General features: G+C 36.2%; 2 protein-coding genes and 1 long non-coding RNA gene across 37 annotated transcripts; all 3 read left to right on the forward strand.

Annotated features, from left to right (window-relative positions):
• The first annotated feature begins 362 nt into the window (after positions 1–362).
• Positions 363–10,312, forward strand: LOC110631596 (probable E3 ubiquitin-protein ligase ARI2). 8 transcript variants are annotated; one of them, XR_002490543.2, is made up of 7 exons: positions 363–885; positions 1,295–1,327; positions 1,433–1,712; positions 2,307–2,787; positions 8,848–9,396; positions 9,694–9,856; positions 9,992–10,312. XR_002490543.2 is itself a non-coding variant. In XM_021779473.2 (7 exons), the coding sequence occupies exons 1-6, from the start codon at positions 760–762 to the stop codon at positions 9,788–9,790; spliced, it is 1,566 nt and encodes a 521-aa protein (XP_021635165.2). In that variant the 5' UTR covers positions 363–759; the 3' UTR covers positions 9,791–9,835; positions 9,977–10,312. The 8 variants fall into 8 exon arrangements, 5 of the variants coding, with proteins under 5 accessions (XP_021635165.2, XP_021635166.2, XP_021635167.2 ...); XM_021779473.2 differs by having other exon boundaries at positions 9,694–9,835; positions 9,977–10,312; XM_021779474.2 differs by having other exon boundaries at positions 9,694–9,835; positions 9,984–10,312.
• A 25,567-nt stretch (positions 10,313–35,879) lies between these two features.
• On the forward strand, positions 35,880–39,118 carry LOC110664856 (probable hexosyltransferase MUCI70). The gene is made up of 6 exons (XM_021824730.2): positions 35,880–36,395; positions 36,821–37,035; positions 37,195–37,371; positions 37,455–37,610; positions 38,004–38,280; positions 38,617–39,118. Exons 1-6 carry the CDS (start codon positions 36,035–36,037, stop codon positions 38,847–38,849), a joined length of 1,419 nt encoding a protein of 472 aa, XP_021680422.2. The 5' UTR covers positions 35,880–36,034; the 3' UTR covers positions 38,850–39,118.
• A 2,317-nt stretch (positions 39,119–41,435) lies between these two features.
• LOC110664858 (uncharacterized) lies at positions 41,436–58,002 on the forward strand. Of its 28 annotated transcripts, none has more exons than XR_009141912.1 (5): positions 41,439–45,675; positions 45,760–50,206; positions 50,299–50,359; positions 50,475–50,532; positions 50,616–58,002. It is a non-coding gene; the product is annotated as an uncharacterized LOC110664858 (long non-coding RNA). The 28 variants fall into 28 exon arrangements; XR_009141909.1 differs by having other exon boundaries at positions 45,760–49,647; positions 50,152–50,206; positions 50,475–58,002; XR_009141914.1 differs by having other exon boundaries at positions 45,760–49,596; positions 50,152–50,206; positions 50,475–58,002.
• The last annotated feature ends 14,087 nt before the right edge of the window (positions 58,003–72,089 follow it).

Raw genomic sequence — 72,089 nt, forward strand, 5'->3', positions numbered from 1 at the left:
TTAAATTTTCACTTGATATTAAAAGTTTAAAATAATTAAATTTCATATGGGAAAAATGTTTATTTATGTGATAAATGAATTTTTATAAGCATATGGTACATTAGAATCTTATAATTTTCTTTTTTTTTTTTTGTAATTTTATTTGTATCATAATTTAATTCAAAAAAAAAAAACCTGTTATTCAACAATTTAAATCCTAATATATACAGTTTTACAAGTATTTTAATGATCAGAATAATGTAATTTTTTTTTAAATGGTGAAGTATAATTAAAATTCATTTTAGATAAATTAATTTTTTAAAAATTAATTCACTAAAAAAACCACAAGTTAATTGTGGCAAGGATTCAAATCAACGCGTCATCAAATATGAATTGTGGGCTGAAAGGCAAAGACGGAGTGTCCCCTGTCTCCTGGCTGAGGCTGTTACGTATCCAAAACTAAGGCCATTAATTCGCCGTAGAAACCCAAACAACGTCAGACAGCGTATAACGGCGACAGTCCACTGCGCAGACGTTCAGACTCCGAACTCGGTCGGAGTTATTATTAAGGCCAGTTGTTTATTTCAGAAAACACATAAGCCAAATCGAAACTCGAACCAACATTGACTTGATCATCACCAAACACAACCCAAACAAGTAGACAAACGAAGCAACGACACACACAAAACAAAACCCTCTTCTCTTTTCCCGGAAAATTTATCTCAGTTTTATTGCTTTCATATAATTTTTACTCAGATTCAGATACATAGGCTAAGCTAAATGGGGGATTACTGTGACGATGATTATTATCAAGATTATGAGGATTATGATGATGAAGATTCTGTAGATGGGTTTCAAGTTGACACTCAGTTAGTGGCAGCTAACAAGAGTGGTTCGTCTTCTATGGTAAGGATTGGTTTCCATTTTTTTGGTATGAAAGTTTGAGTGGAAAACAATTGCTATTTTTTGTATGTGTTGGTTTAATGCCTTTTCTCAGCAATCAGACAACGCCACTAGAATTGCATGTGTATGTAGTAAATTGGGTAGGCTGATTTTTGAGGATTGATTGCTGTGAATTACTAAATTTACATATTGCCGATAATGTAATAGTTGCTGGATAGAATTTTTTGTATTTTCACATTGCATATGTTTAGTTGAAATTTTATATTTGTTAATCGTCTTTGTTCCTGCGATTTAGTTAGGTTTATGCCGGTTTTTATGCTTTTGAGGGAGAGTATTGAATTTTGTATAGAATAAGAATAAAAACTTCCTTCAATTTATTTCTTAATTTGGTCTAATAATCCTCTTTCTGCAGGTAATCACTAAAGAATCTCTCTTGGCTGCACAGGTAAAATAGTCTACTACAAGTAGAGGTATATGTTACCTTAAGTAGTTCTATGTGTCTGTATTGCTTTTCTTAACAGAGGGAAACTGTGGGCGTTAAATTTTGTAGAGGGACGACATTCATACAGTAATGGAATTGCTATCATTGGAGGAGCACCAGGCGCGGAGCTTACTCATTCATCATCGCTGGGATGTTGATAGGGTGCTTCAGTTACTCATAGAAAAGGGGAGAGATAAATTGTATGCTGAAGTGGGTGTGACCATCATAGATCATGATGACATTATCTTACCCGAGTTGTCATCTATGATTGAGTGCAACATTTGTTTTGATAATGTATCTGCCAGTGAGGTGACTGCCATGGACTGTGGTCACTTCTTTTGCAACAGCTGTAAGTACACTGCTAGATTTTATCTGTTTTCACAATTTAACTAAATAAAGCTGCAAATCCTAGTTGTTTGTGGCTGTCCAAAACAGTATGATTGCCTATGCACAAAACTGTTCTTCTTAACCTGAGTTTCATCAATCTGAAGAACTTTCAAGAACAATTGAACCATAATTTTTGTATTGCATAGTCCAGCAGTCACTATTTTGTGCTAGCTGTTACTGTTGATTGTAACAATGGTGTCAACATGATGCCCCTTAATGAAAAAGATGCAACTAGCAAAAACCATTTTAAAGATCATTTTCACAGATGTTATTTTGGGTATTCTAATGAACATTGAAACGTTTATACTCAAAATTTTTAATAACCATTGTTGACAAAAATTGTTAGAGGAAGAAGTACAAGCTCCTGATGTATGTATCGCCTATATTCAGTTCTCAATATAGAGTTTTCCAGGTCCTAGATCCTTATATGGGCTTTGTCATCAGGCAGGAGGTTACATTCTCTCATGTTCTATAGGCTGCATATATATGTCAATTTATCTTTCTGGTGCCTAGAAAAAATATATCAATATATTTTTACAATAAATTTTCTGTTTAGGTTGGACTCAACATTTTATTGTGAAGATAAATGAGGGCCAGAGTAGACGCATTAGGTGCATGGCGCCCCAGTGCAATGCTGTCTGTGATGATGTTAAAATCAGACATTTAGTTAGCATGCACAATCCGAATCTTGCAGAGAAATTTGATCGATTTCTATTTGAATCGTATATTGAGGACAACAAAAGAGTTAAATGGTGCCCTAGTGTCCCCCATTGCGGAAATGCAATACGAGTTCAGGATGATGAACTTTGTGAGGTTGAATGTGCATGTGGTATACAATTTTGTTTTAGTTGCTTGTCTGAAGCACACTCACCTTGTTCATGTATAATGTGGGAGCTTTGGTCCAAGAAATGCGAAGATGAATCAGAGACGGTTAATTGGATTACAGTCCATACAAAGCCTTGCCCAAAATGTCACAAGCCAATAGAAAAGAATGGAGGATGCAACCTAGTATGCTGTGTTTGTGGGCAAGCATTTTGGTGAGAATTCTTTTATGTGCCTACTGCCTCCTTGTTATTTATCTTTTCCACTTTTTTTTTCTATTTTTCTATTTTTTGTGTGCGTGTTGGGGGGCGAGGGGGAGAAGGTGGAGGATAAGGGCATTACAATTGCCCATTATTTGCTAAAATCCTTTTGTGAGCTTCCAATAAATCATCTTGCCTCAAATCCTCTGGGATTCAATCCCTAGAGGCCAATAAAATAGTTGTTTTCTTTTATGTTGCCATACAGATGTAGTTCCGCTATTTTCTATGATTTTGATGACTAAAATATTTAAATTTTACCATTTGCCTCTTTTCTTTTCTTTTCTTTTCTTTTTCATGTATGTGCATGTAGGCTACAACTTTTGCTTTACTTTGGTCTTTGTTCTGACTTATTTTTTGGTGATTGAAAACTGTTGAGATTAGAGAGAATTGAAGAATTTCTTGATATATTTCACAGTGTTACAATAATTCAAATTTATACGCAAAGGCTATAGCCTTAATAGGAAAGAAAATAAAAGCTAATAAATACAAATATCCCTAATATCACTAATTTACATTCTAATTTACAGCTAATGCACTAATTAAGGAATTTTAACATATTCTAATTTATAGTTAATGCACTAATTAAGAGATTCCAACACTTCCCCTCAAGTTAGTTCATGTATGTTACACATGCCCAACTTGCAAATTAGGGTATGAAACACCTTACAACTTAACCCTTTAGTGAAAACATCAGCTAATTGATCTTTCGAACTTACGTAGGAGACACTTAAGGAACCATCCACAATTTTTTCTTTTATGAAGTGTCTATCAATCTCTATATGCTTAGTCCGATCATGCTAGTTATTATGAACTATACTGATTGCAGCTTTGTTATCACAAAACAAAAATAAACTATTAGCTTCAAACAATTTTAATTCTTTCATCAACTTTGGTAACCACAATAACTCATAGATACCTTGAGCCATTGCCCTGAATTCGACTTTTGCACTGGATCTAGCTGTCACATTTTGCTTCTTATTTCTCCAGGTGACTAGATTACCACTAACAAAGGTACAATATTCTGATATTGATCTCCTATCATCAAGAGACCCAGCCCAATCTGCAACTGTAAAGGCTTTAATTTGAAGGTGACCATGCTTTGAGAAAAGAAGTTCTTTCCCAGGTGTAGATTTTGGGTATCGCAAGATGCGGAAAACAGCCTCCAAATGAAATTCACGAGAATCATGCATATATTGGCTCACTAAACCAACTGCATATGCTATGTCCGGTCTAGTGTGCAAAAGATAAATTGGTTTGCCAACCAACCTCTGATATCTCCCTAAATCCATTGATTTTCCAACTCCAGCTTGCAATTTATGATTGGCCTTAATAGGAGACTCTGCTGATTTATAGCCCAGCATTCCTGTTTCTTTCAACAGATCCAAGATATACTTTCTTTGAGAAATAAAGATTCCCTTATCTGATTTGGCAACCTCTATTTCAAGAAAGTACTTGAGCCTTCCCAAATCTTTGATTTCAAATTCCTATGCTAGGCGCTCCTTTAAAAGAGCCATTTCTTCCTTATCGTCACCAGTTACCACAATATCATCCACATAGACAATAAGTAGTGTGATTTTGCCTCTACGATGCCTCATAAACAAGGTATGATCAACATTGCTTTGGCAGTATCCAAAGAAGATCATCGCTTTACTGAACCTATCAAACCATGCTCTAAGTGACTGTTTTAGACCATACAAAGCCTCTAGTCTTCTCATCCTCAAACCCTGGAGGAATTTCCATATACACTTCTTCTTCCAAGTCACCATGTAAAAAAGCATTTTTAACATCAAACTGCTGCAAGTCCCACTCAAGATTCGCTACACATGACAACAGAATTCTAATGGTATTCATTTTAGCAACAGAAGTAAAGGTCTTTTGGTAATCTACTTCGTACATTTGTGTGAAGCCTTTTGCTACCAGTCTGGCCTTATACCTCTCAATTGAACCATCTGCTCTATGCTTCATAGTGAATACCTACTTACATCCAACTGGCTTCTTTTCCAGTGGGAGATTAACCAGTTCTCATGTCTCATTCTTTGCCAAAGCTTTCATTTCCTCCACCATAGCTGCCCTCCATTTTGGATCGAGGCAAGCTTTCTTCCAATCCTGTGGGATAGAGACAGATGAAACAGACAGTAGAAAGGCTCTGTAGGATGGAGACAGAGAATTATAGGAGATGAAATTAGAAATGGGATGTTTAGTACAGATCTTAACACCTTTCTGGAGAGCAATAGAAATATCAAGATCATTATCAGAAGAAAGAAGAACAGACTGAGAATCAAAATTAGACTCATCAGGAGCCAAAGGAGACTCATCACATACCTCAAGATGTTCAGGAATTGAATGTGGATTCCAGCTTGATCGCCAGCCTTACGCTCGATGGCTATATCTGTCTTGTTTCGTCGAGTATATGTTCTCAAATCTGGCCTTTTCAGTCTTTCTCGAGATTTAGGTGACTCTCTTTGAGTTTCATTGTTAGGTATAAGTTCTAAACCTAGATTCTCCACCTGAAATTGAAGGTTGGGAGAGGATGAGGATGAAGGAAAATATACCTCTTCTCTCCTATGCTCTCCCTGAAGAGGTGGATGGAAATAAGATTCAGATTCCCTGAAAGTAAATTCCATACTCACAAAATATTTTCGTGAAGGAGGATGATAACACCTATATCCCGTCTGAGTACTAAAATAACCAACAAAAACACATTTCAGGGCTCAGGATTCTAATTTTCCACTATTAAGCTTATGAACAAAGCAAACACAACCAAATACCTTTGGAAGAACGGTATATGAATTTTTATCCTGCAAAACCTCTAAAGGACTCTTAAACTCCAATGTCCGAAGAGGCATCCTGTTAATAAGATGTGCAGCAGAAAGAATAGCATCCCCCTAATAAGGTTTAGGAATATTCATGGCAAATATAAGAGACCTAGCAACCTCAAGTAAGTGTCTATTTTTTCTCTCACATACCTCATTTTGTGAACTAATATTAACACAACAAGTCTGATATAAAATCTCATATGCCTCAAGTACTCCTGAAAGACTCCATTCATATATTCTGTACCATTATCAGTTCTCAATATTTTAACATGAGCATCAAATTGTATACTAATTATTTTATGGAACTGTTGAAAATGAGAGAAAACTTCATTTTTTCCTTTCATCAAATATACCTAATTTAATCTACTGCAACAATCAATAAAGGTCACAAATCATCTGTAACCCGATAAAGACACAGTTTGAGTAGGCCCCATACATCAAAATGGATAGTCATAAAAGGAACTGAAGCCTTATTATTTATTGCAGGATAAGATTGTCTAGTATGTTTAGCAAACTCATAAGCATCATATACTAGCAATTCAATTTTGCATTGTTTAAACAGAAAAGAATAAAGTTTTTCTAACACAGTAAATGAAGGATGTCCTAATCTCCTATGTCACATGATAATTTGTTCTTGAGTACCCATAGCTTGCCCCAACATGGCCTGGCCGACATAATCATTCAAGAGATATAGCCCATCTTGCAGTCTACCACTGCCAATCGTTCTCCCTGTCGTCAATTCCTGAAATACACAGTGAGTTGGGAAAAATTCAATTTTGCAGTTTGGAACTTTTGTGATTGAACTGATAGACAAGAGGTTAATAGGAAAGTTAGGTACATGTAAAACAGAACTAAGACTTATATTAGAGGTGCATTTAACAGAACCTGTTCCAGAAACACTAGATAAGGATCCATTCGCAGTGCGAACTTTTTCTTTTCCTGAACATGGAGAGTAGGATATGAATTTATTTGAAGAGCCTGTAATATGCTTGTTTGCTCCATAATTTATAACCCAAAAAGAATTATTAAGATTGACAAGAAAAGCATTACCTGAGTTGACAAAGTTAGAATAGGCAACTGTGGTGGATTGCGATTCAAGTTGTGATAGCAAACGCCTTAGAGTCTGTACCTCTTCATTGGAAAACATCTCAGTGGTGGTAGTATCTTTAGATAGATTCACAGCCTTACATATATTAGCTTGTGGTCTAGTAAGGCCCATCTTTTTTCCTCCACGCCCTTTAGTGGGGCGTCCATGCAATTTTCAACAGTGTTCCTTAGTATGCCGGTTTTTTTCACAATAGTCACAATGTAGTTGATCCTTATCTGATGAACCATGTGACTGTTCACGTGAGGAATTAGTAACTAGCCCTGCCTTATCAACAGACATAGAATGAATCATGGCACTCCTCCTGCTCTTTTCCTGCTGAACATAAGAGTATGTCTGTCTTTAGGTAGATGAAGGATCCTTTCCAAGCACTTGGACCCTAATTTGATCATATTCCATATTCAACCTAGGAAGAAAATCATAAATCTGCTCTTTCTCAACCAACTTCTGAAATTTAACAGCATCTTCAGGACATGAGGCCTGAAAGTCCTGGTAAAAGTCCCGTTCTTGCCATAGACCACTCAATTCTGCATAATATTGAGCAATAGTTGGCTCACCCTGTTTCATACCATGAACCTTGTTTCGAAGCTCATACACTTGTGCATCGTTCCCAACTTGAGAATTGGTCTGAGAAACTGCACTCCAAATTGTAGCTGCACTATTCAACAGTAAATACCCACGAGCTATATGTGGTTGCATGGAATTGATAAGCCATGACATGATAAGAGAATTTTTTGACTCCCATTGACTGTAGGTAGAAGCAGACTTTTCTGATTTTTGCTTATCTCCAGTAAGATAACCCTGCAACCCTCTAGCTTGAATAAAAAGGAGACACGATCTAAACCATTCAAGGTAATTTATCCCATCAAGCTTTACGGGGCTAATAATTAATGAGGGATTTTCAGTTGTAGTAGTCATTTTCCCTTCAACTATTGAATTTTTTGCATCAGACATGATTCAGAGAACTGATTAAAAGAAATAGTAGGCAAAAGACAAATACTCAAAAACAAAATTGCAAACTAAGAGATAGGAATGGGCTGGGCAGAGGCGCGGTACACTAGGGACGTTGTCGAAAAAAAAGTGCGGTTGAAAAAAATTGACCAGGAACAGGCTCACTCCCCGGCGCATGTACACGAGGCAGAAACCTTCTGTCGGCGTGTGGGATCATGCACCTCACCGGATGGCGCGAGAATCCAGGCAAGGACTGGCGATGAGGTTCTTTCCTTCCTAAAGTGGCGGTGACAACTACCTCCCTCAACAAACCCATTTTCAAGGCTTACCCACACAAACTCTATCTATTTCTCACTGTTTTTTCTCTGCAAAAAAAAAAAAATGCTAGATTAAATGGCTAAGGCTCTAATACCATGTTGAGATTAGAGAGAATTGAAGAATTTCTTGATATATTTCACAGTGTTACAATGATTCAAATTTATACACAAAGGCTATAGCCTTAATAGAAAAGAAAATAAAAGCTAACAAATACAAACATCCCTAATATCACTAATTTACATTCTAATTTACAGCTAGTGCACTAATTAAGGGATTTAACACATTCTAATTTACAGCTAATGCACTAATTAAGGGATTCCAACAAAAACTTTGGATTCACATGCAAATGCTATATGCACTACTTTCAATGTAGTGGAATAACCTTGCTTATTTCAATGATAACTTTGGAAACTTGATTTATTTTGTTGCTTTACTAAACCGTTTAGAAGAATTGTATTGTAGACTAGATTAAGCATCTTGCTTTGTGTGGGCAATATACAGATGATGGAAACCACTTTGCTATACCCAGTCTATTGTACCAAACCAATTAATGATTGACATGTATGCTGAATGTTTTACACTTAGCCAATGAAAATTTGTCAGTACCTGGAGTGATTTAGGCTCATTTACTCATGGCAATGGTTTATTGGTTTGGTTAATACCCTAGCAGGAGCAAAGAACTTTCTATGATGGGAATCACAGTACCTGTTTTATTTTATTTTTGAAACTTTTCAATTGGTGATCTAATAATGCCCTTTGACCTACTTGTTTGCTTGCTAGTTCCCTTAAATGTCATGTTCTCCATCTTTTGCCCTGTTTGTGCAGTTGGCTCTGTGGTGGTGCTACTGGCAGAGAGCATACCTGGACTACTATAGCTAATCACAGTTGTGGGCGATACAAAGAAGACCATTTTAAGAAAACTGGGCGTGCAAAAAGGGATCTGGAGCGCTATGTTCACTACTATAACAGATACAAGGCCCATTTAGATTCTTTTAAGCTTGAATCTGACCTTAAGGAAGTCATAAATGGAAAGATTTCAACACTGGAAGAGAGGGATTCAAAATCTAAAGATTTCACTTGGATAATGAATGGACTACACATACTCTTCAGATCAAGGCGGATTCTTTCAGCTACCTATCCATTTGCATATTACATGTTTGGTGATGAATTACTCAAAGATGAAATGAAGGACAAGGAGAAGGAAATTAAAAAGAATTTGTTTGAGAACCAGCAGCAGCAGTTTGAGGGAAATGTTGAGAAGCTCTCCTTGTTTCTTGGAGAGGAATTTGAGTTGTACAATGATAATGAAATTATGGATTTGAGAATGAGGATCATTGCTGTTTCAGTGTCTACTGATAATCTCTGCCGAAATTTGTAAGTTTAACTTTTAGCATTTTCCAAATCATTTTCCACTTGATGCAATTCAAGCCCATGATATATGTAAAACTGGAATAATTGCAAAATCCTTAAGATGATTGATTGGCGTGGAGGTGAAGCCTAGGATCTATAGTTGATTTCTTGTTAATGAAGTGGATGTGAGAAAAATCCAAAACAAATTGCAATTGATGCTATGGAGACAAGAATAGAGTAATTCTTATTTTATGCATGTCTTGAAACCCGCAACTTTTACAAAGGTCTTGTGTATGTGTGTTGACTGCTGAATGGATGCAGGTACGATCATATTGAGAATGATTTGTTGGGCTCTCTAACGTGGACAGTTCATAGGATAGCTCCTTACAAGTCAAGGGGTGTGCTTAGAAGTTCCTAACTTTCAGAGCACTGACATTAGCATGAAAGAACATCAGCAGGAAAGGTAAGGCTACCAGCAGAAAAGGTATGGCCATCTCAAAATTTCCGGTCAAACTTTTCTTGATGTTGAAATTTTCATTACCTACTTATCGTTCATTCATCTGTTCTATCTTTTACATATGTTAATAGAATGATTAAAATCCAGCTTATAGGTTTGCAGTTGATGATGGTTGCTTGGTACTCCTCAGAAGATATGCTAGCAGAATTCTTTGTGACATATCATTTATTATAGTGATTCATCAGCATCTTTCAAGAGGCACAGCTTAATTGTGGGTTTTTGTCTGGCCACGTTACTCTTTCTATAGGAATGCCTTCCTTCTCCATATCGCCCACCCCCTTGATTTTCTTTAGCAATATTATTGCTTAAAGTTGACCACATGGCCTTTGATAAGATTAGTACGCAAAAATATATGTATTATTTTTAAAAATATTTAACTCTGTATATCTATCAAGGAATAGGTGAGTCATTTCCCTTTCTTCCCTTCTATTCTCTATTTTCTTCATTGTGAGGTTGGCTATTTGCATTATGGCGATGCAAGGGATATATATATATATATATATATATATATATATATATATATATATATATATATATATATATATATTAAAGAATAGCAAAGGATGATGTGCATGTAAATTTTTTTTTTATAGTATTTATAGGAATTATTAAATAGCATATAAATATTCTAGCAACCTGATAAAACCTCATCACTCATCAATTTATTAAAAGCAAAATATAAAAAATTTGGGAATATAAATTAAATAAAAATAGTGTTTGAAAACAATTAAAAGAGGAAAAAAAGTAAATAGTCATATAATTCGAATAACTGATAAGTCATAATATTCAAGTAATAATTGCTAAAAACAATTGTAAAACTTTTGATAATATTATGGGGCCATTGGTCGATTTCAAATAAAAAATTTGTCCAATACATATTAAGTAAAGTAAATTAGTTAGATAAATATAGAGAATTGAGTGAGTAAAAATAAAAAATAGCATTATTTTTTTATAACACTCCAAAAATTTTAAATTTATTATTTTATGAGTAATATTGGTATTTTAATTTTATTTAAATTTTAAGAAATTATTTGAGATTTTTTTAGATTTTAAAAATCGGGTTCGATTTTCTGAAAATATAAACTTGATGATTTTTAAAAATTAATTTAAAGACCACGTGACAAAACTAAAAAAATATTTGGAGTCTACGAATTTTTCTGAGTTTTCTGAAACTTTTTTCGAAATTTTTGGACCTCGTTTTCGGTCCTGAGGCAGAGTGAAAATTCAAAATTTTGTACTCCGCATCGAACCGGACCGGATCAGACCGATCGAATCGGACCGGCTCCCTCTCCTTCTTCTTTTTCTCCCGCGCGCGTCTCCTCCTCCTTCTCTCTTTCTCCCGTTTTCTCTCTCCCCCCGCCCCAACCCGTTGGCCAGCCACCTCCCCCGCCACCATAGCTCACCGGCGCGCCGCCCCACCCATTCCTCACGGCCGGCCGCCGCCCCAAACGGCCGGAAAACGCGTGCGAACGCCCCTCCCTTGCACGCTTGACTGTTCGACTTTTCGGTCAAAATCCGGCCGATCTGGCCACCAATCGGACCGGGTCTTGTGTCTAAACTTATCTACTCGTCGAGAGCTTTCCATAGACACCAAGAACACCGAAATCCACCAAGCAGTTTGTCCAATTTTTGCCCCGGAAGTTTTAGCCCATTTTTACTTTCGGGCTAGATTTCTCGCAAACCGTGAACCCCACGAGAAAACCGAGAGTACCAGAGCGCTCCACTCGTCGAGAGCTTCGCGGGGATATAAATTTCAAAATTTTCCGATACCGTTTTTCGGTGGGTCCCACGGAACTTCGCAGTGTTTTTCCAAGCATTAAATGAGCTTAGAAAATTCTAAAAAACTTATGTACTAACCCCCGTGTTGTGGGCTTCGTGTAAGTATCCTCAATTCGCGGAAATTCGACAGTTGACCAGGTCTGTGAATTTCCAGCCAGACAGACCCGTTACCGGAAAAGTCTCCGAATTGGACCGAGGTTTTGGCTACCCCCCCATTGTCAGACGTCCCGAGCGCGTCCCCGGAGTCGGAATCGTCAAAGGTAAACCCGAACCTTACTTTTTCGTAATTTTCTAGTGCTTAAATAGGATTAAAAATCCATAAAATATTCGTGGTAGCTCAGAAAATTATGATTCTTTTTGCAATAGCCTAGTAATATTGCTAAGGACCGCGGGGCAAAGTTTTAGAAATTTTAGAGCTTGTTTGGGTAGTTTTTGCAAAAATGATCAATTATAAGGACTAAATTGAAATTTTACATATTGTGATGGATGACTGATTTGATGGGCCCAGGAGGGGCTGTGTGATGTGATTGAGTTGTGGATATATGGATTGTGAATATAGAAGTGTGTTTTGAGCCATTTTGCAGGTTGGGTAGGTCCTAGGTATAGGGGAGACTCTGCCGGATTTTCGGCACGACTTAGGACGTACTTGGTCTTTTCTTGATTTGTATTGAGTCATTTGTATTAAATAATTATAATGTAATTGTCAGGTGAGCCGGGACAGCCTTCTTCCTCCGCCCAGCCGCCACAGTGACCGTTGTCAAGTTTGTGAGTAAAATATTAATTTTAATTGTAATTTCGATATTATTATATGTTTAAGCATGCCCATGCATCACTTATAAGTATATATCTATGTAGTTAAAATTTAGGCACGATTTATGTTGCATTCATAACTGTTAAAGTGCCATGGATGTTATTGTGGTAATTTGGAGCAGTGTGCGTGCGTTAGCGTGCGTGTGATGTGGTGTGGACTATGGATAGGACGGGTAGACACGGCTTGAGATATTCGCTGGGACCCGGTCCTTCGGGGTAGTCACGGCTTGAGTTCTTCGCTGGGACCCCGATTTGGTTTATTAAGCGAAAGTCCGGCTTGAGTTCTTCGCTGGCACGTGTTGGATTTAAGAGAGTCAGATAGAGATCGCCCCATATATTATGATTGATATTACTGGGTGTGTGAGTGCTCCAAATTACCTTTTTGCTGTTATGATGTGAATTGTTGCTGATGTTGCATTTCACTCCACAAGGTGCATTAGTTTTATATAGTTATAGAGATTATGGTTAAAATTGATATTTTACTCTCTGAGTCGAACGCTCACTCCTGTTCAATATTTTTCCAGGCCACAGGAGGATATTTTTGAGGTTAACCTGCTTTCTCCCTCGCAGGTTATTTATTCATGTTTGTGTAATTCTATAAATTTTCTAGAATTTTCGCATGTGTTAGGAATGTTTATTTGATATGGGTCTGTAAACTAAATTATTATTTTGGACCTGTAAACTTAATATTCTATGCATGTTTGATGGATTGGATGAGGGAGCTGAGCTCCCATTTATTTTTATGCTGATGAGTATATGGAGGGTGAGCTGAGCTCCCCAATTGAGTATTTACTGTGTTTATAGGTCGGGTGAGTCAAAAACTCCCCGTTGGTAGGTCCATTTTATGGCCGGACTGTGTCCCGTTGATTTCTTGAAATTGGGCCCAAATGGGCCTTAGAGTTGGGTTAAGTGAATAGTTAGGCTTACTACGGGCCTCGGGGGCTTTAGGTCGCCTGTGTCCTAGTGCCGGTCCGGCCCATAGGTTGGGTCGTGACAAATGTGGTATCAGAGCTTAGGCTCCAGATTCTTAGGGAATGTTTGTCTAAAGTGTTGGGAAGAGTCTACTAGGAGTCACATGCGGAAAAATAGGGTCCACATTCGTCTTGCATTGTCATCTTTGCTTCTAGTTTCTGCTTTATATATTGTGTGTAAATATGAGTCATAGAGCTGTGTAACGTGCAGTTTTGAATTTTGTGGGCTAATGCTGCTGAATTTCAGGAAAATGCGTAGAAACAGGAGAGCTGCCACTGCACCAGAACCAGATGTGCCTGACGAGGTGTCAGCATAGGATGAGGCGCCTGCCCCGAGGAGGCGGGGTAGGAGGCCTAGAGCTGCTCAAGTAGAAGAGCAGCTGCCACCAGTTCAAGATCAGTCTTTCATGGCACAGAGTCCCATGGACCCCCATGGCAGCTACTCTAGCTGGGTTGCAGAGAACCATCGACATGATAGCGCAGTATATGGTCCACCCTCCACAGCAGCAGCAGTCCACCGCACCAAGAGGGGAACCTTACAAACAGATCATTAATTTCAAGAAGTTGGTGCCTGGTACTTATGATGTGTCAGATGATGCATATCGATTTTTGGATTCCTGCAGACAGGCAGGAACAGAATTGCAGTTGACTGATAGAAGACTAATAGAGTGTATGCAGCATGTCATGGGGCCTATGCCTAGACAATGGATGAATGACTACATATTACCTCGGATGGAGGGTTTGTCGTGGACTCAGTTTGTGGAACTGTTCATCAATTGGTTTGTGCCAGAAAGCTTCAGGGATCAAAAGCAGTGGGCCTTTGAGGCCTTAAGACGAATGGCGTGTCCAGATGAATATGCTGAGAATTTCTTGAGTTAAGCGGTATGCCCCTACAGTTGCTCTGAAACTATGAAGGTGAAGAGGTTCCTAAAGGGGCTTTACAGAGGTATGCAACCTCGCCATGATGTCCGATCACTGCTTGATGTGGTAGTTGATCGAGCCAGACAGATAGAGATTAGCTATGCTGCGGATGACAGCGGAAGAGCAAAGAAAAACAGAGCAGAGGGTTCTTCAGGTGCTCCCCATATGGGTGCTCCAGATAGTGGTGGCTAGAGTAATTTCAGAGGAAAAAGTAGGAACAAGAATAGTGGTTTTAGACACAAATCCCGAGGGTTCAAACTAGGGTACGGATCCAGCAGTGGTCACAGTTCAGGGTACAACAGTTCTGGGTCTGGTTCAGGATCCTCCTTGGCACCTTGTGCACAATGTGGAAGAGGACATTCAGGACCTTGTATGATGGGTTCAGGAGTATGCTTCAGGTGTGGCCAACCAGGTCACTTTGCTAGGGAATGCCCCGTGTTCAGTGAGCCACAGATGGGGTCATAGGGTTCTGTTGTAAATGTTCCTCGCCAGTTGTATCCGGGTGCTTCCAGCATGGCAGGCAGTCAGTTCAGTGGCTAACAGGGCCGAGGACAAGGGGGATGTGGATTTGGAGGCAGATCAGGAGGTAGAAGTCAATATCAGGGTTCTGCCACTCAGGGTAGGGGTCAAGCTCGGGTTTCCACTCTGACCCACCAGGATGCTCAGGCTTTCAATGCAGTTGTGGCATGTAACACCCCGTTTGCATAGCCTAGTAGATTTCACTGTTTCGGTGACCGGTGTTGGTCCAGACAATTAAGGGGATTAGAACCATACTTAAGACAACTGGAGAAGCCATAAGCACAAATAATTAGTAATGTCCAATTAGTTAAGTATAAACAAGAAAAATAGAACATAAGAAGTTAAACGAGCCGAGAGTCACAGCGATGGGTGACCTTTCTAGGAATGATCGAAGTCATTTTAAACTCAAATTTTGAATCAAAAAGTGACGCCATGTCCTTAGGACCCTTATGAATACAAATGAAAAGAGAAAATCATGAAAAAGAACTGTTAAGCTACCAAATAATTAGGTCGAGGAGCGGAAGAAATATGGAATTATTTGCAAACTGGGATGAACCGGCGAGGGGCAATTTGGTCAATTGACCCCGAGAGCTGACTCTTGACCTAACTGTCAAATAAAATCGGAGAAAAGAAAATTTCGGAATCGATAATTAAATTAAAGAACTAATAAAAAAAAGGAGAAGGGAAAAGTCAAAGGTGATGACATCATGAATGATGTCATAAACAAATTAATTAAATTATTTCTTTAAAATGGATTTTTGGTCTTCAAAAAGGGATAAGGATAAAAAGGAAAAAAAAATAGAATTGTCTTCTTCTTCCTTCCATCTTGCCGCCCACCTTCTCCCTCTCATCTCTATGGAGGTCCACCATTAAAGCTTGCTTCAAGCTTTTAAACATCCATTTGATCTTACCTTACCCCAAATTCACCCATAAAAACTTCTTTTAGTCACTTGACAAGGAGATTGATCATCAAAGAAAGAAGGAAAGAGGAGAGAAACTAGAGAATTTAAATTCAAGTGAGGTAAGCACATTAATTTGTAAGTTTGAAATTTAGTAGTTGTGTTTATAGCTTGAATTACTTGTAATATGTTTAAAATGAAAAGAAATTAATTGTGGAAGGATTAAAGCAAAATTCATCCAGCTAGGGTTTTGATGTGTGTGCATGAATTTGATGGACTTAAAGGTGTGTATGAGTTTGATAGAGTTAAAGAAGCATGTATGTAGCCGTTGAATTGGTTAAATGCATGAAATTGATGAGTTAGGATTTTGAACCATAGGGTTTGGAACCAAATTTTGGAGAAATGCATAAATGATGACTTTGATCTATTGTGAGATGAAAAATGGTAAATAATGACCAAAAGAGGTGTGTGGGAATTGTTGGAATGAAAACCAAATTCGTAGGTCCAATGGTCATCTTCTTTGGCAAAGATGACCAAACCCACTTTGAAGGACCAAAACTCAAATTTTACAAGTCCAATTGATATGCACAAATTGGGGATGAAAATAGACATAAAAGAGCACAATTTTCATTAAGGAACCATGCCCAAAAACTGACCAAAACTGGGTGAACAAATTGACCAAAGTGAAATGAGAGCAGTCACATCGCATTAAATCGACCAAATGAACAGTAACTGTTCATTTGGTCATAACTCGAGCTAGGAAGGTCAAATTGACCTGAAATTTTACCAGCAATTAGATAAGGTATAGATCTAAAACTGTTATGAAGAACACCACCCCAAATTACGCCATTAACCCATTCAAATTATTGAGCAAAGTTGAGTTACCAAACCTACAACTCTGCAGAATTTCTATTGAGCAGTAATGTTTGAAGGGTTATAACTCTCTCTACAAAACTCCGATTTAGGCGATTCTTGAACCGATGGAAACCTAAGACATAGTATAACATTTCATATGAAGAAATTTAGACCAAATTATGAACTTAACTTAATCAAATTACTGACCAAAGTTGGATCAAAATCTGCCAGAACCCAAAATCTCAGCATGAACAGTGCACGTGAACAGTAATTTTATTTTGGCCATAACTTGAGCTACAAAACTCTAATTGGGGTGATTCAAAAAGGAGAATAAACTTAAGACAATAAGGAACATTTTCTATGAAGAAAGTTTTATCAAATTCCAACAGTAAACTGATTAATGAAACAGTACAATTAAGGACACCAAAACTGAAAATTTGGCAATTTTGATTAAAAGACCTAAGTTTTGAGAAAATGACAAAAACCAACAAGTTTGGTGATCAAAATGTGGTATGTGGGTAAAGTTGGAATTCCCATACCTATTAAGCCTTAGAAAGTCAATAATTTGACTTGAATAGTGCAGTGAATAGTAACCCAAAATACAAAATTTCAAGAACGTCGAATTTAGCACGTTAGAGCTAGGTAAAAGTGAAGTTAAATTTATTATTGGATTTATGCTAAGTTATGGTACTGAAACACTGTGAAATTGTGTGTTTCAGTGGAAAAGAATACCGGGACAGAACCCGAGGAGTTGAGTCAAGGCCAACAGGCGACTCGTTTGAGGTTTGTGCACAACGTGTAATTTTTGTAAATTATTTGCTGCATATTGTTTTGAATGATTTGAAAAAGTGAATTGAGACATTCTTTATGATGCTTTAATCGAAATTGTTGAAAGTTATTGTGTATATTTGAAATGACAATGTTTAGCAAATTGTAAGATAAGTTTTGAAACCACAGTATCATGGCCATATATTTGAACACCTCACTAGCACGACTAGTGGAGGTAATTAGTTTCGAATTTTAATTCCTTCTCTGGAGAAGTATTGAGGTGTGCCAGTAGAAGAGGATGTGAATGGATATCCATATATTTGAGCTAGCTAGCCTTGTGATGTGATTTCTCTTTAGACTTTGGCTATTGAGATTCTATTTGTTTCGAATGGCATGATTTAACTGTGGGTTTTATGAAATGTGTTTTGATACTTTGAAATAAACTTGGTTTGCATTTAAAATCTCATAATGCATGATTTGTACTTAATTCTCATGTTCAGCCAAATTTTTGAATAAATGTGATTTAAGTTTTGCATAAAGATTATTTTAGTATGATGTGCACCACTAAGTTCTAGTACTCAGCGATAGCTTCTATTGCTGTCGCAGATACAGAGACTAGAAGAGCAGTAGACTGAGCTGCTAAGGATTGAGGATCTTCCTGTTTTGAAGCTATCGAGTATAATTTATACCCTAATTGTAAATATTTCTTTTGATGTATATATTACACATAAATGTATGGACATATAAAAATGGGTCTTGAGCAGTTTGTATAAAATTTGTATAAAATTGTAATATATATAGTGGATTTGAAATTTGAAAGTTGATAAATGTGTTGAGAAATTGATTGAGATTGAGTATGAAATTGAAGCAGTTGTTGAGAAAAATTTTTAGAAGTGCTTTTTACAGATATTTGAAGAACTGTTTTCTCAAAATACAGAGAGAATTCTGTCAAAATTTTTATAAAATTTACGTAAAAATAAAATGGGCCAAAAATATTAACTAGTTTTAATTTTAACTAAATGTTTTAAGTACTTATTAGAAAATGCTCACCACTTACTAAAAGTAAGAAATTTGTTTTAAAATCCCTTGTAGGGTGCTTAATGAGTTATCGGTAGGTGAAGTTCGGTAGTTCATTAAGTATTCTACGGGATCATGTTATGCCTTACAGAGGGGTAAGGTGTGACATGTTTTAGTGGTATCGAGCAAATTTTTGAAGTATGTTTTAACTTGTGAATTTGTGTTTTTCCTTGTTAAGTACAACTGCTCAATGTCCATAATTGTTACATACAGTGCATTACATCATAAATATGAACTAATGGAGGGAAATCTCCTTGTGTTACTTGTTCAGGAGATACCTTAACTTCAACCTGAAATGGAAGAAGGGGATCGCTCAGTTGAGCAGTCTATTGAAGCTGAGGCACAAGGGGAAGCCCCAGCTTTACCGAATGTCAGTGGGTCAGCAGCACGAGCCCCACAAATGCCGCAGTTCCCTGCACAATTCGGACAGTAGATGGCTGCGATGTTTCAGCAAATGGCTGGGGGTATGCCTGTTCAAGCTCCACCCCAACCACCTGTGGCACAACCATTGCCTCCAGCCAGACAGTATGACAAGTTATTGAAGTATGGGGCTGCAGAATTTAAGGGTACAGTGGACCCTTTAGAGGCAGAGCAATGGCTTGAAAGAATGGACAGAGTATTTAAGAAGCTACATTGCCAAGATGAACTGAAGTTTGAGTACTCTGTGTCGCTACTACAAGGGGATGCGTATGATTGGTGGAAGACCATCCCCCACAGCTTGGCTGAACCACCAGTGTTGACCTGGGATGACTTCATCAGAGAATTCAGACAGAAATATATCCCAGATGCATATGTTGACCAGAAATTGCAAGAATTTTTGAGTCTGAAACAAGGGAACCGATCGGTGGCAGAGTATGAGAGGGAGTTCTCTCGCCTGAGTCACTATGCGGGGAGTCTCCTTACTACCAGCAAGGCAAGGTGCAAGAGATTTGAGACGGGTTTGAAGCCCAGCATAAGAATGCAAGTTGTGGGATTCCGACACAGTAACTTCTCAGAGCTTATGTCTTAAGCACTTGAACTGGAGAGAATTGAATCAGAAGCAACCCCAGTGAAAGAAAAATCAGAAAAAGCTGAGAAATCAGAAAAAGACAAGGGGGAAAAATCAGTTGAACAGAGTTCTGGTGCTACCTCTGGAAAGAAGAAGATGTTTAGTGGACCCAGCAGGGGTCAAGGTGGAAGATTTGGTAGAGGCAGATTTTTTGGACAGAGACCCCCTAGGTCTGGTCAGCAGTCGAGGGTTCACATTCTGCCCGCCCCTGTGAGACTTGTGGCAAGGTTCATGGAGGGGAATGCTATTGGGCCACTGGAGCTTGCTTTAACTGTGGAGGCAAGGGTCATTTAGCAAGAGACTGCACTAGTGCTCCGTCTTCGAGATATGGTCCAACTCCTACTACTGCCGAGGGATCTATTCAGAGTCCTACTCCCAGAGGTTCACAGTCAGTTGGTAGAGGAAGAGGCAGAGGTAGAGGCACTGCTTCAGGCAGTCAGGGCACAGTTGGTCAGTCAAGACAAGGAAGTGCTTCAACCAGAATCTACACAATGAGATAGCGAGAAGAGGCTGAGACTTCTGATGTGGTAGCTAGTACATTCTCTATCTCTGATCAAGAAGTATTTGTATTGTTTGATCCGGGTTCAACTCATTCATATGTTAGTGCTAGCATAGTCAGTTCACTTGCTGTTCCATGTGTGCAAATGGGTTTTGAAGTGCTAGTAACTAGTCCGTTAGGACAAGAGGTCCGGGTCAACAGAATTTATAGGGACTGTCCTTTGGTGATCCAAGGACATGTTTTCCTATCAGACTTGATTGAAATGCCCTTCAGAGAGTATGATATCATCTTGGGCATGGATTGGTTAGCCAGGCATCACGCCATGATTGACTGTAGATCAAGATGCCACTTTTGGTCTCCCTTTGTACAGTGATGTGCTAATACATGGGGAGAGGCATTTACTGCCATCAAACATCATTTTGGCTGCACTAGCCAGAAGAATGATCAGAAAGGGGTGTGAAGCATACTTGGCACATGTAATAGACACCCAAGTGGGGAGTCCAGCATTGAAAGACATCCTTACTGTATGTGACTTTCCGGATGTATTTCCTGATGAATTGCCAGGATTACCTCCAGAAAGAGAGTTGCAGTTTGAAATTGATGTTATGCCTGGTGTGGACCTAATCTCCATAGCACTATATAGAATGGCACCAGCATAATTGAAAGAGTTGAAAGTGCAATTGCAAGAGTTGCTTGACAAAGGCTTTATCCGCCCTAGTGTGTCACCTTGGGGAGCGCCAGTGTTGTTTGTAAAGAAGAAAGATGGCACTCTCCGCTTGTGTATTGATTATCGGCAGTTGAACAAGGTGATAATAAAGAATAGATATCCATTGCCCCGCATTGATGACTTGTTTGATCAGTTGAGGGGTGCAGCTGTGTTCTCCAAAATTGACCTGAGATTAGGTTATTATCAGCTGAAAGTACAAGAGCAAAGTATTCCTAAAACTGCCTTCAGAACCCGCTATGGCCATTATGAGTTTTTGGTTATGCCATTCGGGTTAACTAATGCTCCGGCTGCTTTTATGGATCTGATGAACACTATTTTCAAACCATACCTCGACCAGTTTATTGTGGTATTCATTGATGATATATTGGTCTATTCGAGGAATGCAGAAGAGCATGATAGACATCTGCGGATTGTACTGCAGACTTTGAGGGAGAAACAGCTATATGCAAAATTGTCGAAGTGTGAATTTTGGCTGAAGGAAATATCTTTCTTGGGGCATGTAGTATCAGAAGAGGGCATTAAAGTAGATCCAAGTAAGATTGAAGCTGTCCTTAATTGGAGGCCACCCAGAAATGTCACAGAAATTCGTAGTTTTCTGGGTTTAGCTGGATACTACCGTAGATTTGTGAAGAGATTCTCTATGTTGGCATCTCCATTGACCAAGTTGCTTATAAAAGATGTAAAATTTCAGTGGACGGACAAATGGCAGTAGAGTTTTGATGAATTGAAGAGATGTTTGACTGAAGCTCTAGTCCTGACTTTACCTACTCCGGGTAAAGAATATACAGTATATAGTGATGTTTCTCACAATGGGTTAGGCTGTGTATTGATGCAAGATCGAAATGTCATTGCCTATGCATCACGCCAGCTAAAACCACATGAGAGGAATTATCCAACACATGATTTGGAGCTTGCAGCTATTGTGTTTGCTCTTAAGATCTGGAGGCACTATTTGTATGGGGAAAAGTGTTACATTTACACGGATCATAAGAGTTTAAAGTATTTGGGCACCCAGAAAGAGCTGAATTTGAGACAGAGGAGATGGTTAGAGTTGATAAAAGACTATGATTGTCTGATAGACTATCAGCCAGGGAAAGCTAATGTTGTGGCTGACGCCTTAAGTCGCAAGACTATGGCAAGTCTACGGGTTACTACTTTGTCTTTGGTACATGAGTTAAGATCATTACATGCCAGCTTAGAGATTAATGATGATGGGCAGACAGCAGTTGCATGGCATGTACAGCTAGTGTTGATTGATCAGATTAGAATGGCTGCTCAGAATGATCAGAAGTATCAGAAGCTGTTGGAAGAAGTCCGACAGGGCAAGAAACCAGAATTCTCAATCAGAGATGATGGTTTACTGCTACACCAGGGCAGAATGTGTGTTCCTAATGATGTTGATTTGAGGCAGATCATTTTGAAGGAAACACATGAGTCTCCTTTTGCCATGCACCCTAGTGGCACAAAAATGTATAGAGGGCTAAAAGAGCATTACTGGTGGATGGGTATGAAACGAGATGTGGCAGAGTTTGTATCCAAATGCTTAACTTGTCAACAAGTAAAGCAGAGCATCAAGTACCCACTGGGTTGTTACATCCACTACCAGTGCTCGAATGAAAATGGGAGAGAATAACAATGGATTTTGTGATGGGACTTCCGAGGACACAGAAGAGTCATGATGCAGTATGGGTCATTGTTGACATACTGACCAAGTCTGCTCATTTTCTGCCAGTCCGGATGGACTACAGTTTAGAAAGATTGGCCAAGTTATACATTGATGAGATTGTGAGACTGCATGGAGTGCTAGTATCCATCGTATCAGATAGAGATCATAGGTTCACTTCTAGATTCTGGGGTAGTTTTCAGAGAGCCCTAGGAACTAGATTGAACTTTAGTACTGCATTCCACCCATAGACAGATGGCTAGTCTGAGAGGGTAATTCAGATCTTAGAGGACATACTACGGGCTTGTGTGATTGAGTTTGAGGGCAGTTGGGATACACATTGCCTTTAATTGAGTTTGCTTACAACAACAGCTACCAATCAAGCATTGGAATGCCTCCATATGAAGCTTTGTATGGCAGAAAATGTAGAACCCCGTTGTGATGGGATGACGTGGGTGAAAGAAAGATGATTGGACCCGAAATTGTTTAACAAACTGAAGAGAAAATCAGGGTGATTCGAGATCGACTTTAGACTGCATCAAACCGTCAGAAGTCCTACATTGATCTGAAAAGAAGGGATATTGTGTATGTAGTGGGTGAGAAAGTTTTCCTCAAGGTTTCTCCTTGGAAGAGAATTATGAGATTCGTCAGAAAAGGGAAATTGAGTCCTCGTTTCATTGGGCCATATGAGGTTCTGGAAAGAGTGGGTCCTTTGGTATATCGGTTGGCACTACCTCTAGAATTGGAGAAGATACATAATGTCTTCCATGTGTCTATGTTGAGGAGGTACCGATCAGACCCATCTCATATACTACCAGTAGAGGAAATTGAAGTGAATCCAGACCTCACATATGAAGAAGAACCTATAGAGATTCTGGCTTATGAGGTGAAGCAGCTATGGAACAAGCAGATACCGTTGGTGAAAGTGCTGTGGAACCATCATTCGGGCCAGGATGCTACTTGGGAACGAGAGGTGGACATGAGGAGACAGCACCCACAGCTGTTCAGAGATTGATACCAGGTAAAATTTCGAGACAAAATTTATTTTAAGGGGGGGGGGGAGAATTGTAACACCCCGTTTGCATAGCCTGGTAGATTTCACTGTTCCGGTGACCGGTGTTGGTCCGAACAATTAAGGGGATTAGAACCATACTTAAGACAACTGGAGAAGCCATAAGCACAAATAATTAGTAATGTCCAATTAGTTAAGTATAAACAAGAAAAATAGAACATAAGAAGTTAAACGAGCCGAGAGTCACAGCGATGGGTGACCTTCTCGGGAATGACTGCGAAGTCATTTTAAACTCAAATTTCGAACCGTAAAAAGTGACGCTGCGGTCCTTAGGACCCTTATGAACACAGTGAAAAAGAGAAAATCATGAAAAAGAACTGTTAAGCCAGTCAAATAATTAGGTCCGGGAGCCGAAAGAAATATGGAATTATTTGCAAACTGGGATGAACCAGCGAGGGGCAATTTGGTCAATTGACCCCGAAAGCTGACTCCTGACCTAACTGTCAAATAAAATCGGAGAAAAGAAAATTTCGGAATCGAAAATTAAATTAAAGAACTAATAGAAAAAAAAAGAGATGGAAAAAGTCAAAGGTGATGACATCATTCATGATGTCATAAACAAATTAATTAAATTATTTCTTTAAAATGAATTTTTGGTCTTCAAAAAGGGATAAGGATAAAAAGAAAACAAAAAAAAAAGAATTGTCTTCTTCTTCCTTCCATCTTGCCGCCCACCTTCTCCCTCTTATCTCTATGGAGGTCCACCATTAAAGCTTGCTTCAAGCTTTTAAACATCCATTTGATCTTACCTTACCCCAAATTCACCCATAAAAACTTGTTTTAGTCACTTGACAAGGAGATTGATCAACAAAGAAAGAAGGAAAGAGGAGAGAAACTAGAGAATTTAAATTCAAGTGAGGTAAGCACATTAATTTGTAAGTTTGAAATTTAGTAGTTGTGTTTATAGCTTGAATTACTTGTAATATGTTTAAAATGAAAAGAAATTAATTGTGGGAGGATTAAAGCAAAATTCATCCAGCTAGGGTTTTGATGTGTGTGCATGAATTTGATGGGCTTAAAGGTGTGTATGAGTTTGATAGAGTTAAAGAAGCATGTATATAGCCATTGAATTGGTTAAATGCATGAAATTGATGAGTTAGGGTTTTGAATGCTAGGGTTTGGAACCAAATTTTGGAAAAATGCATAAATGATGACTTTGGTCTATTGTGAGATGAAAAATGGTAAATAATGACCAAAAGAGGTGTGTGGGAATTGTTGGAATGAAAACTAAATTCGTAGGTCCAGCAGCATGACCAAACCCACTTTGAAGGACCAAAACTCAAATTTTACAAGTCCAATTGATATGCCACAAATTGGGGATGAAAATAGACATAAAAGAGCACAATTTTCATTAAGGAACCATGCTCAAAAACTGACCAAAACTGAGTGAACAAATTAACCAAAGTGAAATGAGAGCAGTCACCATCGCATTAAATCGACCAAATGAGCAAGAATCTGTTCATTTGGTCATAACTCGAGCTAGGAAGGTCAAATTGACCTGAAATTTTACCAGCAATTAGATAAGGTATAGATCTAAAACTGTTATGTAGAACACCACCCCAAATTATTCCATTAACCCATTCAAATTATTGAGCAAATTTGAGTTACCAAACCTACAACTCTGCAGAATTTCTATTGAGCAGTAATGTTTGAAGGGTTATAACTCTCTCTACAAAACTCCGATTTAGGCGATTCTTGAACCGATGGAAACCTAAGACATATTAGAACATTTTATATGAAGAAATTTAGACCAAATTATGAACTTAACTTAATCAAATTACTGACCAAAGTTGGATCAAAATCTGCCAGAACCCAAAATCTCAGCATGAACAGTGCACGTGAACAATAATTTTATTTTGGTCATAACTTGAGCTACAAAACTCTAATTGGGGTGATTCAAAAAGGAGAATAAACTTAAGACAATAAGGAACATTTTCTATGAAGAAAGTTTTATCAAATTCCAATAGTAAACTGATCAATGAAACAGTACAATTAAGGACACCAAAACTGAAAATTTGGCAATTTTGCCTAAAAGACCTAAGTTTTGAGAAAATGACCAAAACCAACAAGTTTGGTGACCAAAATGTGGTATGTGGGTAAAGTTAGAATTCCCATACCTATTAAACCTTAGAAAGTCAATAATTTGACTTGAATAGTGCAATGAATAGTAACCCGAAACACAAAATTTCAAGAACGTCGAATTTAGCACGTTAGAGCTAGGTAAAAGTGAAGTTAAATTTATTATTGGATTTATGCTAAGTTATATTACTGAAACACTGTGAAATTGTGTGTTTCAGTGGAAAAGAATACCGGGACAGAACCCGAGGAGTCGAGTCAAGGCCAACAGGCGACTCGTTTGAGGTTTGTGCACAACGTGTAATTTTTGTAAATTATTTGCTGCATATTGTTTTGAATGATTTGAAAAAGTGAATTGAGACATTCTTTATGATGCTTTAATCGAAATTGTTGAAAGTTATTGTGTATATTTGAAATGACAATGTTTAGCAAATTGTAAGATAAGTTTTGAAACCATAGTGTCATGGCCATATATTTGAACACCTCACTAGCACGACTAGTGGAGGTAATTAGTTTCGAATTTTGATTCCTTCTCTGGAGAAGTGTTGAGGTGTGCCAGTAGAAGAGGATGTGAATGGATATCCATATATTTGAGCTAGCTAGCCTTGTGATGTGATTTCTCTTTAGCCTTTGGCTATTGAGATTCTATTTCTTTCAAATGGCATGATTTAACTGTGGGCTTTATGAAATGTGTTTTGATACTTTGAAATAAACTTGGTTTGCATTTAAAATCTCATAATGCATGATTTGTACTTAATTCTCATGTTCAGCCAAATTTTTGAATAAATGTGATTTAAGTTTTGCATAAAGATTATTTTAGTATGATGTGCACCACTGAGTCCTAGTACTCAGCGATAGCTTTTATTGCTATCGCAGATACAGAGACTAGAAGAGCAGCAGACTGAGCTGCTAAGGATTGATGATCTTCCTGTTTTGAAGCTATCGAGTATAATTTATACCCTAATTGTAAATATTTCTTTTGATGTATTTATTGCACATAAATGTATGGACATGTAAAAATGGGTCTTGAGCAGTTTGTATAAAATTTGTATAAAATTGTAATATATATAGTGGATTTGAAATTTGAAAGTTGATAAATGTGTTGAGAAATTGATTAAGATTGAGTATGAAATTGAAGCAGTTGTTGAGAAAAATTTTTAGAAGTGCTTTTTACAGGTATTTGAAGAACTGTTTTCTCAAAATACAGAGGGAATTCTATCAAAATTTTTATAAAATTTGCGTAAAAATAAAATGGGCCAAAAATATTAACTAGTTTTAATTTTAACTAAATGTTTTAAGTACTTATTAGAAAATGCTCACCACTTACTAAAAGTAAGAAATTTGTTTTAAAATCCCTTGTAGGGTGCTTAATGAGTTATCGGCAGGTGAAGTTCGGTAGTTCATTAAGTATTCTACGGGATCATGTTATGCCTTACAGAGGGGTAAGGTGTGACATGGCAGGTATTCTACTAGTCTGTTCCTACGAGGCTCGTGTTTTGATAGATCCGGGTGCTACGCACTCATTTGTCTCCCCTGTGTTTGCCATGAGATTGGGTAGAAACCCTACAACTTTAGAATGCCCTTTGTCGGTAGCTACCCCACTTAGTGACAACATAGATGTAGATGTGGTTTTTCCGGGTAGCCCAGTAGTAGTGGATGGAAAGATTCTCCCAGCAGACTTAGTTCCTCTACCAATGATAGATTTTGATGTAATCTTGGGGATGGATTGGTTGGCAACTCATTATGCCACTTTAGACTGTAGGAACAAAAAGGTGCATTTCCACATACCTGGTGTGGAAGAGTTTAGCTTTGATGGTGACTGGAGCGTGGCTCCATATAACTTGGTGTCAGCAATTAGTGCTAGAAAAATGCTGAGGCGTGGATGCCAAGGGTATTTGGCATTGGTGAGAGATACATCTGTAGAAGGTGTCAACATGGAAAATGTTCCTGTTGTCAGAGAATTCATGGATGTCTTCCCTGAAGAGCTTCCAGGGTTGCCACCAGAAAGGGGAATAGAGTTCTGCATTGATGTTGTTCCGGGTACAAACCCCATATCAATGCCACCTTACAGGATGGCCCCAGCAGAATTGAAAGAGTTAAAAAGGAGCAACTACAGGAGCTGTTGGACAAAGGTTTAATATGTCCGAGCACTTCACCCTGGGGTGCTCCTGTTCTATTTGTGAGAAAGAAGGATGGGTCATTGAGGTTGTGTATTGACTATAGACAGTTGAACAAGGTGACTGTGAAGAACAAGTATCCACTTCCTCGGATCGACGATCTGTTTGATCAGCTCCAAGGGGCTAGATTCTTTTCCAAGATAGACCTGCGATCAGGATACCATCAGTTGAGAATCAGGAATGAGGACGTGTCCAAAACGGCATTCAGGACAAGATATGGTCATTATGAGTTCTTGGTGATGTCTTTTGGACTCACTAATGCACCAGCAGCCTTCATGGACTTGATGAACAGGGTGTTCAAGCCATTTTTGGACCGTTTTGTCATCGTATTCATAGATGACATTTTGGTATACTCTCACGAGGAAGAACACGTGTGGCACTTGAGAATGGTGTTGCAGACTTTGAGGGAGCACCAGCTATATGCCAAATTTTCAAAATGTGAATTTGGGCTAGAAAGCATCTCATTCTTGGGACACGTGGTTTCTAGTGATGGCATTTAAGTGGATCCCAAGAAAATTGAAGCTGTAACTGATTAGCTTAGGCCTACAACAGTCACTGAGGTGCGAAGTTTTCTGGGCCTAGCTGGCTACTATAGGCGTTTTGTGCAAGATTTTTCCAGGATAGCAGCTCCCTTAACTAAGTTAACTCGGAAGAATGTTCCATTCATTTGGACAGATGACTGTGAGAAGAGCTTCCAGAAGCTTAAGGAGTGTCTAACCACCGCCCCTGTGTTGACACTACCTAGGAGTGGTGAAGGATACACTGGTAATCGTGATGCCTCCAGAGTTGGCCTAGGGTGTGTTTTGATGCAGAATAGGAAAGTAGTGGCTTATGCTTCAAGACAGCTGAAGAGGCATGAGCAGAACTGCCCCACTCATGATTTGAAAATGGCGGCTGTAGTCTTTGCACTAAAAATCTGGAGACACTACCTGTATAGTGAAGTGTGCGAGATATACACCAACCACAAGAGTTTGAAGTACATCTTCCAACAGAGGGATTTAAACTTGAGACAGAGGAGATGGATGGAGCTTCTGAAAGACTATGATTGCACTATCCAGTACCACCCTGGGAAGGCCAATGTAGTAGCAGATGCTTTGAGCAGAAAATCTTCTGGCAGTTTGGCGCACATATCAGCAGAGAAAAGATCGTTGATTCGGGAAGTACATGAGTTAATGGATTAAGGTTTAATCCTAGATCTTTTCAGATGAGGGGGTATTGTTGGCTCATTTTTCGGTGAGGCCAGACTTGCGAAACAGAGTTAAAGTTTACTAGCATAGAGACCAACAATTGATGAAGATCATAGAAAGAGTACAGAGAGGTGAAGGTGGTGAGTTTGGATTTGCCAATGATGGTGCCCTAGTGCAAGGTTCTAGGATATGTGTGCCCGATGTGGACAATCTTAGAAATGAAATCATGCAAGAGGCACACTATACACTGTACAATGTCCACCCAGGCTCCATCAAGATGTACCATGATGTGAAGGATAGCTATTGGTGGAATGGCATGAAGAGAGACATAGCAGACTTTGTGTCCAAGTGCTTGACTTGTCAGATGTTCTATTTGTGAGAAAGAAGGATGGGTCATTGAGGTTGTGTATTGACTATAGACAGTTGAACAAGGTGACTGTGAAGAACAAGTATCCACTTCCTCGGATCGACGATCTGTTTGATCAGCTCCAAGGGGCTAGATTCTTTTCCAAGATAGACCTGCGATCAGGATACCATCAGTTGAGAATCAGGAATGAGGACGTGTCCAAAACGGCATTCAGGACAAGATATGGTCATTATGAGTTCTTGGTGATGTCTTTTGGACTCACTAATGCACCAGTAGCCTTCATGGACTTGATGAACAGGGTGTTCAAGCCATTTTTGGACCGTTTTGTCATCGTATTCATAGATGACATTTTGGTATACTCTCGGACCGAGGAAGAACACGTGTGGCACTTGAGAATGGTGTTGCAGACTTTGAGGGAGCACCAGCTATATGCCAAATTTTCAAAATGTGAATTTGGGCTAGAAAGCATCTCATTCTTGGGACACGTGGTTTCTAGTGATGGCATTCAAGTGGATCCCAAGAAAATTGAAGCTGTAACTGATTAGCTTAGGCCTACAACAGTCACTGAGGTGCGAAGTTTTCTGGGCCTAGCTGGCTACTATAGGCGTTTTGTGCAAGATTTTTCCAGGATAGCAGCTCCCTTAACTAAGTTAACTCGGAAGAATGTTCCATTCATTTGGACAGATGACTGTGAGAAGAGCTTCCAGAAGCTTAAGGAGTGTCTAACCACCGCCCCTGTGTTGACACTACCTAGGAGTGGTGAAGGATACACCGTGTACTGTGATGCCTCCAGAGTTGGCCTAGGGTGTGTTTTGATGCAGAATAGGAAAGTAGTGGCTTATGCTTCAAGACAGCTGAAGAGGCATGAGCAGAACTGCCCCACCCATGATTTGAAAATGGCGGCTGTAGTCTTTGCACTAAAAATCTGGAGACACTACCTGTATAGTGAAGTGTGCGAGATATACACCAACCACAAGAGTTTGAAGTACATCTTCCAACAGAGGGATTTAAACTTGAGACAGAGGAGATGGATGGAGCTTCTGAAAGACTATGATTGCACTATCCAGTACCACCCTGGGAAGGCCAATGTAGTAGCAGATGCTTTGAGCAGAAAATCTTCTGGCAGTTTGGCGCACATATCAGCAGAGAAAAGATCGTTGATTCGGGAAGTACATGAGTTAATGGATTAAGGTTTAATCCTAGATCTTTTCAGATGAGGGGGTATTGTTGGCTCATTTTTCGGTGAGGCCAGACTTGCGAAACAGAGTTAAAGTTTACCAGCATAGAGACCAACAATTGATGAAGATCATAGAAAGAGTACAGAGAGGTGAAGGTGGTGAGTTTGGATTTGCCAATGATGGTGCCCTAGTGCAAGGTTCTAGGATATGTGTGCCCGATGTGGACAATCTCAGAAATGAAATCATGCAAGAGGCACACTATACACTGTACAATGTCCACCCAGGCTCCATCAAGATGTACCATGATGTGAAGGATAGCTATTGGTGGAATGGCATGAAGAGAGACATAGCAGACTTTGTGTCCAAGTGCTTGACTTGTCAGAAGGTGAAGTTTGAACACCAGAGACCTTCAGAGAAGCTGCAAGAGCTCCCTATCCCAGAATGGAAGTGGGAAATGATCACTATGGATTTTGTGACTAGGTTGCCTCATATCACGCGAGGATATGATTCGATATGGGTAATTGTAGACCGTCTAACCAAATCAGCTCACTTCTTGTCTGTGAAGACTACTTATTCTGTGGCATAGTACGCCTGACTCTACATTCGAGAAATAGTCAGATTGCATGGAGTTCCGGCTTCTATAATATCTGACAGAGGGCCCCAGTTCACTTCTCGGTTTTGGAGGAAGTTGCAGGAGGCACTTGGCACACAGTTGAACTTTAGTACGGCTTTCCACCCTCAAACAGACGGACAGTCCGAAAGGACAATCCAAACATTGGAAGACATGCTTCGCATGAGTGTTTTGGATTTTGGAGGTCAATGGGATGATCAGCTAGCTTTGGTGGAGTTTGCCTACAACAACAGTTACCATTCCAGCATAGGGATGGCACCCTATGAGGCACTATATGGAAGAAAGTGTAGGTCTCCTCTGTGTTGGACGGAAATGGGAGAAGCGAAGGTTCATGATGTAGACCTAGTGCAGTACACTTCAGAGGTAGTTCCTTTAATCAGGGAACGATTGAAAGCTTGACTTTCGAGGCGGAAGAGTTATGCAGACCCCAGACGGAGGGATGTGGAGTTTGCAGTAAGCGACTATGTATTCTTGAAGGTTTCTCCAATGAAGGGAGTCATGAGATTTGGAAAGAAGGGCAAGTTGGCACCTCGGTATATCGGACCTTTTGAGATTACGGATAGAGTTGGAGCCGTTACCTACCGGTTGGAGCTACCACCCAACCTTTCTCATGTTCATCATGTGTTTCACATCTCCATGCTCAGGAAATACATTCCAGATCCTTCTCTTGTATTACAGCTAGATGTAATAGAGCTAAAAGAGAACTTGACAGTTGAGGAGCAACCTGTAGCCATAGTGGACTACCAAGTGAGACAGCTAAGATCAAAACAGATCCCTATGGTTAAGGTTTTGTGGAGGAGTCAGTCAGTGGAAGAGTGCACCTGGGAGTCAGAACGGGACATGCGCAGCAAGTACCCTTATCTGTTCAATGTGTAATCATGTACTTTATTCTGCCTTGTGTAAAATTCGAAGACGAATTTTCTGTAAGGGGGGAAGAATGTAACACCCCAAAAATTTTAAATTTATTATTTTATGAGTAATATTGGTATTTTAATTTTATTTAAATTTTAAGAAATTATTTGAGATTTTTTCGAATTTTAAAAATCGGGTTCGATTTTCCAAAAATATAAACTTGATGATTTTTAAAAATTAATTTAAAGACCACGTGGCAAAACTAAAAAAACATTTGGAGTCTATGAATTTTTCTGAGTTTTCTGGAATTTTTTTCGAAATTTTTGGACCTCATTTTCGGTCCCGAGGCAGAGTAAAAATTCAAAATTTTGTACTCCGAATTGAACTGGCCGAATCGAACCGGACCGGATCGGACCGGTCGAATCGGACCGGCTCCCTCTCCTTCTTTTTTTTCTCCTGCGCGCGTCTCCTCCTCCTTCTCTCTTTCTCCCGTTTTCTCTCTCCTCCCGCCCCAACCCGCCGGCCAGCCACCTCCCCCGCCACCCCAGCTCACCGGCGCGCCACCCCACCCGTTCCCCACGGCCGGCCGCCGCCCCAAATGGCAGAAAAATTCGTGCGAACGCCCCTCCCTTGCGCGCGCGACCGTTCGACTTCCCGGCCAAAATCCGGCCGATCCGGCCACCAATCGGACCAGGTCTTGTGTCTAAACTCATCTACTCGTCGAGAGCTTTCCATAGACACCAAGAACACCGAAATCCATCAAGCGGTTTGTCCAATTTTTGCCCGGGAAGTTTTAGTCCATTTTGATTTTCGGGCTAGATTTCTCGCAAACCGTGAACCCCACGAGAAAACCGAGAGTACCAGAGCGCTCCACTAGTCGAGAGCTTCGCAGGGATATAAATTTCAAAATTTTTCGATACCATTTTTCGGTGGGTCCCACGAAATTTCGCAGTGTTTTTCAAAGCATTAAATGAGCTTAGAAAATTCTGAAAAATTTATGTACTAACCCCCGTGTTGTGGGCTTTGTGTATGTATCCTCAATTAGCGGAAATTCGACAGTTGACCGGGTCTGTGAATTTCCAGCCAGATAGACCCGTTACCGGAAAAGTCTTCGAATTGGACCGAGATTTTGGCTATCCCCCCATTGTCAAACGTCCCGAGCGCGTCCCCGGAGTCGGAATCGGCAAAGGTAAACCCGAACCTTGCTTTTTCGTAATTTTCTAGTGCTTAAATAGGATTAAAAATCCATAAAATATTCGTGGTAGCTCAGAAAATTATGATTCTTTTTGCAATAGCCTAGTAATATTGCTAAGGACCGCGGGGCAAAGTTTTAGAATTTTTAGAGCTTGTTTGGGTAGTTTTTAAAAAAATGATCAATTATAAAGACTAAATTGAAATTTTACATATTGTGATGGATGACCGATTTGATGGGTCCAGGAGGGGCTGTGTGATGTGAATGAGTTGTGGATATATGGATTGTGAATATAGAAGTGTGTTTTGAGCCATTTTGCAGGTTGGGTAGGTCCTAGGTATAGGGGAGACTCTGCCGGATTTTCGGCACGACTTAGGACGTACTTGGTCTTTTCTTGATTTGTATTGAGTCATTTATATTAAATAATTGTAATGTAATTGTCAGGTGAGTCGGGACAGCCTTCTTTCTCCGCCCAGCCGCCACAGTGGCCGTTGTCAAGTCTGTGAGTAAAATATTAATTTTAATTGTAATTTCGATATTATTATATGTTCAAGCATGCCCATGCATCACTTATATGTATATATCTATGTAGTTAAAATTTATGCACGATTTATGTTGCATTCATAACTGTTAAAGTACCATGGATGTTGTTGTGGTAATTTGGAGCAGTGTGCGTGCGTTAGCGTGCGTGTGATGTGGTGTGGACTATGGATAGGACAGGTAGACACGGCTTGAGATCTTCGCTGGGACCCGGTCCTTCGGGGTAGTCACAGCTTGAGTTCTTCGCTGGGACCCCGATTTGGTTTATTAAGCGAAAGTCCGGCTTGAGTTCTTCGCTGGCACCAGGTTGGATTTAAGAGAGCTGTATAGGGGATTAGCTCCCATATATTATGATTGATATTACTGGGTGTGTGAGTGCTCAAAATTACCTTTTTGCTGTTATGATGTGAATTGTTGCTGATGTTGCATTTCACTCCACAGGGTGCATTAGTTTTAGATAGTTATAGAGATTATGGTTAAAATTGACATTTTACTCTCTGAGTCGAACGCTCACTCCTGTTCAATATTTTTCCAGCCCACAGGAGGATATTTTTGAGGTTAACCTGCTTTCTCCCTCGCAGGTTATTTATTCATGTTTGTGTAATTCTATAAATTTTCTAGAATTTCCGCATGTGTTAGGAATGTTTATTTGATATGGGTCTGTAAACTAAATTATTATTTTGGACCTGTAAACTTAATATTGTATGCATGTTTGATGGATTGGATGAGGGAGCTGAGCTCACATTTATTTTTATGCTGATAAGTATGTGGAGGGTGAGCTGAGCTCCCCAATTGAGTATTTACTGTGTTTACAGGTCGGGTGAGTCAAAAACTCCCCGTTGATAGGTCTATTTTATGGCCGGACTCTGTTCGGTTGATTTCTTGAAATTGAGCCCAAATGGGCCTTAGAGTTGGGTTAAGTGAATAGTTAGGCTTACTACGGGCCTCGGGGGCTTTAGGCTGGCTCAGGTCCTAGTGCCGGTCCGGCCCATAGGTTGGGTCGTGACATTTTTATAGTGGATTGTTAAGATTTTCACAAGTAATTTAAATTGCTTATAAAGGTGAAGGTTAGTTATAAATTATTATGATTTAATTAGGTAATTTTTAAATTATAAATAGAATAAAAAAGTTAAAAGTACAAAATATTTTTATTAATTTTTTAATTTTATTAATTAAAATATTAAATTTTAAAATATAAATGATTAATTATAAATATATTTTATGTAAATTATTACATAAAATATATAAATTTAACATGTTTAAGTATTATTGAGGTAATATAATCAAGTTTTGAACAAATTTAAGTATTTAAAAAATTAATTAGATTTGAATATAATGATTTTAACATATACTTTATTTATTGCCATTCTTAGCATAATTTAAAAATGAAAATATAATTTTTTAAATATTTATTATAAAAATTATATATAATCAATAAAACTATAAACAATTCAACTAATTAAAGTTAGTTATGTGATTTTTTTTCGTCATTTATTTACCTTTGAAATTATTTTATATTAATATTCAAATATAATAATAATAATAATAATAATATTTTGGCACTCATTTTAATTTTGTGTAAATTAAAATGTACCATGAGCTCTAAATAGTTTGAAAGATTTAAGTGTTATTGTTGTTATATATATTTTAATTAATTATATATTTAATTTTTATAATAAATATTTAAAAAAATTATATTTTATCTTTAAATTACTTTAGAAAGACAACTTATAAAATATCAATTAAAATTTTCGTATCAAAATCTAATTAATATCTTAACTAATCCATTTTGTTGAAATTTATATATTTTACTTAATAATTTATATAATATATATATTTATATAATTAAATAATTAATAAATTATGAGAAATTATTAAAAAAATTATACTATTAAATTTTTTAATTCTATTTATATTTTAAAAATTATTAATTAAATTTTATACTTTTAAATGTTACATAATTTTATTATATTATTTATGTAATATAATATTTAATATGATGTGATCAAACAGAAATCGTAAAATATAATTATATAATATTTAAAAATTTAGTGTTTAATTAATAATTTTAAAAATATAAAATAGATTAAAAAGTATATTTTTTTTTTTGTAATTTTTCCGATTAAGAATTAGTTAGGTTAGGAAGTAGTAGTTAATTATTATAAATTATAAACCATAGATACATTGGCGCATGACTAATAACGAACCAGTCACTATTGAGTGTTGCATCAGTGTGCTTTACAGCTTACTCCAAACCCTAACATCCCAAAATTTCAATTTCGAATTTCTCATTTTATACATATTTATTCAATTCAATATTCGAGAAAGTATTTCTCGATGTCGTCTTCTATGTTCAACAACCACAGCATTTCGATCTCCGTCTCAGACGAGGAATCGGACGAACTCGGCCGGATGCGGGTGCGAGTCCGAAGAAAGCGCAAGAAACAGTACGGTCACCGAGTTAAGAATGAGTTGTCTCAGCTTGTTCTAAGGTTCCTCTTGAAATATTGGATGGTTTTTATTTTCCTTCCCGCTGCTGGGTTACTTGTGTTCGAAGCCTCGAGAATCGGTAAAGAACCGAGTTTGGATGTGGAATTGGAACGTGATGTAAAGAAGACACCGGATTTGAAACATAACCAGACTGTTGGCGAATTAAAGAAGAAGATGGAAGATAATTTGGATCGGCTTGATCCACCACGTAAGTGATTTTTGAAAATTTGTCATCAAAGTATGGAAATAGAGCTGAAAGAATTTTCCAATGGCGATGTGTGCTTTTTACATTATTGCAATACCTATTTAGCATTTAGTCTCTGTTTAAGGGACCAGTCATTGGGTTTCCAACAACTATACGCAGATAATGATATGCTTGATAAAAGATGACTCTTTTATCTCTTTATCGAGCATGCTTAGGGGACATATGTTAGTTGTAGCACTTTAAAGTTATTTATCACCTGAACTCAATGGTGTTACTGGTTGCGGCATTTGGGCTTTTGGAATATTTAAACAGGTAATTATTTACATTTAGCTGCAGGTCATGTCTTTGATAATCTGAAATCTAGTGGATGTAAAACTGTGAAATTGAAAAGCCATCAGCTTGTGACACTCATTTGTGGATGGTATCAGGTTGCTTGAAGCTACTACCTCCTGAAGAACTTCAACATCTGGAAATTCCCATGCATGATGAATCTAATCTTGTTAAAAATGTGGTATACATATCAGAGAAAGACGCACAACATGAAGAAGGCAATAGTACAATCTCTAAACTGAGCACAGAGTTTACGCGATTTAATCTATTTACCGGGTACCAGACACTTGACCAGCGAGAGAGTAGTTTTAAGGTTATTAGTTGCATCTTCACATCATTGGACAGATTTAGGATGGTTAGACGATTTGTAAAATTAATGTTAGATTGCAACTTTGGAATGTGAAATTCTCTGACATTAAACTTATGTAAATTAATGTATTTGCTCATATTGTATGGTAATTGTGGCTTTCAGGTGAGTGAAACGGCTCAAATACATTGTGGTTTTTACAGTGAAAATGGAGGGTTTAAGATTTCTAGTGAGGACAAAATTTACATGCAAGCATGCAAAGTTGTGGTGTCTACTTGTGCATTTGGTGGTGGAGACGACCTTTATCAACCTATTGGAATGTTACACGCATCGCTTAAAAGGGTTAGCTTCAGGGATGTTGAAATCAATCTTTGCTGTTTTGACATCAACAAGCTCTATGTGTATTTTGACTATATTGGTTGCAGGTCTGTTATGTTGCATTTTGGGATGAAATTACTGTAGCAGCTCAGGAATTTAAGGGGCGCCGAATTGGTGAGGACTACTTTATTGGGAAATGGCGCATTGTGGTTGTGAGGGATCTTCCTTTTACAGACCAAAGGTTAAATGGTAAAATCCCGAAGGTATTAAAGTTATGACTTTTAATTATTTTTGAGGTGATGTTGGAAAGATTACATAACTGCATATGCATATATGTATGCATGTGATTGTTACATACAACTGCTCTATTTTTTTTTTTTCACTTCCTCTGAGTTAATTTTTTGGTTGTTTTAATCTGTCTATTCCATGCCTCAATCTCAAACAAATTTGACTTATTCCATATGGAGCTTGTGTTCCTGTGAATGTATAAACTGAATAACTGATGGTTCTTTGGTTATTGTTTTTGTAAGGAGGCCTTGTGTAATCTGCTTTTCTTTGCTGCTGTGCCTGTGCATGCTTGTAAATTTCCATTTTTTGTGGTATTCTGCTATTTGAATGTTTTTGTGCCGATTTATATTCACTTCTGCTCTTGTCAGATGTTGGGACATCGCCTCTTTCCTCATGCCAAGTACTCTATTTGGGTAGACTCAAAATCACAATTTAGGAGGGACCCTCTTGGTGTTCTAGAAGCCCTTCTTTGGCGTTCAAATTCTGTATTAGCGATTTCACAACATGGAGCTCGAAGCAATGTGTATGAGGAGGCTACAGCTGTTGTGAAGAAACACAAAGCTACCCCAGAAGAAGTTGAGGTGCAGTTGACTCAATATCGGCAGGATGGCTTGCCTGAAGACAAGAGATTTAATGGGAAGAAGGGTAAATTGTTCTTTCTTTTGATATTATCATATGCAACTACAGTATTAAAACAAAAGCACATATTGCCTATCTTTATGATTTAATGTTGGCAGCATGCTCCTGATACATATAGCTGTTTATTGAACGAAAATTTAGTTCTAATAAGAGAGATTAACTTGAGAAAGTCAAGTCCCAGCTTTCTAAATGGGCAAATCCCATTAAGAACATGTACAGATTTGAAGTGTAAAAGCTTGGAATCATTTTTGCTTTGACAGATTCACTAGTATTATAGAAAATTAGAAATATGATTTGAGTTATTATTGATGTAGTTATCCACAAATTTATTAATCTCTGCAGCTTTAAATGAAGCTTCAGTCATTGTGAGAGAGCATACACCATTAACTAATCTGTTCGTGTGCCTCTGGTTTAATGAAGTGGTTCGATTCACTTCTCGCGATCAGTTGAGTTTCCCATATGTACTTTGGCGGTTGAAATTGCTAAAAGGCATCAACATGTTCCCCGTTTGCATCCGCAAAGATCTAGTTAATAGTATGGGCCACATTCGCAAGGCTAAGCCATTGATAAATTGAAGCTATGGTGCTGCAGTCACTCGGTTCCACATCGTTAACTGCTTGCACTGTGACGAACTAAGGAGCTGTATTCACTCACAATTTGTATCACAGTCAAATGTGTTGGAGGAATCGGTCAGAAGGGAAATGTTTCCTCCTCTTTTTTTCTTGATCGGCTCCTCCTTGAATTGTTATTTACATCAGCATATAGCAGATTTTGTATTTAATTCTTTTGAACCAGACAAATCGATTGATTTGGTTCATTTTCTAATGAATATATATATTTTTTTAAATTCAATCCTTGAAGTTGATCAACACTGACAATCAAATTAAACTTAAAGACCAAATAGATCTTACGGTCTGATTTTGATCCCTTAGAACTAAAGCCATCATTTCAATCTGAAACTGGTTCTCTCTATATATTTTTTTTATTATTATTTTTGGTCGAGTGGCCAACCTTAGTTGAACCCACCCATGGTTTTTGTCGTATGATAACTTTTTAGCGGTGAGATTAAAGTTTTCACTTCCTCAGTTTTTCCTTCTTCAATTAAAAAAAAAAAAAAATAGTACATCAGAGCCTTCGGCTTGGAGCGACCGTTGTTTTTGTAGAGCAATAATATGTTGGACATCGCCTAGATACTTAAAGCAAAGAAATCAAATCACCTAAGTTCAAGTGAGAATGGGATCATGCAACTGTACATTTCGAATCTAAGCTTAGGGGTGACAATGAATCCGGGTTTTATAGATAATTGATCTAATCTAATTTTAATATGGTAAATTTAAATAGTATATAATTAGGTTTAAAATAAATTTAGGTTTAAGTAATGATACATATAATGAGTTAAGTCAATATCAAATTTTATATATTAGGTATTCATTATATATACTTAATTAAGTATAAATATATTTTTTTCATAATAATATTCATATATTTTATTTTAAATAAAATATAATTTAAATATTTTATAAAATTATTAAATTTTTAAAAATAAATTATTACTAAAAAATAAAATTTTATGTAAATTATTAATTAAAATATATAAAATTAAATGGATTTAAATTTTAAAAATATTAATTAGATTTGAGATGAGTTTAATTTTTAAAAATATTAATTAAATTTGGGTTAAACTAAAATAATTTTTGCAAATCCCCTGTTGTCATTCGTATCTACACCCCCTAAAAATTATTATCCACGTCATTTCCTGGCTCAATTTATAATAATACAAAAATTAAAAATTAAAACATATACTTTAACTTAACATTAATTTCAAATTAATTGAAATATGTAAAGTTAACATTTTTCATATAATTTTCCAATTTAAAAAGAAAAATATATTTTTACTGTCAATGTTATTTTATTTTGTTCTAAGATAGATATCAGAATGAAAGGCTTAATAATGTCGAGTTCCTGTCACACATATAAATTGACCGGTTTTTAGTGGAGCATTTTTGAGTAAAAGGCCCGATATATATATATATTATTTATTTAAATTAAATATATAAATAAGTTGATTATACACTCTGTATAAAATGTTAAATTTTTAAATTTATATATATTTAAAAATATATAAAGGATTTACCGTCTAAACTCAGGATATTTAAATGAATATAATTAATTAAACATAAATATACTATTACATTAAAAAGCTAATGACAAATTTGAATTAAAACTTTGAAAATTGAATAACTCTCTGTTATCACTTGAACTAACCTCTCGGAAATAAAGGAGCCTTTTTATATTTTATAGAAATTTTTATGTTGAAAAGTGTAAAATTAATTTAAAGTTAAATTTAATATATTTTTATTATAAAACCTTAAAATAATTATAATTTTTTAATAATTTATTATTATTATTATTATTGAAATTTAAGAATATATTTTCAAATATATTATCTAAAATATTAAAATAAACTTAAAATTAAATTTAATACATTTTAATGTTGAAATATAAAATTTTATAAATTATTTTTATAAAATAATACTTTTAAAAAGATAAATTATTATTTAATTTATATATTTTAATAAAATTAATTATTTAATTTTTACATTTAATAAAAATATTATTTAATTTATATATTATATTTTCACAAAAATATTTAATCTTTTTAATAATTTTTTATTAACCAATATTAATCAAATTTTTATTTATTTTAAAGAATATATTAAATAATATATATTTTTAAAATAAATATTTAATTTTATTAAAATATTAATACTAAATAATAATTTATAAAAATGCTTTTTTATATTTTTCTCATTCGGAAACGAAGTATAATCCTTTTTAATCGTGATAACAAAGCAAGATATTTTGGTGGATGGTTATCGAATAACTATTTATTATTATTACTTTCCTGCTAACCGACCATTTCTTAAGTATGTGGCCCACCGAAAAGCCAACCTGGTATTTAGCTTTTCATTCAAAAACGCGTGGCTTACATGTCAAGCTAACTAAAGTCCGCGTCCGCCTTAAGCGACCGACTCTTTTTAGAAATAAATCCCAGCCGTGATCGTCCAGAATCACAATTTAATCTCAGCCGTTCATCTCATCCTTCCTGTATATAAATACCACTCCACCTCTGTCGAACAAAATCGCCTCTGGGTGGTGGTGGTGGTGGTGTTGGCGTTGGATGGTGAGGCGTGGTGTTCGGTAACGTTATAGTGCTTAGTTTCTTCTGTGATCTTCTTTAACTATTTGTTAAGATCTGCTAGCTGTAGGTGGTCATATCGGTTTCGTTTCATTCGTTGTTCAGTTGATTTCTTATATGATTTGGTTCATATGTGCAAGACCCGTGTTTGGGAATCGTTAGATCGGAGAAGAGCATAGAAGAGAATTGTTGGTTTGATCGGTATTGCTAGTATCTGAGAAATATTTCTTCTTTTTTATTGTCTCCTTTTCGTTTCCGATTTATTTTCTGAAGATCTAATTACCTGGGGCTTATTTTTAGCTGGTTTCGATTTCTTAGATTGTTAAGATGAGCTGTTTATGGTTGTTCTGTTGTGTTTGGCTTTGGATTAAGCAGCATACACGCTTGAAGGCCGAGGTGTATCCGTAGTTATCTTGGTTATGAGCTTGATTGAGGGAAGTTGTGTTTTGATGTTCAATTTATGTACGACATGTACTTCACAGGAAGCTTGATGATTTTTTCGTTGATTTCAGCTCTCTTATGAAGCAGAGTTTGATTCATGATATATTTTTTACGGTGTACCATGGTGGAGGTGGTGGATTAATAATCAAGTTGACCGAGTCTTTTTGGATTATTGCAAGTCTTTCCTTTCCCTTCAGTTTTGGTGGCTTCTTAAATTGCTTCTTTATGTTTCACTTCCAGAAGCTCTTTTCAGTAACTTGTTATTTTATCCGTATTGACATGCAAACCAGTGGTGCTTTGAATATTGATTTAGATCTTTAATCTCTGTTTTAATTGGTCGTTGTCATGGTTTTGATCTTTAGGAAGTTAACTGAAACGGTAGATTTGGTTGCTCCATGGTGTTTCTTTCGTCCTCTTAAGGCTTGAACTATGACTGAGAAAAGGATTTTTCTTGTATCATCTCGTCAATAATTTTTTGCTTGAATTTCCATACAGCAGCCACCAATTATTCTGAATGTTGTATTGTTGGTGTGATTTTCCAGGATCATGGAGTGATCTTGAGGTTGAAACCTACATATTGGTGAAACCTGTTGGCAGAGTAGTCAGGAGCCTTTTTATCCCTCTTTATTTTGTGTTTGTCTGGAAACTGTTTTTACATATCACTAGTTATTAGGCGCAGAGAACTAGTTTCTGAGTTTGTTCTTTTGCCTTTTTCAGCTTTTTTTATTTGAGGAATCCGATGAATAGGGATTTTCAGGGAGTTCTTTTTACCCTTTCTGATATTGATTGCCTCCTCATTATATGAATAGAATCCTTGAGTGATTTTGTTATCTGAGAATTTGGTGCTTCTTGTTCCAGGGTGTCTTGATTCCATTATTCTGAGAAATCAAACATGGAGGGATCAGTGTATGATATATTGATCGGGAAGTTTCTTTTTCCTAGATTCCTTCAATTTTTTAGTGTACCCCTTCCCCGTTCTCTCTCTCTCTCTCTCTCTCTCTCTCTCTCTCTCTCTCTCTCTCTCTCTGTTGTTCTACCCGGATTGGGTGGTTAATGCTGCTTGTCAGGTATCCTTTGTTTCCTAAAAGATTTTGGGTATCCAATAATTGTTTTTTATTTTTGTTCGTCTCTTTATTTCCTTCCTTTTTAGCGATTGAGAATGATCTCTTGTAAAATTTTAGTTGTGGTATGCGCTTCTATGAATTTCCTAAAACTCCCCATTGTTTTGAGAATTTGGATAGGTTTGTGCCTTGATTATTGATTTAAACAGTTTAGAATTTGGATAGGTTAGTGCCTTAGTTTATTGATTTAAAAAGTTTCGACTTAAAAAACAAGAATGTAAGAACTTAGAATGCTTGCTTTTTCGGGACTGCCCAAGTGGATTGAGAAATTCAGGATTTTTCACAATGCACCAATTATTGACAGGAATTTTTTTTATACAATAATATGTTTGCTGTAATTTCTTGTTATGTTGATGTGGTATGGTATGTCCAGTTCAAGGTGATTAAGTTGGAGCTTGCCTTTTGCTTGTTGCCAGGATCTCATGGGTGCATAAGAGGGGGGTTATTTAAGATAACGGCTTTATCATTAAATTGGTTTATTCTTCTAGATCACAATTTCAATGTAAGCTTTTGTTTTCTTCCAGTGAGTTGTTTTGATGGCGTGTGGATAGGCCTGACAGAGTCTCTGCCAGTTATTGGTTTAAATAGATAAGTTACTAAATCAAAGTTTCTAGTGATTTATTCATTTGAGAAATTGATGGCTTCACATGCACTAAGATTGGCAAGTGTTTACTAATTACACCATAATTTCTCATTGCATTGGTGTTCTACATTGCAAGTTTAAGGTGTTAACTAAAGATAACACTTGATGCATAGAGAGATCAGTTGATGTTGGAAAGGGAAAGTTGATGTATTTAGCTCATGCTATGTAGGTATGTTGTGGGTATCTGAGATTCGGTCTTGTGTTCTGCTTTTGATAATTCTAAAATTCGCAGTTTCTGTTTTCAGTCATGGATGCAATGCAGAGCTATTTAAATATCTTGCCTTTCCTTTTTGTTTAAACAACTTTGTTCTTGGCAGATAATTTGAAACTTGAGATTTGATTATTGTTTCCCTAGGTGGTTTCTGCCTTCTGTTGACCATGTGGGTTAATGATTGATTAAAGGCGAAGGGATTTTCTCAGATGAGGGACCTTGGATCTCAAGCTATAATTTATAGTTTTAAGAATCTGTATTTGGTAGATTCTGTGAATTTTAGTTTTATTTTTTTTAGTTGTAATTTTTCAAGATTTAATCAGTGTGGTGGACTAATCATGAAAAAGTTTTTGCCAAGAGTGACTGGGCTTTTCCCCTTCTCTATTTTGTTTCTTTAGTCAGCAATAATTTATGAATCCCAATTTTTAAAGGATTTTAATTTCAGTTGGTATGTTTTCTCATGCATGTGCTTTCAGGGCTCAAGTGTTTTGAGTCTGAGGACCATGTGGACAAAGATGGATCAGGGAGACATTTGGTTATTGCTGCTTTATCTGAAATCTACCTTTGGGAGGGAGTGTGAAATTTCTGTTTTTCTCAGATACATATCTTTAAGTAGAACAATGATATAAATATGAACAATTGAATTTTTTTCTTTCAGGGTCAGTTCATATTTTTGAAGTCTGTGGTTGGAAAATCCTGAAGTATTTTTTTCCCCTCTTTTGCAATTATTTGTTAATATCTGAACCCTTGTGCTCAGAACTACTACTTTTTTTTTTCCCTTTTTTTTGGAACTGTTGGAAAATGACAACTATTTTTTTTGCACATTGAACATCAATTTTGTTTCAGCTTCTTAATTACAACTTGGGTATGAGCTTTTATGTTCTGGCTGCCATTTCCCATTGTTTTGAGAATACGTGTGCAGGCTTTACCCTTGGTTTTGGGTGAATAACAATATTTGGGGGACCATTGTTATCTATTTCCCTTTTTTTTTTTTCTTTTTTTCGTTTTTATAATTTTTTATTATGGTTTTTGTGTAATCTGACTGTAATTTGGTCTAATGCTTCTTAATAACAGCAAAGTGAGTTTGGACTTTCTTCCTATCCATTGGTTTGAGAATGTATAGATCTTTGGTTTGAGGAAGTCTGTCTTTAGTTATTGGTTCAGAATTCTTTATCTAAAATAATTGAAAAAGAATTGAGGTTTTGATTCTTGTTTTTTCAGGATCTGCTCTTGTGCATTGAGAAAAGAAATTCAGGGAGACATTGGCAAAGATTGATCTAGGAAGTGTCTCTCAATAATTGATAATATGTTGTCTTTCTTTTGTGTTAGTTCATGTCATACGCAGCAAGTTTAAGGTGTTTGATCAAAGCTCCAATGTTGTATTTGTACAGGTTCCCTTCAATATTAGAGAGAGAGAGAGAGAGAGATCAGTTTATGATTAAGAGGGAGTATTTGTCTTTTGCTGCTATTGGTATTGGTCTAAGATTTGAGTAGTTTGATGATATAATTTGGCTTTTTTGTTGCTCTTTTTATGAAGATCTTATTTTCTGTTGAGCCTGCAGTTTAAATTCGCTCCAATGTTGTATATGTCCATGTCCAGGTATCTTTTGTTATGATCGAGGAGTTTGTGATGTCCTTTGGTATTTCTGCAATTGTTGGTCTGAGATTCAGTTGTGCTGGAACTTTATTTTTATTTTTGTGTTTAGTTGGTTCATAGTGAAACATTGTTCTTTACAGATGGTAAGGGGTTATTTTCCATCTGGTATTGAGTATATGGTTGATCAAGGTATTCTTGGATCTTAATTTGTAACTTGTGATTTTATGCATCCTTGATAGATGTAGATTCTGAGTACTGGTCACAAATTTTCAGGATTCCGTTGGACTGGTCTCAAATTTTGAGGATTTTGTCAGCAAGACTAATATTTGATTCAAGGGAGTGTTAGGGAGACAGACCAGCAAAGAGTGATTTGGAGCCCCTTTTTTCTTCTTCTTCTTCTTCTTCTTCTTCCCTTTTTTTTTTTTTGTGTATATAGTCGGCTAGATTAAATCCCTGTTTCTTAAGGCAAATGGAATTGAATCTAAGTTGGTATGTGCATTTGTTTTCAGGTGGTCAAGTTTTTTAATGTGAGCAGCATTGTGGACTAAGAGTCTGGGAGATACTAAGATCTTAGTGTTCCTTTTCTTTTTTGGCTTCAATGTTTTTGAGTAATTAAACTTGTGGAGGGAATGTGATAAAATTTATGATTTTGCTCTAAAAATATATGCAAGTGTTAAAAAGAACGAGAAACTGAATATGAATTTAATCTGTGTGTTTTTCAGGGTCTTATCCTTGTTTGAGAAAAATTTGGTGAAAAAAAAATCCTTCTTTATTTTATGTTTTAGTTTTTTTTCCCCCTTCTACCTTATTTTAGTGTAAGACAACAAGATGTGATAACAGCTTGACTATGGAGTGTTCATGTTCTTCCAATGACCTATTGTTTCAAGAATGTGGACAGGTTTGATCAATAACTTTGTGCTTTAATTTTTGGTTCAAAAATGGTCAATTAACTTTATTTGTACTCACTTTACCCTATGGAAGGATTGATTAGGCTAAGATAGTCTATATAAAAATTGTGTGTTGGTTTATGCCTATTGAGCTATTTAGAATGTGATAACTGGTTGCAATAATCTGTAATTTTGTCAATCTTCGAGATTTATGTGCACTATTATGCATAAGGGGAGTGATTATTTGCTTCTGTACAAATCTGCCTTACAATTTTGTGTTTTGTATTAGTGGAACCTTAGAAAAATTCCCACATTAGCTTTTACTTCTGTGTTTTAGGATTGTTTCTTGGTAGATTCCTAGATTTGAGTTTTTCGGTTTTCTCAATTTGATTGTTTTTGCTGCTCCTGATTTTTTGTTTCTTTAAATCTGTGTTAGTTGTTTATAGTAGTCGCAATATCTGTTCCTAGATGGATCTTGTGTTTACAGTTGCCTTTGGACATGAAGAAAGGGCAAGTTCATGCCACAGAGAGAAGTACGAATATAGTGCATAATTATTTACTTGTGAGGATTATTCAAGTTTTTCCCTTCTGTTTTGGTGGCTTCCTGATTTAAATCTTTAGTCTGTTTTAATTGGTCATCTTATGGTTGAGCTCTTTGGCAAGTGAACTAAAACGGTAGATTTGGTTGCTCCAAGGTGTTTCTTTCCATCCTCTTGAGGCATGAACTAAGATTGAGAAAAGGGTTTTTCTTGGATCTTTGCATCAATAATTTTTGCTTGAATTTCCATGTAGCAGTCACCCATTATTCTGAGTATTTTATTATTGGTGTGATTGTACAGGGTCAAGGAGTGATCTTGTGGTTGAATCCTATATCTTGCTGGCAGAGTAGTCGGGCAGCTTTTTTTTCCCTCTTTATTTTGTGTTTGGAAACTGTTTTTATACATCACTAGTTATTAGGCACAGAAAACTAGTTTCTAAGTTTGTTCTTTTGTCTTTTTCCAGCTTTTTTATTTGAGGAATGCGTTGGCTAGGACTTTTCAGGGAGTTCTTTTTACCCTTCTGAATATTGATTGCCTCCCCATTATATGAATGGAATCCCCAAGTGAATTTGATTATAATATGAGAATTTGGTGCTTCTTGTTTCAGGGTGCCTTAGATTTCAGTATTCTGAGAAATCAAACTTATGGAGGGATCAGTTTATGATATTGATCGGGAAGTTTCCTTTTACTGGAATTCCTTTAATATTTAAGAGTGACCCCGTCCTGCCTCTGCCCCAGCCCCCCTTCTCTCTCTCTCTCTCTCTCTCTCTCTCTCTGTTTTTTGGGGAGTGTCCTTTTTTTATTTTTTATTTTTGCCCTGATTAGTTGGTTTCTGCTGCTTATCAGGTTGGGCATGAGTCGGAATATCCTTTGTTTCCTAAAAATTTTTTGGTATCCAAGAATTATTCCTTTTTTATGTTTTTACTTCCCTTATTTTTAGTGATTGAGATTGATAATTACAATTGTGGTCTGAGCTTGTACGAATTTACCAAAATTCCCCATTGTCTTGAAAATTTGGATAGGTTTGAATTTGCTTTTTGAGGACTGTCCAAGTGCAATGAGAAATCCATGGATTATCACATGTGCCAATTATTGACAAAGGAAGTTTTTTAAACAATAATATGTTTGCTGTAATTTCTTGTCATGTTGATGTGGTATAATATGTCCATTTTAAGGTTTTTAAGTTGCAGCTTGCCTTTTGAATGTTGCCAGGATCCTTTGGGTGCATAAGAGACGGGAAGCTTTTATGGGTGAATAGGAGACAGGAAGTTTTTATACAATAATAAGTTTGCTGTTATTTCTTGTTATGTTGATGTGGTAATATGTCCAGTTTAAGGAGATTATTGGAGCTTGCCTTTTGTATGTTGCCAGGATCCCACGGATGCATAAGAGAGAGGTGCATAAGAGAGATTATTTATGACCTCAGCTTTATCATTAAATTGGTTTGTTCTTCTGGATCACTATTTCCACATAGCTTTAACATCCTTCCAGCGACTTGTTTTGATGGCATGTGGGTAGGACTGAACCAATATTTTGCAATATCTTAAATTAAGAATGGAAGCGTTGGATACTTTCTTTTGCAATATCTGGATTTATGCTTTGACAAATTGATGGCTTTATATGCATCAAGACTCAAGTGTTCACTAGAAGAATAATCTGCCCACGTACCATAGTTTCTCATTGCATTGGTTGGTATTCTACATTGCAAGTTTAATGTGTTAACCAAAGATAATACTTTTATGTATGGAGAGATCAATTGATGATTGGAAAGGGCAATTTGATGTTCTTAGCTCATGCTGTGTCGGTATTTTGTGGGTGCTTAACATTTGGCTTTTGATAATTTTCAAATTCTTCTTGCAGTTTCTGTTTTCGGTCAAGGATTCAATACAGAGAGGGAGAGAGTATTTAAATATCTTGATCTTTCTGTGTTCAAAGAAATTTATGACAACTTTTGTTCTTGGCAAATGAATTTGAAACTTGAGATTTAATTATTGTTTCCATAGGTGGTTTCTGGCTTCTGTTGACTACGTGGGCTATGATTGATCAAATGCGAAGGGTTTTTCGCCTCAGATGAGGGGAAGGGGTTTTCTTGGATCTGAAAGCTATAATTTATAGTTTGGCAAATGAATTTGAAACTTGAGATTTGAATATTGTTTCCATAGGTGGTTTCTGCTTTCTGTTGACTATGAGGGCTATGATTGATTAAATGGGAAGGGTTTTGCCTCAGATGAGGGGAAGGGGTTTTCTTGGATCTGAAAGCTATAATTTATAGTTTATCTGTTAGAGTGGTAGTTTCTGAGAATTGGTTGTAATTTTTCAGGATTTCATCAGTGTGGTGGACTGATCATGAAGTGTTTTGCTAAGAGTGACTGGGGGCTTTCATTTCTTCTTTTTGTTTCTCTAGTCAACAATAATTCTTGAATTCCTATTTCTTGAGAAATTTAATCTTAGTTTGGTATGTTTTGTCATGCTTATGTTTTCAGGGCTTTGTTGTTTTGAATCCGAGGACTCTGAACAAAGATGGATCTGGGAGATATTTTGTTATTCCTCCTTTATTTGAAATCCAACTTTGGGAGTATGAGATGAATTTTTGTTTTTTTCTAAAATACGTCTTAAGTTGGACAGGAATTTGAATCTGAACTATTAATTTGCGTTTTCCAGGGTCCCTATTTTGGAAGCCTAGGGTGTGTGCTTTCTTCCTTTTGCAATGATCTGTTAATATCTGAAACCTTGCGGTTGTTTCTCTCTCTCTCTCTCTCTCTCTCTCTCTCTCTCTGGAGTTTTGAAAATTGACTTTATTTTTTTTCATATCGAACATTAGATTTTGGTTTCTTAATTACAGCGTGGGTACAAGCTTGCTGTTCTTGCTGCCACTGCCCATTGTTTTGAGAATATCCCTTGGTTTTTGGGTGAAAATTTTCTTGGTGAAGATTTTCTGTCTAAGAACAACGGGACCATGTTCTGTTTCTTTTTTTTTTTTTTTTTTAGTGATCATGGTTTTTGTGTAACCTAGTGTTATGACTAAGTAGTTCGTGAATGACATAAATAGCCCTTTGCATTGTAATTGATAGGAATCATCAAATCAACAATACAACAGTTATTTCCTCTCTCTAATTGTTCTCTCTCTCTCTCTCTCTCTCTCTCTCTCTTCTTCTTCTTCTTCTTCTTCTAATTCTGGTGTTATGGTGTTCTGAGATTTTGCTATGTAACACCTAGCTTGTCTATGCTTCTTATTACAGAACAGTGAGCTTGGACGTTCTTCCCTTCCATTGGTTTGAGAATAAATAGATCATGGTTTGAGAAGTCTCTATGTCTTTAGTTATTGGTTCAGAATTCTTTACTTCAGATAATTAAAAAAGAATGAGATTTTGCTACTGCTTTTTCAGGATCTGCTTTAGAGCATTGAGAAATTCAGGGACTAGACATGGGCAAAGATCAATATAGAAAGTCTCTTTCTCGATAATTAATAACATGCTGTTGATAAGTTTTTCTTTTTGTGAGTTCATGTTATGCACAGCAAGTTTAGTGTATTGATCAGAGCTCCAATGTTGTATTTGTCCAGGTTTATCGAGTGAGATCAGCTTATGATTGAGAGGGAGTATTTTACGTCCTGTGCTGCTGTTGGTATTTTTTTAGATGTTGGTCTAAGATTTAGTGGTTGATGATCCTTAAATTGGGCTTCTTTTTGGGTGGTTTTATGCAGATTTTTTTTCCCAAATGTGGTAACTTGGCATGAGAACACTGGTCTTTGCAAATGTAACTGAGACTGGTGAAGGGGGGTTGTTTTCCTTTTTTGTATCGAGTATTGATTGATCTAGGGATTTTTGGATCTTGATTTATAACTTATGATTTTATGCATCCTTGATAGTTGTAGATTCTGAGTTCTGGTCACAAATTTTCAGGCTAATAGTTGATCAAGGGAGTGCTTGTGAGAGACGTATCAGCTAAGAATAAGTTGGAGATTTTTTTTTGGGTCCCTTTCTTTTTTGTATTTATAGTTAACTAGCACAAATCCCTATTTTTTAGGCACTTGGAATTTGAATATGAGTTGGTATGGTTTATCATTCATTTGTTTTCAGTGGTAAAATGTTTTAATGTGAGGAGCTTGCGGACTAAGATTCTGGAAGATGCTGACATCCTTTTAAACTTGTGGAGGGAGTTTGATAAATTTTATGATTTTCTGCTTTTGAAATACCAAGGAATGAGAAACTAAATATGAACTTAATCTTTGTGTTTTTTCAGGGTCTCTCTTTGTTTTGAGAAATATTTGGTGAAAAAAGGAAGTGTTTTTCTTCTTTTAAATTAATTAGCAACATTTTAGCTTTTGTTGCTTTTTTTTTTTCTTTTCTTGTCTTTTATCTTGTGAGACAATATGTGAAGAACAGCGCAGGTGTGGAGTGTGCATGTTCTTCCAATGACCCCATTGTATTGAGAATGTAGACAGGTTTGATCAATAACTGTGCTTTAATATTTGGTTTGAAAATGGTCAATTAACTTTATTTTATACTCCTCCCTATTGAAGGATAAGGTTAAGATACCTTATAATTTGTGTTAGTTTTTACCCATGGAACTGTTTAGTGTCAGATAATTGGTTTCGATATGCTATTGTGACGACTTCAGATTTATATGCACTGCTATCCATCAGGCGAGTGAAAATTTGCTTCTATCTAAATCTGCCTTACAATTGTGGTTGTAATTAGTGAATGGCACATGACGGCACAAACTGTGTGTATTGGAACCTAAGAACAACTCTCAGATTAGCAACTTCCGTGGTGTTGTAGGATTGTTTCTTCTTGTCTTCTTAGACTTGCAGTTTTCAGGTTTCTCACCTTATGCTCGCAATTTTGTTCATTTGATTATTTTTGCTCCAACTTTCTCAGAAACTCTGGGTTTGTTGGTTCTCTCTATTAGTTGGTTCTCTCTATTAGTTTTTTTATGGTTGTTGCAGTATTTGTTCCCAGATGACGTGTTCACGGTTGTCCTTGGACTTGAAGACACTGCAAGTTCATGCCACAGAGGACAGGATGAATACAGCGTGTATTTCTTTCTTGTGAGGACGCTGCAGAGCTTCAATGAGAATCCTGCATGTGTTATGGCTTGTAGTTTGGTTGCTTCAGTCTCTTGTTCTTTTTTTGTATCCGTGCCCTTCCAGAAGTCTTGTTTTCTTCTTGGGTCTTCTTTCAGTTCACATAGCTTGCTGTTTTGCAGTTGCTGAATGGATTGGAACTGGGATGTAGTAGGGTGGCATTTTTGTGGTTGGTATTATATAGTTTAGTAAGTACTGCAACTGGATACAGACATTGGAGGCCAGGACAAAGATGATGGTTTAAATTATCTGGCTTGACCCTTTCTATCTGACAAGTCATTTACATCATATCACGGTCTAAATCCCTGATGATGGCAATTTCTATCATAAGAAATTAATGTTGTAACTTTGTTTTCTGGAGATAACCAGTGGTTTGATTTTGTTTATGTGGTTTTTCATGTTTGGATCAGTGATATAAGGCGGCAAGAAAATAGAAGCTGGCTTGGGCTTTTTTTTTTCTTTGACTTGATACGAGATGGTGATTTCTCTGATCGCTGATGTTGCTTCTTCCTTGTAATGCATTATTCTCTGTGGTATTACATCCGAGTCGTGCTTTGTATCAGTATGAGCTTGTGTTAGTCCTTTGATGTTTCTGTAAGGTTATCAGTGATGCTAGCTGCATCTAGTATTTGCTTCTCTGATGTTGATTCTTTGTTATTATCAACTTCCTTCCTCCGATATTTTTCTCGTTTTTAGAAGGAATTGTGGCTGGCTGTTCATGTGCAAGCTTTGCAGATGTTCTTGTGATTGGAGAAAGCAAAGGGAAGGCACTTACTTCTTGTAAGCGAAGGAAGAACGCTGATACTTATTATATGTCACAAATATCTCAAGGTTATGTGTTTTGGGCATTTATGATAATTTTTGCCTCTGTTGTCTAATTATGGTGATCTTTGGTTTTCTGATTCATGGGTGCACGTAAAAGTTTCTCATATGTTGGGGAAGATGATGGGACATGTATTTTCTTTTCGTTCTGTTTTAGCGTTTTGATGTTATTTGGTGCTCGCTGAATAATATGTTGCTGATATTGGGTACTGGTAATGATGTTGCTGATGATCTGTTATCGTCCCTTTTACACTAAGCGAATCTGGTTAATTCTTATCAACTTCGTCAAGGTGTGTTCCATGGTCTTCTTTTTTCTAGGAGTATGTAGTTATGTTTTGTTTGTTTGTTTTTGGGTTTTTTTTTTTTTTTAATGCATGTAACTCCGCCTGTGTTGTATACGCAGCTGGTCCCAAGCCCAGATAAAGGAGGAGGGTTTTAAAATAAGTAATTTGGATGGGGCTGTTATTAATTTATGTTTTGGAAATTGTTCTGTAGAGATGAGCTTTGGATGCTCTCATTTGCAATATTTGTATTTTTGCTCTGACAAATTGATGGCTTTACATGCACCAAGATTCAAGCGTTCGCTAAAATAATAATCTGGCCATGATACCATAGTTTCTCGTTACATTGGTTGGTATTCTACATTGCAAGTTCTAGCTGTTAACCAAAGATGACACTTTTATGTATAGAAAGATTAATAGATGATTGGAATGGGCAATTTGATGTTTTTAGCTTATGCTATACCGGTACTTTGTGGGTATCTGATATTTGGCTTTTGATAATTTTCAAACTCTTCTTGAAAGTATTTAAATTTCTTGATCTCTCTGTGTTCAAAGAAATTTATGACTACTTTTATTCTTGGCAAATGAATTTGAAACTTGAGATTTGATTATTGTTTCCTTGGTTTCTTTCTTCTTTTGACTACGCGGGCTATGATTGATCAAGGGCAAAGGGTTTCCCTCAGATGAGGGGGGGAGGGGTTTTCTTGAATCTGAAAGCTATAATTTATAGTTTTGAGTATCTGTCAGAGTGATAGATTCTGGGAATTGGTTGAAATTTTTTTTCAGGATTTAATCAGTGTGGTGGACTCATCGTGAAATGTTAGTGATATTAGCTGGGAGTGACGGGAGCTTTCCTTTCTCCTTTTTGTTTCTTTAATCAACAATAATTATTGAATCCCTATTTCTGGAGAATTTTAATCTCAGTTTGGTATGTTTGTCATGCATATGTTTTCAGGGCTTCATTGTTTTGAATCCGAGGCCTCTTAGCAAAGATGGTTTTGGGAGATATTTTGTTATTGCTCCTTTATTTGAAATCCAACTTTGGGAGACGAATTTTAGTTTTTTCTAAAATACATGTCTTAAGTTGGGCAAGAATTTGAATCTGAACTATTGATTTGTGTTTTCCAGGTCCCTACTTTGGAAGCCAGTGGTGTGTTTTTTCCTCCTTTTGCAATGATCTGTTAATATCTGAACGCTTGCAGTTTCTCTCTCTCTCTTGTGGAAGTTTTGAAAATTGACTTTATTTTTTGCATATTAAATATTAATTAGATTTTGGCTTCTTAATTACAGCTTGGATCTACCACTGCCCATTGTTTTGAGAATATCCCTTGGTTTTTGGATGAAAATTTTCTGTCCAAGAACAAGATTTTGGGGGACCATTGTTCTGTTTCTTTTTTTTTTTTTTATTTAGTGATCATGGTTTTTGTTCTATGCTTCGTAGTTATACGTGGGCGTTCTTCCCATCCATTGGTTTGAGAGTATATAGATCATTGGTTTGAGAAGTCTCTACTCTACGTCTTTAGTTATTGGTTAAGAATTCTTTACTTCAAATAATTAAAAAAGAATGAGATTTTGATCCTTGCTTTTTCAGAATCAGCTCTAGAGCACTGAGAAATTTTAGGGACGAACCAAACATGGGCAAAGATAATATAGAAAGGGTTTCTTTAGATAATTAATAGCATGCTGTCCATAAGTTTTTCTTTTTGTGAGTTCATGTTATGCACAGCAAGTTTAGGGTGTTGATCAGAGGTCCAATGTAACTTTAGGGTGTTGATCAGAGGTCCAATGTTGTATTTGTCCAGGTTCCCTTCGGTATTAGAGAGAGAGGTCAGTTTATGATTGAGAGGGAGTATTTAAGTCTCTTGCCGCTGTTGCTATTTTGTTAGGCGTGGGTCTAAGATTGAGTAGTGATGATATAATTTGGCTTTTTTGCCGTTCTTTTATAAAGATCAAATTTTCTGTTGCGCTTTAGAGCTCCAATGTTGTATTTGTCCAGGTTCCCTTCGGTATTAGAGAGAGAGAAATCAGTTTATGATTGCGAGGGAATATTTTAAGTCTTTTGCCGCTGTTGGTATTTTGTTAGGCGTGGGTCTAAGATTGAGTAGTTTGATGATATAATTTGGCTTTTTTGCCATTCTTTTTATGAAGATCTTATATTCTGTTGCGCTGGCAATTTAAATTCGCTCCAATGTTGTATATGTCCACGTCAATGTTATGTTTTGTTATGATTGAGGAGTATGTGATGTCCTTTGGTATTTCTGCAAATGTTGGTCTGAGATTCAATTGTGCTGGAACTTTATTTTTTATGAAACATTGTTCTTTGCAAATGGTACTGATACTGGAGATTTGCTGTTAAGGGGTTGTTTTCCATCTCATATTGAGTATATGGTTGATCAAGGGATTCTTGGATCTTAATTTGTAACTTGTGATTTTATGCATCCTTGATAGATGTAGATTCTGAGTACTGGTCACAAATTTTCAGGATTCCATCGGACGAGTCTCTAATTTTCATGATTCTGGCAGCAGGACAAATATTTGATCAAGGGAATGTTAGAGAGACATACCAACGAAGAGTGATTTGGAGCTTCTGTTTTCTTCCCTCTCTTTTTGTATATATAGTCAGCTAGCATAAATATCTGTTTTTTAAGGCAAGTAGAATTTGAATCTAAGTTGGTAAGTGCATTTGTTTTCAGGGGTCAAAGTGTTTTAATGCGAGCAGCATGCGGACTAAGATTGTGGGAGATGCTAAGATCTTGGTGTTCCTTTTCTCTTTTGGCTTCAATGTTTTGAGTAATTAAACTTGTGGAGGCAGTGTGATAAAATTTATGATTTTTCTCTTTAAATAAATGCATGTGTTAAAAAGAACGAGAAACTGAATATGAATTTAACATTTGTGTGTTTTTCAGGGTCTTATCCTGGTTAGAGAAATATTTGGTGAAAAAAAAAGGAAGTATTCTTCCTTTTTCTTCTTTATTTTGGTGTATTAGTTCTTTTCTTTTACCTTATTTAGTGTAAGACAACAAGATGTGATAACAACTTGAGTATGGAGTGTGCATGTTCTTCCAGTGACCCCATTGTTTTGAGAGAATGTGGACGGGTTTGATCAATAACTTTGTGCTTTAATTTTTGGTTGGAAAATGGTCAATGAACTTTATTTTGTACTCCTTTACCCTATGGAAGGATTAGGCCAAGATAATTTACAAATAAATTGTGTTAGTTTTTGCCTACGGAGTTATTTAGATTCTGTAAGTGCTTGCAATATTATGGGATTTTGTCATCTTCCAGATTTATATGCACTATTATGCATCAAGAGAGTAATAATTTGCTTCTGTACAAATCTACCATAGAAAAACTCCCAGATTAGCTTTTACTTTTGTGTTGTAGGATTATTTCTCGTTTGATTCTCAGATTTGGGTTTTCCAGTTTTCTCGACTTGATTGTTTTTGCTTCCGAAGGAACTTGGGCTTTTTTTTTTTTATTTTAGATCTATGTTAGTTGTTTATAGTAGTCGCAATATCTATTCCTAGATGGATCTTGTGTTTACAGTTGCCCTTAGACATGAAGACACCGCAAGTTCATGCCACGGAGAAAAGGATGAATATAGTGCCTATTTATTTACTTGTGAGGAACCTGCAGCTTCAATGGGAATCCTGCATGTGTGAAATGATGGCGTGTTATAGTTTGGTTGCTTCAGTTGCTTCAGTCTTGTCTTTTGCCTTTTTAGAAGTTTTGTTTTTATTCTTGGGTCCTCTTCCAAGTTTACATAACTTGCTATATTGTAGTTGCTGAATGAGTTGGAAGTAGTATGGTGGCATTTTTTATGGTTGGTATCATATCTTGAATACTTCGGGAGGCCAGGAAAGAGATGCTGGTTTATAATTTTTGGCTTGCTTCATCTCCCTCACTCTCTATCTGACGAGTAATGTATATTATATCTCTGCCTAAATTCCAAATGGCAATTTCTACCATAAGAAGTTTTTGCTGTAGCTTGGTTTTCTGGAGATGACCTCTTTGCTATTGTTGTTGTGGTTTTTAATGTTTGGTCAGTGAGAGAAGGTAGCAAGAAAGTAGAAGCTGGCTTGGGTTTTTTGTCCTTTGACTTCATGTGAAACGGTGATTTTTCTGATCACTACTGTCGCTTCCCCCTTCTTTGTATGTATCCTGTGTGCATTATTCTCAATTAGTGATGATGATGAACTGTCTATATATCTCTATGCCATTTCAAAGTTGCGCATTGTCCCCGGTATGGGTTTTGTGTTACTCCTTTCTCGCCTCTTGGTTCGCACAACAAATTGATGTTTTCGTAAGGCTGTGAACGATGCTGCTGCAAGTATTTGCTTCTCTGATGTTTGCTACTTTGTTATTATCGACTTCCTTTATCCCTCTCCTATAACTGTTCATGAGCAAAGCCTTGCAGATGTTCGTGTTTGGAGTAAGCAAAGGAAAGACGCATACTTCTCGTAAGCAAAAGGAAAGGCACTGATACTTCTTGTTTGTCTCAAATATCCCAAGGCTGTGTGTTTTTGGGCATCATCATAGTAATATTTGGCTATGTAAGTGTTGTTGCCAGTGGCTTCCTGGGTTCTCAATTGGTGTCTAATAATTGACTCTCAGGTGACGTGAAAACAAGAAGAAAGATGAGGTCTAGTGGTTGTTTAATAGTCACTCAAATGTTTCAATCAGTAATAAATTATATTGAAATGTTGAAATTATATTGCCCTATTTAGTTTTTAGAATGTATGTTGTCCTCAGTCTCAAATTTGTTTATATAAAGATTGAGATGGTAATTACTTATAATCACGGTTGGATCTTTGCCATTTCGTTATGTAGGTTATAATGGAACGTACTTCAATTATTATGTTTAATTTTAGGCATGATCTTCGGCCGTTTCAATTTCAAAAGATGCTGATCTCTTTATTAATAGATATCTAGTTGATCTCAGAAAGTAAATCATTTTCGTAATAGATTGGTGGCCAAATCATCCTTGGAGCTCGGATCTAACAGGTGCTTGAACTTGAACTTGAACTTGATTGATCCAAATTCATCATGATCGGGTTATTGTGGCTCCTTTATGTCAAGACTATACTTCTTCAAGGGCATTGCTAGCTAGCTTGAATGGTTGTTTTGATGCTTTTTGCATTGTTATATATCATATGTTGTTTAAAAATTTTTCATATCCTTGGTCTGTGGGAAATTTAAATTTTTTAATGTGTTCCATCATCTTTCTCTTTCTCTAGGAGTGTGCGTAGATACATGTGTTGCGTTGTTTTTTTTTTTTATTTTTTTTTTTTTGATGCATGTAACTCCGCCTGCACTGTTGAGTACACAGCTAGTCTCGAGCCAAACAAAGGAGGAGGGTTACAGAGTTATATTGGTTCTTCGTTAGTGGTAGAGCCATTTGGTGTCTTGATGTGCCGCTTAGTTTTAGAGCTTTCACAATTTAATGTGCCTTTTTTGTGTTGTGATGGCGGAGGAATGGATATGAGGGATGTCATTGAGCTGATCTTGGGCATTTTACTAAATTTGTGTAAAAAATAAAAAAAAAAACTATTCTGTGCATCAGAGAAACAATTTCCCAAACAATGATGAAAATAGCCATGTAGACGAAGAGAAGTATAATACTGACACTGAAAATAGCGGTATTCTTTGCTGATTTTTCAGTGTCGCTATTTTCAATGTTGTTATTGTTCTTCTCTTTGCCTACGTGACTATTTTCACCATGGCTTGGGAAATTGTTTCCCCGATACGCAGAAAAGTTTTTTTTTTTTTTTTTTTACACACAAATTTGGTAAAATGCCCGCTGATCTTGTTGCAACATATTTTGAAGGAAAGAATAATCCAAGCTAAATTTGCATTGGTTGAAGTTTTCGTTCGGTGGGCATCTTATCGCTTCCGTGTATACTTCAAATTGAAGTTTATCTCGTCGTACAAGTTGGCCTTTGTTGAAAAAAAACTTGACATTGTAATTGTACATTATATTTAAGCAAATAAATCACCTATTGTTTAATTGGCACAGCCAGCGTGTTGCACAGAACACATTCAAGTTATGCATATAGCATAGAGGTTGACTTTCCGATGATTGATAATTCAAGGTTTAATTTAATGTCACGACCTGATCCCATGGGTCGGATCGGCATTAGGACCTGAGCCGGTATAAAGTGTAACATTCTCATTTTAGTTAGTCCGTATAATCTACTGTTCCAGTGACCAATGTTGATTCGGGCAGCTAGAATATTTGAAATTATAAATAGACTACAGTGAGGAGTTATAAATAAACCAAATAATGCTCATAAAAATTAAGAAAAATTTTTAGAAATGAAATGCATTAAAGTTAAACGAGTCGAAACCCCAGTGATGAGTAACCCGAAGGGGAAGTGACGGTGAAGGCCATTAGCAACCTTAAACTCAGGGAAAACTTTATGAAATAATTTTTAGGACCTCAGGGAAGGATTATTGGAGTTCCGATGATAATAAAATGTTAAGGAAACACAAGAAAAATTTAATCAATCGGTACACACAATTTTAGCTCGTTAAGCCAAACGGAGTGCATTTTGGTCATTTCATTTTCAGAGATGATTTTTGACCAACTTATTCATTTATGTAAGTGAATTATATGACATAAAATATGAACAAATATTGATGAAAAATTATTTAAAAATGAATAGGAAAGGAAAGAAAAGAAAATGAAAATAAATTAGATTTATTACCTAATGCTTATGTAAGCATGAGGTAATTAAAATTTTTTGACCAATCAAAAATCATTAAATACATTTAAAATACATTAAAAAGAGGAAGAAGAAGTCAAAATTGCAAAAAGATATCAGCCCTCATCTCTTCTTCCTAGCCGAACCAGCTCCCATATCCCTTCCACCATTTTTGCTCACCCAAAAGCTCCATTTCCCCTTCAACTCCACCAGAAAACTCCTTAGTGATTTCATTAAAAACTGGTTTTACACCTTGGGCAAGCTAAAGATAACAAAAACAAGTAGAAAGGAGGAGCTTTTACAAGCTTGAAAATTTACTCCATTAAAGGTATGTGACCAAACTTGTTCTTTTTCTTTAAATTCATGTGGAAGGAGTAGAATTTAGTGGATGTTTACAATAAATTTAAATAAAATCATGAGCATACCTTCCCCAATATTTTCGGCATCCTTGAACTTGGTAGGGTTTGAAGATTTCTTAGAATTAAAATGGTATTGTGGCTGCCCTTAATACTAATCTATTGTTTAGGATAGTGAAAGGTAAGTGAATGCATGATTTGAGATGGTTGAGTTAGGGTTTGGGTATGAAATTGAGACTTTGATCAAGTAATGTTGAAAGTAAGTTTTAATGGTCAATTAGTGACCATTTGGTTATGTGTGAATAAGTAATGAAGTGGTTTGTTTAGTGGGAATTGAAGTTAGTGTTGTTGCCCTTGGTGACCTGCAGGACTGGGTGTAAGTCCAGCAGGTTTGGGTAGCTATAAATGGAGTTGTAAAGGTTCAATTGGTGCAAGGCCAATTGAACATGAAACTAGACACATAATGGCACAATTTTGGTGAAGAAACCCTGCTCAGAAAATCAAACCAAGTTGACCTAAAAATTGCCCTAATCCGGATGACTTGCATTCTGCCTGGGCAAAATGACTAAATGAACAATGTCTATTCATTTGTCATAACTCAGTGTAGAAAGGTCTAATTGACCTAAAATTTTACCAGCAGAAAGCTGAGATATAAACCTACAACTTTCATGAAGAAACCTAACTCAAATTTTGACCATAACATGTTCAAAAAGTGACTTGCAATCACTGCACAAAACACTATAGATTTGGTCAGTCCAGAAAATCTGAAAAGTTTGCAATCCGGCCAGTTATGGTGTTTAGGCCATAACTTGAGCTATAAAACTCCAAATTGAGTGATTAAAAAAAAAGAAATATAACTAGACACAATAAGAAATAACTTTAATGTTGACAACTTTGCCAAATTTCTACTGTAAAAATGACCAATGGAATAGTAAACACAAGGCTTGAAATCTGAAAATTTTGAACAACTAGCACTAAGCTTATAAATGGTATTGACAACCAATACCAATAACTTTAGAATGCAAAATGTGGTATGTTGAAAGTATTAAAACCAATTTACCTATTGCCTATGCAAAAGTCAATATTTTAGTTGACTAATGAAATGAATAGTAACACTTAAACTTTAGAATGCAAGAAATGTACAATTTAAGAGTGTAATATGCTCTAGTACACCTAGCAAGATTGGTTTGGATAGGTTGGCATGCCAATAGGGTTCTGTTAGCAGTACTGCATATGACTCCATGCCATTCTGTGTTTTATGGCCTCCCGTGCCATTCTATGATAAAAATAGCCTTTGGTTATGTTGATTGAGTTGTTATACTTGGGATTTATCCCTAATAATTGTTACAGCTTATTAGCTGCTCTGTTATACCAGTTTACCTGTTTATCCAGTCTAGTCGACCTGTATAGGTTACTTGGGCAATTAAAATAAATCTTACTAAATTTTAATCGAATAATACTACAATAAATGTCAGAAATTAAGTCTACATAAAATATAAGCATACATTCTGCATATTTATTTTATTTTAGTTATTTTATTTTATATTGTCACCACTAAGCATAATTGCTTAGCGCGTCGCTTTTGCTATACGCAGGTACTGGAGACATAGCTGGTGAGTCCAGTAGACCTCAGACCTGGTGAATTGTCAGATCTGCACACAGAGTCCAGAGTCACCGTATTTGCAGTGCATTGGTAGGACATTAGGCTACTTTTGACATTTTGTATTTTGTAAACTTATGTAATTAGACTTTTATTTTGCCATGTATATTTTAAACTCATGTAATTATGTTTTGATGTAATTATCTATACATCATGTTCAGTAATAAATTTGAGTATTTCTTATTGAGTTGAGTATGATATGAAATGAATTAAATTTTGAAATATTGAAGACATTTGAGAAATTGTGGAAATATGTTGGTGGTTGACTGAGATTGATAATATGATTATATTGCAAGTGTTTTTAACAGATTCAAAAAAACTATTTTTTCAATTTACAGTTGGCACTCTGTCGAATTTTCTATAAAATTTACAGAAAATTAAGATTAATCAAAATTATAAATAAATGAATTAAAAATGATAAATTGTAATGGAAATATGATTTGGTGCTCCAGCACACTGTGTAGCATATCTTACTTGGCTACATTGTAGATAGGTAAGGGGTGTCACATAAAGCCTCAAAGGCCCGTAGTAAGCCTTACTGTTCCTAAACCCATGATCAGGCCCATAATTTAGGCCCAACATGCATATAAAAATAATTTAAATTAAACTATTATAATTTTATTCGGGCCAACTTAACCCAATAATTATCAGAAACTCAAATTAGTGGAGCCCAGCTCAATCCAGTTACATTATTTACAAATTGTTTAAGTATCATATAAATCTTTATTTATTAATCTTAAGAATTTAAATTAACACGATTTCTAACAAGTTCCATATTATTACTAACACATGCAGAGTTCTAGATTTTAAATTTAGAAAAATAATAAAATAATTAAATAACCGACGTTAAATCTGCAAGGAAGAAAGCAAGTTGCTCTGTAAAAGAACTCCTCCTTGTAGCCTGGAAAAATAGGTGAACAGGAGAGAGCGTTCAACTCAAAGAGTAAAATACTAATTTTAAATACAATTTTTATAGCTATCTAAAGATAATACATCATAAGAAATGGAATGCAACATCATCATAAATTTCATACAAATAACATCATAACAGTAAAAAGGCAATTTGGAGCACTCACACACCCAATACTGTTCAAACAGTACATATATGGGAGCTAATCTCATATACAGCTTTCTTAATCCAACCTCTGCCAGCGAGTGTCTCTCAAGCCGGACTTTCGCTTAATACCCAAATGCGGGGTCCCAGCGAGTGTCTCTCAAGTCGTGTCTACCCCGACTTATCCATAAAAGACCGGGTCCCAGCGAGTGTCTCTCAAGCCGTGTCTATTCGTCCTGTCCATATCCAATACCATACCACACACACGCCAACACACACACACTGCTCTAAATTATCACAAACAACATCCATGGCACTTCATCAATTATGAATGCAATATAAAAAATGTGCCTAGTGTTTAACTACATAGATACATATTTATAAGTGATGCATGGGCATGCTTGAACATATAATAATATCAAAATTATAATTAAAATTAATATTTTACAAACAGTGTACCAAAGGCTATTGTGGCTGTTGGGTGGAAGAAAATAGCTGATCTTAATCACCTAGACAATTATATTATAGATTTATTAGTACTAATTCAAAATAAGACTCTAAAGAGACAACACATAGCCTAATTCATGTCGGAAATCCGGCAGAGTTTTCTCTACACCTGGAACCTACCCAACCTATAAAATAGTTCAAATAACACTTCTAAATTCAACCTATATCTCATCATCATTATATGGCCCCTCCTGGGCCCTCCAAACCAGGTAATAATCACAACATTAGACAACTCAATTATAAGATTTCGAAACTAATATTTTTCAAAAACTATCTAAATTAACTTTAAAAATTTTATAAACTTGTCATGCTGTCCTTAACAATATTATAAGGCTATTGCAAAATGAATCATAATTTTCTGATCATCCATGAATATTTTATGAATTTTATTCTAACCCATTATAAGGAAAAAAAATTGACCAATGTAGAGTTCGGGTTTACCTATGCCAAATCTGACACCTGGAACACGTCCAGAACATCTGAAAATACTAGGATTGACTATAATATCAATCACATTCTGAGACGGGTTGCCAGACAGCCGGATCTAGCTAAAAATGCAGTCCTCGCACCGGTGAGTTATCTTCGATCCGATCGCACCCAAATTATGCCAAAAAATTATTAATAATTATCGTAAAATTATTTTTAAATTTTGAGAATCGAAAAAAGTTCAAAAATCTCATCAATCGATCTGGACCGTCCGATTATCGCCTTTTTTAAATGATGTCTGATCGGAGCGGGACTGGTTCTATCTCAAAGATTTCATCGTCCTGAGTCTATCGGTAATCTCAGATTTTTGATCTGACGGTCGGATCGCCAAAAAAGTGGTCGAAAAGCCACTGTCGTCACTTTCTCTCTCTTTTTTTTCTTGCCGGAAACACCACCATTCCAGGTGTGGCTGGTCAAAAAATGGAGCTGGGTTCGTGGGTAGTTGGTGGCAGCTTGGATCGCCGGCATTGGTGGCCGGAATCGGCTAGAAAACGGCCCGACTTTCTCTCTCTCTCTCTCTCTCTCTCTCTTATTTTTCCTTCCCTTTCTTCTCTCTCTCTCTCTTCCTCCCTGCCTCCTGCTGCCGTGGCTGCCCCTGCTTGACATCGTCCTGAAGTGGGGGAGTCCCACCGGTGCCTCGCAGTCTTTGGTCTTGTGGCCGTAGGAAAGTGAGAGGGAGAAAGTGAGGGGAGGAGTGTCATGAGGGAGAGGCGGAGGAAATTTCTTCTTTGTGTTTTTAATTTTCTAATTTTTTTTTATCTTTTAATTACATAATTAGTCTCTCAACTTTTTAGAGGTTTACAATTATGTTCAATATTATTTTATTATGTTAAAGTTTAATAAAACTCTAGTAATGATAAAATAAATATAATATAGGAAAATTTAATTATTTTATTCTCATTTAATAAATTAACTTTAATTAAATTATTTATTATTAATTTATTTATTATTATTATCTTCCTTTATTTTAAAATCAATTCAAATAAATCCTATAATATTAATAACATAATATTTCATTTTCATTTTATTTAAAATTTAAAAATTTTGGATTGTTATATTCTTCCCCCCCTTAAGAAAAATTCGTCCTTGAATTTTTGAATAAACAAGAGATAAGAAAAAGAAGATTATTAGAACAAGTGTAATCATTAGTCCTCCAACTATGCAGAGATTGGTAAAACATTTATTCTTCAAACTCTTCATATATTATAGATGACATTCTACTACTCTCTGATTCTATTATAGTGTCCTAATTGTCATCATCTCTTCCTAGAGATGCTCTTATCTCTTAGCTATTCATTAACCATTTTTTTGACATCTTAAGTATTCACTATACCTCTCTGTACTTGACTTGATGTCTCATAACTTCAATCAACCTCGGCGCTTACCCTCAAGCTTCTGCTTTCCAAGGATAGGACTTATGTTCTTTATCCTATAATGTTCTATAAGATGTTTTCTATAGCACCTATCATAAACATCTTATTCTAAATCTTTACTTGTCCTTTGACCTCAATGGTTGGCATCTGTGCATCTTTTCACTTTCATGATACTTCAAATTTTCAATCTATTTGTGTCATTACTAAGGTACTTAGACCAACTTTTGTCTATCTTATATAACTAGTTAGGTAGAGTTCTCTCCAAGGGCTAAGTGTACCATTTATCAACATTGAAAAGCAAACTAGGTCTCTTCTCTTATATGACAAAAGTGTTTATATTCCCTGACAACTTAGTCCATGCGACTTTATCGTTTTCCACTCCTTCTCTGGAATGGAAATATCTAGACTTCTTCCTAAAGCTTCTTAGTATGTGGCTTACTTCTGACACATTGGCACTTAGATCGAGGCTCTACTACTCTTTTAATCTATCATCTCATAATAACTTATTTTAAACATCTCTTAGCGTGTTCCTAGCATACTTATTCATTCTTATCCTCATCATTATAACTAGCTCTACCGAGCTTTCTTCCTGTCCTTTGGATCTTATCCACTTCCTTTTCCTATTTCTGCTATTGTTGATATCTTTTCAACCTGCTGTACTTATTCCTTAATCTTAGTCCTATCTCACCCTTATACATTTTTACTTCAAGGACATCCATCCCATTATCAACTTTAACTTTCATTTTATTTCTTAGTCTTATCTTGATTATTAGTTCTATTACTTCGAGAATTCTAACCTTACGATTTACTCCTGCTGTGTAACACCCCTATTGGTATAGCTTGGTATATTTCATTGTTCCGGTGACCGGTGTCGGTCCGGACAATTAAGGAGATTAGAGCCACACTTAAGACAACTTGAGAATCCATAAACACAAATAATTAGTAATGTTTAATTAGTTAACTATAAATAAGAAAAACAGAACATAAGAGGTTAAACGAGCCGAGAGTCACAGCGATAAGTGACCTCCTCGGGAACGACTGCGAAGTCGTTTTAAACTCAAATTTCGAACCGTAAAAAGTGACGCTGCAGTCCTTAGGACCCTTATGAACACAGTAGAAAAGAGAAAATTATGAAAAAGAACTGTTAAGCCAGTCAAATAATTAGGTCAGGGAGCCGGAAGAAATATTGGATTATTTGCAAACCGGGATGAACCAGCGAGGGGCAATTTGGTCAATTGACCCCGAGAGCTGACTCCTGACCTAACTGTCCAATAAAATTGGAGAAAAAAAATTTTAAAATCGAGAATTAAATTAAAGAACTAATAGAAAAAAAAAAGGAAAAGAGATGAAAATGAAAAAGTCAAAAGTTATGACATAATGCATGATGCCATAACTAAATTAATAAATTGAATTATTTAATTGGGATTTTTTTTGTGGTCTTCCATAAATTAAATTAGATAAAGGAAAAGAAAAAAAAAAAGAAACAAAAAGGTCTTCTTCTTCCCTTGGTTGCCGCCCACCTTCTCCCTCTCATCTCCATGAAATTTTCTTCCTTAAGCTTACAATTAAGCTTGATTCTCTCCACTTAATCAACATAACTCCCTTAAATACCTCACTAGAACTTGTGATCTCAACTTGAGAAGAGGATTTCAAGAAGAAAGAGGAGTTAAAGATAGTGATTTGAAGCTTTAAGTGAGGTTAGCATATCAAACTCCTTATTTTTCCATTTACATGCATAACTAGTGGTTGAAATGAGCTTAGAACTTGATTTAAATGAAATAAAAATGGGGGAAGAACCAAACTGAATTTTTGGGCAGCTTGAGACGAATATGATTTGCATAATATGATACATTTGAATGAATTTAGAAACCTTCCTTAGTTGAATGATTAGTATTAATACCATTAAGTGTGATTAATTGCAACAAAGTAGTGAAATTTATGAGTTAGGGTTTTGAATGCTAGGGTGGTGAACCAAATTTTGGAAAAATGCATAAATGGCATGTTGGACCTATTTTGAAGTGAAATAATGGTCAATTATGACCAAATAACTTGTGTGGGAATGATAGGAAACTAAGTTAAATTCGGAGGTAAATGGTCATGCTGCTGGCAGCATGACCAAACCCACTTTGAAGGACCAAAACTCAAATTTTACAAGTCTAATTGATATGCCACCAATTGAAGATGAAAATAGATATAAAATAGCACAATTTTCATTAAGGAACCATAGCCAAAAACTGACTAAAACTCGGTGAAACAATTGACCAAAGTGAAATGAGAGCAGGCTCCCACTGCACCAGACTTACCAAATGAACAGTAATTGTTCATTTGGTCATAACTCGAGTTAGGAGGGTCAAAATGACCTGAAATTTTACCAGCAATTAGATAAGATATAGATCTAAAACTGTCATGAAGAACACCACCCCAAATTATGCCATTAACCCATTCAAATTATTGAGCAAAGTTAAGTTACCAAACCTGCAACTCTGCAGAAATTTCATTGAGCAGCAATGTTTGAAGGGTTATAACTCTCTCTAAAAAACTCGGATTTAGGCGATTCTTGAACCGATGGAAACCTAAGACATAGTAGAACATTTCATATGAAGAAAGTTAGATCAAATTATGAACTTAACTTGATCAAATTACTGACCAAAGTTGGATCAAAATCTGCCAGAACCCAAGATACCAGTATGAGCGATTGCGTGAGCGATAAACTTATTTTGGCTATAACTTGAGCTACAAAACTCCGATTGAGGTGATCCAAAAATGAGAATACACTTAAGACAATAAGGAACATTTTCTATGAAGGAAGTTTTGTCAAATTCCAACAGTAGATCGACCAATGGAACAGTGCAACTTTGGAGCACCAAAACCGAAAATTGGCAATTTTGCCAAAATGACCTACGCTTTGAAAAAATTACCAAAACCAACAAGTTTGGTGACCAAAATGTGGTATGTGGGTGAATTTGGAGTTCCCATATCTATTAATCCTTAAAAAGTCAACAATTTGACTTGAATAGTGTAGTGAATAGTAACCCGAAACACAAAAACTTTGAGAACGTTGAATTTAACGCAATAGAGCTAGTTAAAGTGAAGTTAAATTTATTTTTGGACTTATGTTAAGTTATGGTACTGAAACACTATGAAATAGTTGAAAAAGACTTGGAAACTCGGAGAGACTGAGTCAAGGCCTAGAGGTGACTCCAGTTAGGTTTGTGCATAATAAATTTATGTAATTGTTTTCCAATTGAAAATTTAAATTGCTATACTTTATGAAGTCGCTGTGTTATTTATGAATTGTGTTGCCACTTTGTGACTACAAAAATGACTTTGAAAATTGTTTGGGATCTCTCATAAATTGTTGAAAATAATTGTTTTAAATTGATTTTGGATTCACACTTAGCATGACAGTATCACATTTCCTCCTCTATTTATGGGGTTGAGATCGTTTATTTTCCTCCCTCTCTGGCTTGCCAGTTGAGGTTGTAGATCGGATGAGTACTCATTAGCTAGCTAGCTAGCCACCTCCCTCATTGGTTTCGATTAATGGGGTTGAGATTGCTTTGTCGTGGTGTACAACACGGCATTGATCGAAAATTTTGTGTCATGACTTAAGTTGTGTATGACTTTGACAACACTGTGTTTATGAAATTGTTTGACTAAACTGTGTTTAATAGATTGTTTGACAAAATTGTGTTATTATGAACTTTGATATTTGTGAAATGTGGTTGAGAAATATTTAAATTGTGTTTGGCAATGAATGATTTAATTATTGTATTTTAAATTTTTATTGTGCACCATTGAGTATTTTTATACTCAGCGATAGCTTATTTTGCTGTCGCAGATAAGAGCAAGGAGAAAGCAGCAGAGTGAGCTGCTGTTAAATCGAGAACTACTCTAACCATTTTGTACGGGTATTATTTTATACCCTTGTAGATAATCTTGATGTAAATATAAAAATGTTGTATGTATCAATGTAGTTGAGCAGTTGTAAATAAATTATAATGATATTATTTTGGACTTTCTTCTGTAAATTTAATATTTGTACATATGAAATTCCTATTTTATGCTTTGTGAATGGAATTATTAACTATTCTGAGTTGATAAATTTGATTTGGATTGTGGAACTGTTTTGAAATGAATTGATTGGAGGTTGGGAGTTGTGAAATATTTTTGGAAGTACTTTTTACAGGTCTTTGAAGAACTGGTTTCTCAAAATACAGAGGGAACTCTGTCAAAATTTTTATAAAAATTGCGGCAAAATTTAAAATGGATAAAATTTTTACTAGTATTTAAGCTTGAATAAATGAATTTTTAATTCTCACTAAAATGCTCACCACTTCCAAAATGTAAGAAAATCGTTTTAAAATCCCTTGTAGGGTACTTAATGAGTTATCGGTAGGTGAAGTTCGGTAGTTCATTAAGTATTCTACGGGATCATATTATGCCTTACGGAGGGGTAAGGTGTGACATGCTGGCACATTCTTCACCTTATATAACACTTGTAATTAACCATAGAAAATTCTTTTTGTATCCCCTTTTCCAACATAACTATCATAACATTATTATTCCCTACCAGCCTTAGTAGGAAATTGCTCATCCTGGATGGATAGGAGCCCCAAAAATTATAGTTTCATCTGAACTAACACGGATGTGGGAAATATGTGCCATGCCTTAATTCTGAACAAGATACTTCACGTGTTCATTCTCCTTAATATAATCACATATACTGCCCATAGCACTCCAAACTTCAGCCTCAACTTTTCCCATTAGCAATAATTTCATTCACTATAACTCATTAGCAAATAACACTTCCTCCAGCCTATAGTTCAAAAGGGTTGTAAGCCCTAGTAACTAACTCGATTTAACTCTTGTCACCTCTTTGATCATTCCTTCGTATTTAACATTAGGTACACCATTATCATCATTTTCGCCTCAAAAGATTGGATATGTGCTAACGCCCATCAAATTTTTAATTAATTGGGTCACTTTGACATGACCTCTCTTCTTAACATAATCTCCTAGAATCAAAACACGAGCTAATTTGAAAAGAAGGAGAAATGTTCTCCCACCATTTATGGCATACCATTGTTTGATAAACAAGATTTAGCTCATACCCCTTAGTCTCCCTTTTTAGTTTCATTATTTCTTTGTAATTATTGTGCTTTATTACAAGATATCAGTTGTATCTACTATTTGTTATACTGATGTCCTGCCTGACATATCATTTTAGAATTTACTATTTCTTTTTCTTTTTTTTACATAAGTATCCTATAGATCACACTGAAAATATCTGTCTAACTCTAATTTTAGACTCTAGGTCTCACCATTTTAAATTTTAACATCAAGCCTCTGTGACATTATCCTTCATCTTGCATATTTATATCCCTTATGTTGACTTTTATTCCACTTACTCCTACCGATCTTGCTTCTTTATCCGACAATACAATTAAAGTTACCACAGCACACTCAACAGTTACTACCTACTTTGGTCGCATACCTCTCCTAATTTCCATTATACTGTCAACAACCAAAAAGGTTCTTATGTCATTGCCCCATTATCCTACCTTGGGGTAGAAAATAGATAAGGTCTAATCTAGATCCTGTAACTCTAAGCTCTAGGTTCAGGCTCCTAACACTACATCAATTATGACCTGCTCTAAGTCTTATACTTCTGGGTTCCATAACTTGACAATGTTCTTCCTAATGCTAATACCATCCTTTTCTACGCTCTCTATCCTTTTTTTTTTTTTTTTTATCTCGTTTACCCTTCCTAGAACCACATTCACCTCCTTGGTATCTTAGCTCTATTCTTCCTAATCTTATCCTAATCTGTTTTTCCAGTTTTTTCTTTAGCCAACTCTTTTTATCTTACCCAAATCCAAACTTTCACTCTTCCATTCTTTAGTTCTATTTTCTTTTTGAACCTGATTGTCATGTCAGAAACTTATACCTTTACACTATCCCTACCACGTCATCTATATCTCAATGTTACTCAGAATTGATCCTCTAACTACCCTAGCTAAACTTCTACTGGTATTCAGGCTATCTCTCCTTCTGCATTTGAACCGCACTCTCTCTCTCTCTCTCTCTCTCTCTCTCTCTCTCTCTCTCTCTCTCTCTCTCTCTCTCTATATATATATATATATATATATATATATATATATATATATATATAACTTTTGTCCTTTTTCTTTTACTTTATTTGGAGTATACTTTTGTCTTAAGTATTAAGAAGCTAAGGATGAACTTAGGGAATAGCAATCATACTTCTCCTGTGTGATCTCTGTTCTTACCCTTTTGGACTACATACTACCCCCTACTACCTTAGGGAGGGGATCTGTAGCAACTCTAATTTCTTCTATCCATTTAATTAGTTAAAACTTAAAATACTAGGTATCCAAACTCGTCATTCAATTTAAAAGCTAACATACATCTTGATCTTATATCTTATAATTCCTACGTGGAACTTGTGCCTTTCCAGAACACTTGAGCTAACAACTCTCTATCTCACGCAACAGTCCCATCTGGGACACTATTTCATAAGTCATCATTATCAGTAAAGCTTTCTATCCCTTATAGAAAGATAGGACTATACCCTAACTTACTGTAACAAAGGTACTACATTTACCACCTTGCCAAAACCATGTCAAATTAATGACTCTTTTATCATATTATAGCTCTGTAAATCATCAATTCACAGTTCCGACCTTCTCTAGGTAGTAGGGTTATACTTTGCACCTTGTTGATACACACAGGATATACTATTCTCACTAAGCTCTAAGTAAAACATTTGTCGTACTACAAAAACAATAAAAAATTCCATACCGAAGACCAGATGGTCTCACTCT

This window comes from Hevea brasiliensis, chromosome 12, assembly GCF_030052815.1.
Source record: "Hevea brasiliensis isolate MT/VB/25A 57/8 chromosome 12, ASM3005281v1, whole genome shotgun sequence".
Lineage (NCBI taxonomy): Eukaryota > Viridiplantae > Streptophyta > Magnoliopsida > Malpighiales > Euphorbiaceae > Hevea > Hevea brasiliensis.

Bases quoted from the DNA above. Each gene is read 5' to 3' on its own strand.
- LOC110664856 (XM_021824730.2), top strand. From the start codon at position 36,035: ATGTCGTCTTCTATGTTCAACAACCACAGCATTTCGATCTCCGTCTCA. The intron at 37,036-37,194 runs GTTATTAGTTGC...TGTGGCTTTCAG, and splicing joins AGCGAGAGAGTAGTTTTAAG to GTGAGTGAAACGGCTCAAAT. The intron at 37,611-38,003 runs GTATTAAAGTTA...TGCTCTTGTCAG, and splicing joins TAAATGGTAAAATCCCGAAG to ATGTTGGGACATCGCCTCTT.
- LOC110631596 (XM_021779473.2), top strand. From the start codon at position 760: ATGGGGGATTACTGTGACGATGATTATTATCAAGATTATGAGGATTAT. The intron at 1,713-2,306 runs GTAAGTACACTG...TTTTCTGTTTAG, and splicing joins TCACTTCTTTTGCAACAGCT to GTTGGACTCAACATTTTATT. The intron at 2,788-8,847 runs GTGAGAATTCTT...CTGTTTGTGCAG, and splicing joins GTTTGTGGGCAAGCATTTTG to TTGGCTCTGTGGTGGTGCTA.